General features: G+C 35.2%; 5 protein-coding genes and 1 non-coding gene across 22 annotated transcripts; 1 reads left to right on the plus strand and 5 right to left on the minus strand.

Moving 5' to 3' along the window:
- Positions 1-1,205: 1,205 nt before the first annotated feature.
- Positions 1,206-11,519, plus strand: LOC107769121 (lecithin-cholesterol acyltransferase-like 4). Its single transcript, XM_016588304.2, has 11 exons — positions 1,206-1,651; positions 1,794-1,885; positions 5,416-5,534; positions 5,967-6,102; positions 6,209-6,260; positions 6,870-6,970; positions 7,596-7,778; positions 8,023-8,180; positions 8,328-8,382; positions 9,675-9,728; positions 10,874-11,519. The coding sequence occupies exons 1-11, from the start codon at positions 1,411-1,413 to the stop codon at positions 11,288-11,290; spliced, it is 1,608 nt and encodes a 535-aa protein (XP_016443790.1). The 5' UTR covers positions 1,206-1,410; the 3' UTR covers positions 11,291-11,519.
- Positions 11,520-25,284: 13,765 nt separating this feature from the next.
- LOC107769120 (protein NARROW LEAF 1) lies at positions 25,285-36,213 on the minus strand. 2 transcript variants are annotated; one of them, XM_016588302.2, is made up of 7 exons: positions 35,836-36,213; positions 35,377-35,436; positions 34,727-35,278; positions 34,260-34,403; positions 26,876-27,116; positions 26,271-26,771; positions 25,285-26,153 (listed from the first exon to the last, which is right to left on the minus strand). In XM_016588302.2, the coding sequence occupies exons 3-7, from the start codon at positions 35,204-35,206 to the stop codon at positions 25,750-25,752; spliced, it is 1,770 nt and encodes a 589-aa protein (XP_016443788.1). In that variant the 5' UTR covers positions 35,207-35,278; positions 35,377-35,436; positions 35,836-36,213; the 3' UTR covers positions 25,285-25,749. The 2 variants fall into 2 exon arrangements, with proteins under 2 accessions (XP_016443788.1, XP_016443789.1); XM_016588303.2 differs by having other exon boundaries at positions 34,727-35,223; positions 35,836-36,181.
- Positions 36,214-41,494: 5,281 nt separating this feature from the next.
- LOC107826860 (glutathione S-transferase omega-like 2) lies at positions 41,495-45,878 on the minus strand. 2 transcript variants are annotated; one of them, XM_075235120.1, is made up of 6 exons: positions 45,583-45,878; positions 44,753-44,977; positions 44,488-44,673; positions 44,171-44,395; positions 43,915-44,043; positions 41,495-42,101 (listed from the first exon to the last, which is right to left on the minus strand). In XM_075235120.1, the coding sequence occupies exons 2-4, from the start codon at positions 44,963-44,965 to the stop codon at positions 44,261-44,263; spliced, it is 534 nt and encodes a 177-aa protein (XP_075091221.1). In that variant the 5' UTR covers positions 44,966-44,977; positions 45,583-45,878; the 3' UTR covers positions 41,495-42,101; positions 43,915-44,043; positions 44,171-44,260. The 2 variants fall into 2 exon arrangements, with proteins under 2 accessions (XP_075091221.1, XP_075091222.1); XM_075235121.1 differs by having other exon boundaries at positions 44,753-44,972; positions 45,583-45,866.
- A 3,054-nt stretch (positions 45,879-48,932) lies between these two features.
- Positions 48,933-49,039, minus strand: LOC142172207 (small nucleolar RNA R71). The gene has a single exon (XR_012701583.1). It is a non-coding gene; the product is annotated as a small nucleolar RNA R71 (small nucleolar RNA).
- Positions 49,040-56,391: 7,352 nt separating this feature from the next.
- On the minus strand, positions 56,392-62,097 carry LOC107759698 (uncharacterized). Of its 4 annotated transcripts, none has more exons than XM_016577692.2 (7): positions 62,079-62,097; positions 61,947-62,007; positions 60,901-61,120; positions 60,645-60,821; positions 60,328-60,552; positions 60,072-60,200; positions 56,392-56,848 (listed from the first exon to the last, which is right to left on the minus strand). In XM_016577692.2, exons 3-7 carry the CDS (start codon positions 61,111-61,113, stop codon positions 56,615-56,617), a joined length of 978 nt encoding a protein of 325 aa, XP_016433178.1. In that variant the 5' UTR covers positions 61,114-61,120; positions 61,947-62,007; positions 62,079-62,097; the 3' UTR covers positions 56,392-56,614. The 4 variants fall into 4 exon arrangements, with proteins under 4 accessions (XP_016433178.1, XP_016433176.1, XP_016433177.1 ...); XM_016577690.1 differs by having other exon boundaries at positions 60,901-61,125; XM_016577691.2 differs by having other exon boundaries at positions 61,947-62,085.
- A 2,084-nt stretch (positions 62,098-64,181) lies between these two features.
- Positions 64,182-68,159, minus strand: LOC107759699 (uncharacterized). 12 transcript variants are annotated; one of them, XM_075235117.1, is made up of 6 exons: positions 65,824-68,074; positions 65,526-65,631; positions 65,093-65,269; positions 64,804-64,932; positions 64,565-64,711; positions 64,182-64,487 (listed from the first exon to the last, which is right to left on the minus strand). In XM_075235117.1, exons 1-2 carry the CDS (start codon positions 67,955-67,957, stop codon positions 65,612-65,614), a joined length of 2,154 nt encoding a protein of 717 aa, XP_075091218.1. In that variant the 5' UTR covers positions 67,958-68,074; the 3' UTR covers positions 64,182-64,487; positions 64,565-64,711; positions 64,804-64,932; positions 65,093-65,269; positions 65,526-65,611. The 12 variants fall into 12 exon arrangements, with proteins under 12 accessions (XP_075091218.1, XP_075091217.1, XP_075091219.1 ...); XM_075235116.1 differs by having other exon boundaries at positions 65,430-65,631; XM_075235118.1 differs by having other exon boundaries at positions 64,804-64,929; positions 65,093-65,631; positions 65,824-68,159.
- Between the last annotated feature and the right edge of the window lie 2,831 nt (positions 68,160-70,990).

Here is a 70,990-nt window from a genome sequence, read left to right on the forward strand (position 1 = left end):
CTCTGTTGTTTCATCTACATTTCAAGGCTAAGTATTGTACATTTCTTCAATTATTGCATTATTTCAAGATCAAATTAGTTCACTTGTCTAGAAATAACGTATAAATTCAGCTATACCGTTTTACGGGTAAATAATAGTATATGTGAAATAAACTAAGCTACAATCCTGATCTGAATAACATATAGTATACTCCTTATCAAAGGTTTGTTTCTTGTCTAATATTCTTGTTACATCTTACTTTTGACCTGGCGAAGTATTATAATTACATCAACAAACGGAATACTAGAACCCTAATTACTTACGATCCTCTTTTGCAAAAGTTGGACATATGACTGGCCAAAAAGAAGCAAATTGCATTCAAATCCTTGACCTCGAGAATCAAAGCTCCTTGGTTAATTGGTTTGGTATAGAGTCTATAGACTATAGAATATAGACTATAGATCACATAACAAGTTTCTCAAACTAATTCAGTACTTAACAAAGGAAATAATAACCATGAAATATCTGTAAAACTCACCAGATTTCGAACTCAAGTATAGCTCTGGTCACATTAGACATCCAACATGATTGTGGCATGATTCAGAAATCAAGAGGAAGAAATAATTTGTGTATATATTCTTTTCTTTTAAATTCACAAATCAAACAATATGTATATTACTATATTGATTCGATTTTGTAAAACTTGTTCCCTACAACTTGAATTCAAGTTAATAGCTTATTTGGCAAATTTCTAAACTCAACTTATTTTAAAAAACGTGTATTTTGGGGAGAAACAATTTGTATTTGACTAATTAATTAAAAAATATTTTTGAGCAACAATTAGTGCTTTTTAAAGAAAAATTATTTTTTGTTTTACTTTTCAAAAACTGCTTCTACTCAAAAATATATTTTTTTTCAAAAAGCTTAACCAATACCTTAATTTTGGCAACAAAATACTCTTAGCCAAAAAAACTTTGACAATTTTTCTTTTTTCGCCAAACATGCTATAAAACAAAATCGCTCTCTTTTTTACCGATGATGTTTACGTTTCTTTGAATCGCGTTACGAAATCCAGTTCCTCATTTTTCTCTACGAACCATCCGATTTTTGTTTCCGTGAAACACATGCACACTTCGTTCCTATCTTTAAGGGTAAAATAGTAATTCAGCTTTGACCATCATCATTGAGTCCCAAATAATATATAAGCAAATAAACAATTCATTCTCTAGTCACTTTCCGTCAACTCCACGGCTCTTCTCCGACCGATCGCTACCTTACTCCTCTTTCCCTTATCCAAAAAAACCCTCAAAATTCCGCTGCCCTAAATCTCACTATATTTCTTCTTCAATTTCGTACAATCAAACCAAAAATACGCACCTTTTCCCTTCAATTTCGTCTAAATTTTATTAGGGTTTTTAGTCGTTAGGGGAGATGGCGGTGTTATTAGAGGAGCTGGTGAAGTCTATAGAGATGTGGCTGAAGCTGATTAAGAAGCCTCAGGAGTACATTGACCCGACCCTTGACCCGGTTTTATTAGTTCCGGGTATCGCCGGGTCGATCCTCAACGCCATTGATAAGAAAACAGGTCGAACCGAGCGGGTTTGGGTCCGAATCCTTGGTGCTGACCATGAGTTTTGTGACAAGTTATGGTGTCGCTTTGACCCTTCTACTGGTGAGTTCTCTTTTCATCCTTTTTAATAAGTTTTGGTTATGTGCTCTTATAGGCTGCATTTTTATGTTTATCTTTATTATACAGAAATAGAAGAAGCTGCTTTTAGGTGTTTGCAATAATTTACTGATTTATTTTGAAACAGGTAGAACTGCCAATTTAGACCCTGACACAAGCATTGAGGTCCCGCAAGACAGATATGGACTATATGCTATTGATACTTTGGACCCGGACATGGTTAGCTGCCTTGTACATTATATTATGCGTAGTGATAGTTTGAATATTGTAGAAGGTTAACTTTTTGAATCATTAGTGTTTGAAAACCCATGTATAGAACCGGATTGGAGAAGTGCGGAGATTTGTGCTTATGAAGAATAAAAAAAAACTGTTGTCTTATTTCAAGAGTGCTATCACAAACTAAACTATAAAGCACTTATAACTGGGGTTTTAGGGTATAAAGAGGGATGAAAATCGGGATTTATCAAAGTGAGGGGAAGCAACCAAACTGCTTTCCGCTTCTAATTCGTGTAGAATCCTAGTAGTATTACTTCTCTGAAAGTAATTGTATTTGAGCATTTCTTTGTCCACATTACATTTATTTTGAATAATGGAGTATTCTTGTAGGCTGGTATATATTCAAGGCAATACTTTAAAAATACTTCATGTATTGGGTTGGTCATTTGTAGATCTTCGACTTGCTTTTCTGCACAGAGATATCGAGTGAGTTCTTTCTAGTTAGAGATGCAGCAAGGACTTTTAAGCTTCTTTCATCTGTTAATCATGTACTAATTCAAGGGGGATAACTTAAGTGGACAGATGATAATATTTTTTGATGAAATAATTGGCTTCATTGATGTCATCAGGAAGATGCAAAATATTACAAGAAGCAGAAGCATAGAAGCTTCAAAAAGCAAAAAAAAAGAACACCTGTTAGCATACTACATATATGCTAACTTAGATACAAAGAGCTAACAAAGTTCACAAATGTTTCGGGGGAATCTACAGGGGAAACATTTGCCCAGCTAAATAAAAACAAAAGGCATTTAGCTTTTAGGGCGTTGTTAGGAGTTGAAAGTCCATCAAAGCATCTTCTATTTCTTTCATTCCATATGCTCCAACAAATACAAGCAGGTATCATTTCCCAGACATTCTTGATGGTCTTATCAACTTTCCAGCTGCCCCAGCTCTGAAATGCCTCCTTCATGTTGTGAGGCATAACCCAGCTAATACCAAAAACAGTGCAAAACATGCTCCAAATATCTGCTGCAACTCTACAATGTAGAAATAGATGGTTGTTGGTTTCTGCATCCCTTTGACACATGTTGCATCTATTAACCAACTGGAAGTTCCTTTTAATAAGGTTCTCCTGAGTCAAACATGCCTCATGAAGTGCAGTCCAGCCGAAGCAGATGACCTTGGGTGGTAGTCTGGTTCTCCATATTAATTTCCATGGCCAAAGGTCGGTAATCATTTGTAGTCATTATTAGCTTGTACCCTGCCTTCACAGAATACCTACCATCACTTGCTCCTCCCCATCTGAACTTATCTGTGATGTGCTCATTTAGTGTGATGCCATGTAGTGCCTCTAGCAGCCGAACATAATCAGATACCTCCCAGTCCTGCAAATTCCTTCTTAGAGTAACATTCCAAATGGGGCCATCCTTATTTTGAATGATTGTAGAGTCAGGATCACTTGCAATCTGGAACAGGTTAGGATAGTCAATCCTTAGGGCTGAATTCCCAGACCATTTATTCTTCCAAAATTTGATTTGTTGCCCATTCCCAAATGTAAGGTGGTGGTGTTTAGATAATTCCTCCCATAATCTGCTTATGTACTTCTACACTCCCACCCCATGAGGTGCTCTTGTGAGTTTAGTGTACCAATTGCCTTGAGTTCCGTGCTTAGCATTGGCCACCATCTTCCACAAAGGTTGCTCCTCTTGTGTGTACCTCCAAAGCCACTTAATCAGTAGGCATTTGTTGTGAATTGTCAGGTCCTTGATTCCCAATCTTCCTTGGTGTTTTGGAAGGATGACCTTTTTCCACTTCACCAAGTGAAACTTATGCTCAGTGCTATTCCCTTCCCTGAGAAAATTTCTCCTTATCCTGTCCAACTGATTTAACACTTTGCTGGGCATATGGTGTAGTGACATGTAGTATATGGGAATGCTATCTAGGACACTATTGATTAGTGTGAGTCTACCACCCATAGAGAGGTATTGCATCTGCCAGGAGGCTAATCTTCTCTCAAATTTCTCAATGACCCCGTTCCATATTGTTGAAGAGTTGTGCTTTGTTCCCTATGGTAGGCCCAGGTACGTGGTAGGAAGTGTGCCAATATTACAACCCAGAATTCCTGCTAGCTCCTCCAATTTCTGTACTTCATATGTAAACCTGAAAGTGCTTCAAAAAGAAGAAGAGTTAGATTTAGATGAAGCACCTGATCTCTGTCTGCACCACAGAAATCAGAGTGTCATCAGCATATAGCAAATGAGAGATGTTGATATTGCTCTAATCTCCCACATCAAATCCTCTTATCCATTGTAGTTGTTTGGCCGTGTCTAACATTCTGCTTAACCTTTCCATAGCAAGTATGAATAGGAAGGGAGAGAGAGGATCTCCCTGCCTCAAGCCTCTTTGTGGTGAGAAGAAACCAACTGGGCTTCTGTTGACTAGGACCGAATACTTGACAGTGGAGATATTAAATTTTGTCCACTTGATCCACCTGCTGCCAAACCCCATCTGTCTCAGTATTGAGATAAGATTCACCATCCAACAATGATCATGATAATGATTTAGTGCTCCCATGATGTCTGCTTTAATAAATTTCCATGATTTGTCCCCCCATCCCCTGTTGTAGTCATTTTCAGGGATTGTTATTGCAGATTTCTTCCCCCCTAGAATGGTTTCGATTCTCAAGAACTTCCCGTAGATGTTGAAATTTTGAATTACTCTGAATGTCTAGACTTGTATCCTTCTGCACCCTCTTCTGCATCTAATTCCCAGTGCTAAGCGTTTGCTTCTTTCAAAGCTTCGCAAACCCATCGCAAGTTACTTTCATCGATTTTGATGCTACTTGTAAATCCTCTGCTGCGTTCATAGAAAATAAACCATCTATCATAATCCTCGCTAATATCTCTTAACTCGAAGGACTCGTCCCCCGAGATAAAAAATATTCTCCCATCATTAAGCTGAGAAGAGAGCTTCATCGGGAAAGTTGGTGGCCTGGGAGATCGGAGAGGAGAGAGGAGAAGATTTGGCACATTTCCCAATAGAGAGCATTTTTTTCCTATTTGATAACTTATGTCAGCACACTAAATGAGTGGCCCCCAAATGATAATATTTAGTAATGAACACAGTAATCGGCGTGGATAATTCATTGAAGAAATCAGCATTACGAGTCTTAAGACAGATTTTATTTTCAGTTCATTGAAAAGAGAAAGCTACCTTGAAGAGGAGTCATTTTAAAGTTCCTTACTGGTAAGGGTGACACAAGGTAGAATGCAGTAAGATTGAGTCCTTATGATGCATAGGCAAAATAACTGGTCAGGGGAACTGCAATGGGCTAGGGGCAGTGAAAAAGTCCCTTGAGTAGAGGAGAGAACGAAGGGTTTGTGTTCTGGCAGCCAATTGACCTTTTTCCTGATGATTCTTTTAAGTACTAAAGGCAGTGCTGGCTGTATTTTCTATTGTATTAAGGAGCCTCAATAGAGTAATGACTTTTATGAAATCAGAAGTTTGACTACTTTCCTCATCCTCTTTTGCAGGTTATTGGCTCTGATTGTGTGTATTATTTCCATGATATGATAGCTGAGATGCTCAGCTGGGGTTACCAAGAGGGAAAAACACTCTTTGGGTTTGGCTATGATTTCCGGCAAAGCAACAGGTAGCTGCTGGTTATTTTATAGAGATATTCAACATGGTCTCGAGTAAAAAAATTTGCTGTTAATTATTTTTCAATAAAATTTATATTAATTAATTTTGCTAATTTATTGAAGCTTTTATTAAAAAAAAGAATATTGCTAATTATGCGTGTTTCTCAATCCTCCTTGAAGAATAGAAGTAGAGGTGTCGTTTACAGATTTGATCTCTTGCTTAACAATATCTGGGCAAGGTTAATAACCACATAATGTGTATGTGGTGTTTCTCCATTATTATATTTCGATATTGTTTATTATCTTAATTTGTAGGTGACACACTCAGACATTGCTCTATGTCTAGTTTGAACTGTTGCAGAAGTATTATATCTTGTGTTGAATATGTTGCCATATGTTTATTAATGCTGAAGATTTTCACTTCTCCTTTTCTTATTTTCCAGGCTTCAGGAAACGATGGAGTGTTTTGCGCAAAAGCTAGAGTCTATACATACTGCGTCAGGAGGCAAAAAGATAAACATCATAAGTCATTCTATGGGTGGTCTTCTTGTTAAATGTTTCATGGCTCTCCACAGTGATGTAAAGCCTCTTTTCCTGTTCTTATTTGTAGTCTTGCTCCTCCTTCACTTCCTAACCACTCTTCTTTGCCCTAAAAATCTTTATTTTATAATTGTTGTATTTGCAGATCTTTGAAAAATATGTGAAGAATTGGATTGCAATAGCTGCACCATTCCAAGGTGAGCAACTCTTTCATCTTTTCTAATAAGCTGCATTTATCGGAATGATGTCTCCATTTTTCAAACTTACTTTTCTATGATCACTTGGAAAGTCTTAAATTGATCTATCTATCCATCCATATACATGTAAGTGCAGATGCACTTCAAATCTATATAGTTGTAAATACAAATACTCTCTCTCTCTCTCTCTCTTTTAGGGGGTTTTTTTTTTGGGGGGGGGGGGGGTATGAAATGACTTGTTACTTTTGTACTGCTGTGCTTTACTTTTGGCTTACTCACCCTTCAGAATTGGTAGCTTGCCAGGAAACTGATTGTAGAATAATTTGCATTTTGTATAATTATGCCATTCTCAATTTGGTGTAGAACCTTAGATCTACAAGGGATAATATCCAATCTCTTAGGTTTGAAACTAATCTTAGTGTTTAACTTCTTACCCTCCAGGTTCCCCTAACTTAATTCCTCGGTCTCCTTGTTTTATCCTTTTTTCTGACAGTAAGCTGATATCAATTAGTGGTGCCAGCGTTTGTTCAAGCTGTTCTTTTCTGTTTTATTGTTTTTCAATTTGATTTCCTGATTGATGCGATTCTTATGTTGGTTATCACGTTACAGGTGCTCCTGGATATATTACCTCTGCATTATTGAATGGAACGTCATTTGTGCATGGGTGGGAAGAGAGGTTTTTCATATCCAAATGGAGCATGCATCAGCTGGTTTGTATTTCAGTGCCACTTGAACTGCGCCATGATCATAAATTTTCCCTTTTCTCTCTTTCCTCCATCCCTTTGCATACTTTGTGATTTAGATTCCCTGCCCTGTTTGGCTTATAAAATAAAGGATTCCTTGCCCTGTTTGGCTTATAAAATAAAGGATTCCTTGCCCTGTTTGGCTAGCTAATTGAATATCCTTTTTGATCATAAGAAAACTGGTCAGTTTTCTTCTATGTTCTGCCATCCTGTGGAATTTTGTTGTGTACTTTCTTATATATGGTGGTCAATGTAAAAATGTAACTAATGATTTGCGGAGGCACTGCTTTGCCTATTTTTGAAGGCTTTCAATTACCCACTGTGCTACTCTACGTTCGTAAGGGTGGTTTAATATGATCTCCATTCTAATTATTAGGTGTTTTTCCTTGTCAAAAAAAATAAAATTATTAGGTGTTCCATTTGTCCTTTTTTGGATAATTTCTTTGATCTATTTATTGGTTAAACTTCAATTGCATATTATGCCATCCATTTTGTCTTGCAACATGGACAAGAAGCTACTTCATTTACATTTTTGTTTGCAAAACATTGCTTTCTTTGATGGATCAATTACATCTGATATTTGGACTTGCAGTTGATTGAGTGTCCATCAATATATGAATTAATGGGATGTCCTGATTTCCAATGGGAACATGCGCCAGTTTTAGAAATTTGGAAGGAGAAATCTAACAGTAATGGGGAGTCCACCGTTATACTGGAGTCATACTCTCCACTGGAAGCTGTATCAGTGTATGAGCTAGCTCTTTCAAATAACAAGGTAAGCTGGACATGGAGTAGTATGTCAAACAATTTATGCTGATAAGCTGGTCAATTCATGAGGTCTCCACATTGCAGGGTTATTGGATAGGTCATAGACTTATAATTTGTTGAAGAACAAAAGCTTTTCCTTTTTCCCTCTCTTGAACCATACACGTTTTATTATTATTGGTGGTGATGTTGTTTCTTCTCTTTTGGAGGTTGAAGGGAAACTATAAAATTCATTTGTCCCTATGTTTTTGCAGGTTAACTATAATGGCGAAAAAATTTCCTTGCCATTCAATCAGGAACTTTTGAGCTGGGCTAACAAGACCCGAGAGATTTTGTGCCATGCCAAGGTTCCTGATAAAGTTAAGTTTTACAACATCTACGGCACCAATTACAAGACGCCTCATAGTGTCTGGTACTATATTCTTTCTTCAATGTTTGGATTCAATTTTTTACCACTTGTCTGAATATATATGTGAATAATGGCACATATTTGTAGTTTACGTACTGTGTATAGTTCTAAATTCATGAGAATTTGGTTACTGAATTGGCTTCTTTGCAGTTATGGAAGTGAGAATGCACCCATTTCTGATCTTCAACAATTACCATTTATCCAGGTAAAATTGTTTTGTTTACTTTTGGATTGGCTACTTGTTGCTTTATCTCCACTGTTCCTTGAGCTGAGGGTCTATCGGAAACAATCTCTCTATCTTTATAAGGTAGGGATAGGAAAAGATAAGGTAGGGGTAGGGCTGGCAAAAATGGCCCAAACCCATTCAACCCGCCCAATATTTAACAGGTTGGGCCATACATATAATTCTGATGGGCTGATTTTGGGCCCAACCTATTCTAACCCGTGCAAACACAGTAGCCCAGTTCAACCCGTGAAACTGCCCAACCTGTCAAACTTCCCCAGCTTCAAGCCTTCAACCCATTAACGCTTTAAATTGAGGAGATTCATTTGTGACAGTAAAGAGGATATCACAGGGGTTTGAAAATGGAAATACCACTTGCCATTCAACTTTTGGTATATTCCCTTTTCAAAATAAAATCTTCTTTTTTTAAAGTTATATAAATTAAATATTTGTTTTTTTTTCATACGTTTCTTTCTCATTATAGAGAGAAATTTACGTTTGCTCATGCACGCAAGTGTTTGACAGCACAGATATATCATTATTTAACTTTTGGTATGTATGAATAGTGGGAAAATAAAATATTAAGCTAACAATTAAAAATCAATTTGGTTGCAACAATATTATATTTGAATTCTTGAATCTGCAAAACTAGTATAATGAACATAATTACAAATCGGTATCAAATTTGAACGTCCCAATACTAATGTTTAGTTAATTTGAATTACTAATTCCTAGCAAAATGAATTTATATAACTGTAAAAATAATTACTAGGACTAATAGTTAGGGATAATTTTATACAAAACGTGTACAATAGTTATCAAATTGATTTAAAAAAGAGATAGAATATAAAGTTTGATCTCCAATCTCTAAGCACTTTATTGTGAAACGTGATTACCTGAACATCAAAGGTAATAATAATTCCACTAATGGGTTAAGCTGAGCGGGTTGGGCTATAACCCATTGTTTAGCCCATCTTGACCCTACCCATCTAAGCCCAAGTAAAGTTTAGGTTGGGTTGGGTAATGACCCATTTATTGATTCAACCCATTTTGACCCATCGAAATTCAGCCCAACCCGCCCATTTGCCATCCCTAGGTAGGGGTAAGGTCTGCGTACACACTACCCTCCCCAGACCCCATTTATGATTTTTTTTTTTTTTTGGGTTACTTTTTTGGACTGGGCTGACTGGATACCAATTATGTAGCTTCATTTTCCCACTTTTTTATCTTCACACTGCTCTCACTAACTAGCATCTTTTTATGCATATTCACAGTCTAACTACATATCGGTTGATGGAGATGGTACAGTTCCAACAGAATCTGCCAAGGTATACACTCTACATTTTTCCTCATGTAGTTGTGATATGAATAATTTTCTTTTCATTGCCAGAGAGATCTTCGATAATACTTTAGTGCGACTTGTATGCACTGTTTTTAAGTTTAAAGGCATCACAGATCCTCCCCTGAACTTAAGTGTTACATTTACTGGTTGGACCTGGGATGTAATAGTGTAAAAAAAAGGAAGGAAAGAAGAGATAAAGCATATATTTGATTATATCAGATTCTTTACCCTAAGGTCTTTCATGTACTAACATATTGTGTTAAGAGGGTTTTGTGTAATATAAACTTTTCTCGTTTGTCATCTTTTGCTTGCTAAATTGCTATTGCTATTAAAGATGATCATTAGCACGAGATTTTAGCTTTGGATAAATGCTTATGGTTTTATATCTAAATCCTATCCTTTTCCGTAGTTGCATCTTAGATCTGCGAGAGAGAGAGAGAGCTGGGCATTGCATTGTTCTGCCTGGTATCCTTTTGTTTCCTGTTTTTTGATGTTAGAATCTGAACAAAGTTCTCATTGAATAAGAGCTCTGTTGAAAGCCAAGTACCTCCAGGGACCATTGGATATTTTCAGCTAACCTAACCTGCAGACTAATGGAAGATGTGATCGTTTAGGGGTCATTTGGTTGATGGGATAAGGGATAATAATCCCGGGAATAGATGCAGGGTTATTTTATCCCTGGTTTGGTTGTATTCGCGAATCCATTTATCCCACAATTGTGGTATTATTCTATCCCACATTGAGGGTGGGATAATAATCCCGAGATTAACTAATCCTGGGACAAAACACTACAATGATAGAGATGCCCTTCTCCAAGGCTCGTCCCCCAAAGTCCTTTAAAAGATCCAAAGAATAACATTGGAAATAAAAGTTTATCCCAACTTATCCTAGTATACGCCAAGCACATGTTTTATATTATACCCCATATTTCCCATTTTTAGTCCAATGAACCAAACATCTACCAATAAAAATATATCCACTAAATAATTCGGTCACTATTTTATCCTCGTATTGTAATCCGGGGTTATCTTGTTCCCCAAAAACGACCGCTTACTCTATAAGCTTTTACTGCCAACTGATCCTGATTCCCTGGTCGAAGGTATATTGTTTAATGTGCTATCTTTTTTTCAGGCTGATGGGCTTAATGCAGAAGCTAGGGTTGGAGTCCCTGGGGATCACAGAGGAATCATATGTGACCGCCATGTGTTTAGAGTGGTCAAGCACTGGTTAAGAGCAGATCATGATCCTTATTACAATCCAATCAACGATTATGTTATCTTACCCACTGCATTTGATATTGAAAGGCACCATGAGAAAGGCTTGGATGTAACCTCTCTTAGAGAGGAGTGGGAAATTGTTTCAGAAAGCCAGGATGGCGAAAAGAATGCAACTAGCGGAAAGCCTAAGGTGGGTTCTATATCTGTTTCTCATGTTGGAGGTGACAAAACTACATGGGAAGAAGCCCATGGCACCGTCATTATCCACCCCAAGAGTGAAGGTAAGCAGCATGTCGAGTTAAATGCCATGTCTGTCTCTGCAAGTGCTTGAAACTTCTTTTACCACTTCAAAGTTCAAAGGGGTTCTTTTGTTGCGTACATATCTGCCTATTCTTGGGCGATCCCTTCTGTATATACCAACTAGTTGTATTCCTAAACTCAAGAAATGAAAAGCAGCGAAATACTGAACATAACTATGTATATGTATATATGTGCATATTCCAATGACCGTAATATATATTGTGGATCATTCAAATAAGAGACTTGGTTTCTTGCTCGTACAACACCATCTGCGATTCGATTAATGGTAAGCTGTATATCTAAAGGGTAGTATTGATCACTCAAACTCAGTCCAATAAGCTGATTTGCTAGATTCGTCAGTTTTCTGGATTTGCTGTAAATCATGGAAATTGTTCGTCCAATTGGACTGTTGTGCTTTTCAAGGTATGATCAAAATTTACCCTGCAGCCTTAACGACTAATGGTTATTGAGCACTATGGCTATGAGGAGTGGCCGAGTGCAACAGTCTTTAAGGTAAAAAATTTTATTAAGCCATCACCTCCTGACTTCCAAGATACAGCTAAAGACTTCTTTCAACTCTTTGTGAAAAGGTTCCGGCCTGTGGAAATATTATGAATCTCGATTATTTGCATAAAGCATGCATATTCTGATTCTTTGTCCTGATATGATTACTATAAACTAAATATAGTAGATGAAGATGGCCCAAGTTAAAGATGGGAGAATTTTTTATTTTTTTTTGGTAATGGGGGATTGCATATATATTAATAATAATTCCAAAGAGTCAATATTACAAATCAAAATATTTCTAGTTACTTCAGTTCCTAAGGTGTCTGCCCAAAATAATTCATTTGCAAACACTGGAGGAACTGGTAGCATTGTTGTTCTTCCCAAGAAGTTTGTTTTTGCTCCTTGCTTTGCCGATGCATCCGCCACCCTATTCTATTCCCTGCCCTGCCTTGAACTAGAACTCGGAAACCAGGACACATAACTATAAGAGAGTAGCTGCCAGACCCACAAATGAATAGGAAGCGAGGCGAGGGTCCTTCATTAAAGGGGGAAAAAGAGGGGTGGGGCTTTGTTCTGGGGGGGGGGGGGCTTGCGCAGCTTTAGAAAGGAGAGAATTTCAGAAAGTCATTCTCTCCAACCTTTTCTTGCTAGATCGGATTGAGAGTGACTTCTTCCGCTGACTAAGGTGTTTCGTTTGTGCGTTTGCAACATCCGAAAGGAAAGCCGTCTCTCTTCCATTCGGAGCAAGCATCGTAATCGTACCGCTATAAAACTGTACCCTATTCTATTCCCTGTAGCTGTGCTTCACAACTACTCTGGCCATCCTTTGGATCAACAATCTGCATTCACAAATAATAGAATCATAAGTGTGATTAATATTTTTATTACCTCTGACGAGTCTGTGGCTACTTCCAGCGGTGTTAGGCATTCTTGCTTTGCAATTTAAAGGCCTTTAAGCAATGTAGTCAGTTCTGCAAGGGTGTTGGTTGTGTGTGACATATTCTCCAAATACCCGAGGATACAATCACCATTGGGTGTCCTAAAACCCCCACCAATTCCCCCTTTATCAGTGTCCTAAAATCACCATCAGTATTGATCCCTACTCCTGGGTTACCTTTAGCTGCCCCATCAGTATTTAGCTTGTAGTGCCCCCTTAGAGTGGCTTCCACTTGACATTGATAGGGACTATATCTTTAATGTTCCATGTGCCTGCTATTGTGTAGAATTCAGTGGTTTTAGCAATGGTGTTCATAGTGGAGATGAGATCTTTCCTATTGTTGAATAGGTTATGATTCCTAGCTAACCAAATGTGCCAAAAGTAAAAGGGAAGGATAGCCTCCTAGGAGATAGTATTATTGAAAGGCATTTTCCTCAGTTTGTTCCATGTAGAGGGCCAGAGCTGGGCTGTGAAGGTTAGATTCATTTATTGGCTTTCATAAGTGTTTTTTGAGGTTAGATCATGCCAGAACTGAATGGCATTTGGACAGTCAAAGAAAATATGGTTGCTTGTTTCTGGAATTGTGGAGCAGAAACAGCATGTAGGGTTATAGTTAACCCCAATTCTGTGCAGGAAAGCTTATGTTGGAAGCCTTTCTCGAGCAAGCAGCCAGATGAAAGTTTTGATTTTATTAGGTACCTTTAACTTCCATATCCAACTGAAATTACCCCTCCCCATTCTTCAGAGGCTTACTGTTGCTACTAAGGAAGGTGTAGGCTGACTTGATGGTAAAGGAGCCATTATGTATCAGATCCCAAATTAACTAGTCTTCCTTGACAGTTTACAGGGATGAAGATGGGAAAAATTGTTAGAGGCTCAGTCGGTACTCTGTTAGAATCATAAATCTTTGCCTGTGGTGATTAAATATTTTTCATGAATCATGGAATGACATGATTATAAAAACTATTCTTTTATCAAAAGAACGTATTACGTACCTCATTTATGGGAAAGAATATTGTCATTTGCAAGTGTCTCAACCTGTGCTCTATATTATAGCCTATTTAGAGCCTCAAGCTTCTTGGAGGCGAAAAAAGTACTTTTCAAAAAATTTAAGTTGTTTGGCCAAGATGGAGAAGTACATTTGGCCAGCGGCAGAAGCAATTTTTCTGCTTTTGGGAAGAAGCAGAAAATTCTAGCTTCTTCCAAGAAAAAAAACACAAGCAGAAAATTAATTTATTAAAGACAAAATTATCCTCACCATAAATTTATATTGTCCAAATTATCCCTCATTGATTTAAGTTTTTTCTTTTCATTTTTGTTTCTAGTTTTTACCATTCTTTTAAAATTAAAGATATCATATACATGAATCATATCGTAACTTTCCAAATTTTTTATTGACTTTTCTTATTTTTGATTTTTTGTTTGTGTAATGTCTTGTAACTTTCCAATTTATTTTCTTCCTTTTTCATACTAAAGCAACTTATCTACATCCTTCTTTGGATTATCAATTATCTTCCTACAAATAATCATTTATAATTTCTTCTGTTATATGCTATTAGTTCCTGAATCTTTAAAACATTTATCAAATATAATTTATGAAAATTACCTACAAATAAGTAATAAATTTACAATAGCATCATATAATCTATCTATATTATTATTAAAATAAAAATAAAAAATATCCATATTAAGCCAAGTGACAGCCTCACAATAGGCTATTTGACAATTTAGTACAAAGTTAGTTAGGTTAGGTAATAATTAATTAATTTTTGAATTTAAATTTTTATAAACGAAATTATACATTATGTATTGTTAATAATTAGATACTCTTTTTGAATTAAACCATACTTAACTATTATTTTTTATGTGCAACAATTTATATAAATTTATTTATATATATATATATATATATATATATATATTATGGTTCAATGTCATCTTTCAAGTTTGACACTCAGAATCATCTAGTTACAACTATTATTGCTATACATAATTTCATCAGACAAAATTCTTCTACCGATAAGAAATTCAACTATTATGCTAATAAAGACATTACTGCAGAGATTGAGGAAGGATATGAGCCTTCTCGTATTCCTTTAGAAATGCAAGGCTTCTACTAATATGGAGGCGTTGTGCGTGTGCCATAAAAGTAGAGATGAAATTATTGAGAAATGTTATCATATGTGAGTGACTTTATTTATTATTTTATGGTGGATTATCAATATATAGTAATTTGTGGAATAGACTTGTAATTTATACTGAATGATGTATTTTGATTATTCAAATCATCATGTAACAATAAGTAATTATACAAGATAATATTTTATGCTTTAGTATAACTATATATGTAAAATTGATTTAAATCTTTAATATGTATGTTTACATTATGTTTCATATGTTAATTAAATAAAATAAAAAATAATTAAAGTATCTTACGATAAATATTTAAGTTTTTCTCTTTAAAATAATTATAAGACCTTTGTATTATCCTTTTTGGTAATTTGACACTCAAAAGCACTTTTTAGAAAGATTGGTCAAACACAATTTGTTTATCAAATGTTACAAAAAATACTTCTTAAATGTATTGGTCAACCACAATTTTTTTTTTCAAAAGTACTTTTGAAAAAAAAATTCAAAATAAGCAGATTTTGGCAGCTTGGTCAAACGGGCTCTTTTAGTCAAGTTTCTCCCATGACCAAAAGTGCTTTTTCCCTCAAAAATCACTTTTTCCCTCAACTTGAGATGTTTGACCAAGCGTTTTGGGTGAAAAAAATGTTTTAGGGAAGAGACAAAAGCGGTTTTGGAGAAGCAGAAAAAAATAGTTTCTCCCAAGAAGCAGAAGCAAGTTTAACTTTTCTTCTTATCAAAAATACCCTTAGCAAAATATAATATATATCAAAATAACATTGCTTATTTAAACCTAATACTTAGAATTAGAGATTATATTATTGAACTCTCCTAATGTATAAATCTTTCTTCTTATTTTAGAATAAATTTCTAATATATAGTGACTATTGGGGTGAATACTTTTATATTTGTTCAATAATATTTTGATTTATTTAAATCATCTTGAAAGAACTAAAGTACATTCTAATTTTATTTTCATATTTTACTTAAATAAAAAGAAAAAACTTAATTATTATCTTTAATAATAAATATTTGAGATTATTTATTTATTTATATAATATTAACTATTAAGTAAATCTTTTTATGTCCTTTTTCATAATTGATACTTAAAGCACTTTTTGAGAAGTTTGGCCAAATTTCAAAAGTGTTTTTCAGATTGATTAGTCAAATACAAAGTGCTTCTCTCTAAAAATACTTTTTTGAAAAGCACTTTTTCAAAATAAGCTGAACTATTAGTCTCCAACTAATTCTTAATAGTCTTAATAGTACGTATTAGTCTTTAAAGTAAAAGATTTCATCAACGCGTAGCGCTATCCAATAGCTAAGTGATTAATGATTTTGATTAAATAAAAAATAAAAAATTCCACTTACCAACTGAACAGTGCAAACATTTTACAGGGGCATTCCTCTGTGCCAAAGCCATGTAGCCACTGAAAGTTGCTATGCTTATCAAAATAATCTATCTATTTATATATAAAATTTATATATAAAAAAGAATATAATGATGCCAAGTGGCATAATCACAATTCAACAAGTGTTATCTTTTGGGACACATCTCCAATAAAATTGGAATTTAAAATTAATTAAAACTAGAAAATAGGCAAAAAAGCATTCAACCTACGAATTCACAAAAAAAAGATACTGCCGCCCATGTTGGGCAGTTATTCTATTTATCATTAGAATTGGAAATTAAGTTTTTTTTTTAGTTAAGAATAATCAATCAATTATTATTAAATCTTAAAAGTTCACGTTTAATTGCAGTTACAACTTCTAATAATAAGGAGATAGACAAAGCAACAGTTACAATCTTTTTTAAGTACTGTTTCAAGCCAAAGCCTTTACATTTCACTTTAATTACAGTTACAACTCCTAATAGTAAGGATTAAGGAGATATACAAGGTAACGGTTACAATCTTCTTTAAGTACTGTTTCAGGCCAAAGCCTTCACGTTTTCACCTATTATTTCAGCCAAACGCATATGTTTTCAATTCCAAACGCCACAAGTTTCAACTACAATGGCACTCAAGGTAGAGAAAAAATCAACAAAGTAGTAGTAGTTTACCAGTGAAGTCGATCCAAAGGTAGAAAGCTTTTCTTTTCTCACATTTTCATCTTGAGGCTTCTATAATTATATTAATTTTTCACGTTTGCATCATAATTGTTCTTTCGCATAAACTTCTTATTCCCTATTGCTTATAATTTGTGCTTTTATTTTGTCTTTATAGTAACTGTAAAGACAATAAAAATCTTCGGCAATTCAGTACATTTCTTATGGTTTTCATTTCTCTAATCCTTTTTTTTTTCCTTACTTATTTTCTTCTTTTGTTTGGTCATGGTTATATGAAGGAGATGAGTATCAAATATGGAATTGTAAATAATGTTTTGTCATTGAAGTAATCGTCGTTTTTATGTCTTTTTCTTTTGTTAGATTAGTTCCTTCTCTTTTCACTTTCTTCTTTTCTGCTTTCCTCTATTTCTTCTTCTTTGTTTCTTTCTGTAGAGTAACATACTGGAGAAAACTATTCCAATATTATGCTCATAAACATTTTGAAAGGTAAATTGAATTTTACAGTATTACACTTATACCTATAAATGGTAAAGTTTTAACTTAACAATATGCTAGATGATTATTGAGCAGTTGTGGTAGATGTTTTAATTTTTTTCATATTTAGTTTTTTTAAGGATTCTGTTATATAGGTTCTTAAAGATCTGCTTTCCAAATATTCAGTGGAATGATGGCGTTTGTTTTCCATGGGAGGGAAGGAAGCTAATGGAAGGCTTGAAAACTATATGTTATCTTTGTAGATTAAGTTAATTGACGTCTATATATTATGAGAATCCAATTTGATATTTTAATATTTATTTAAATTCATATATGCTATTATACTGGTTAAGGATAGAAATGATGCATAGTGCATTTACCTTAACTAATAATTGATCTTTGTTTGTTATTTCTTTACTTGATTAACTTAAGATTTCTTACTTTCCTTGAAAAACACATTCATGTATGGAATATTTCTACTGATTCGGGGAGTCTTTTATTCTGACACTGTTATAAAATAAAGATTGTAAAGTAAAGACAAGTATAGAGAGAAACTGATATATTATTCAAACTTCAAACTTCTGTACATAATGAACTGAAGACTCCTCTATTTATAGAAGAAAGGAAGCAGCTGCGAGGCTTTTCAGGAAGCAGCTGCAAAGCTTTTCTTTAGCTGCTTGTAAGTTGTCTGCATGAGCTGCTTGCAACCTGCCTGTTTAATAAGAAGCTGCTGCAAATCATTTCATTGAGCTGCTTGCAACCTGCCTGCATCAGCTGCTTGTAGATAAACTTCAACAAAGTACTAAATGGATAATCTTCTTCAGGAAGATTATCTATAGCGGAGTAATAAATGGACATCCACAATATAATTATTTTCATAACACTCCCCCTTGGATGTTCATTTAAAAGGTATTGTGCCTCGTTAAAACCTTACTAGGAAAAATCCCTGTGGGAAAAAGTCCTAGTGAAGGAAAAAGAGTACACATATTTAGTAATACACATTGCTAGCTGCCTCATTAAAAACCTTATAAGGAAAACCCTGTGGGAAAAAACCTTAGTAAGGAAAAAAGAGTACATCGCGTATTTTCCTCCCCCTCATGAAAACCTTGTTTCAAATATTTGAGTCTCTGCATTCCAATCTTGTATACCATCTTCTCAAAAGTTGAAGTTGGTAAAGATTTAGTGAATAAATCTGCCGGATTGTCACTTGAACGGATTTGTTGCACATCAATGTCATAATTTTTCTGAAGATCGTGTGTGTAGAATAATTTTGGTGAAATGTGCTTCGTTCTATCTCCTTTTATAAATCCTCCCTTCAATTGGGCTATGCATGCAGCATTGTCTTCGTATAAAATTGTGGGTCTTTTCTCACATTTCAAACCATATTTTTCTCGAATAAAATGAATTATTGATCTCAACCATACGCATTCCCTACTTGCTTCATGAATAGCTATTATTTCAGCATGATTCGAAGAAGTAGCAACAATAGATTGCTTTGTGGAGTGCCATGATCTGATAGTACCTCCACATGTAAACACGTACCCGGTTTGAGATCTAGCTTTATGGGGATCAGATAAATAACCTGCATCTGCATAACCAACAAGATCTGCACTATCTTTGTTAGCATAAAACAAACCCATATCAAGAGTTCCCTTTAAATATCGCAATATATGCTTAATCCCGTTCCAATGTCTCCGTATAGGAGAAGAACTATATCTTGCTAGTAAATTAACAGAAAATGCTATGTCAGGCCTTGTAGAATTAGCAAGATACATTAGTGCACCAATTGCACTGAGATAGGGTACTTCGGGACCAAGGAGTTCCTCATCCTCTTCTGGAGGTCGGAACAAATCTTTATTCACTTCAAGTGATCTAACAACAATTGGTGTACTCAATGGGTGCGCTTTGTCCATGTAAAAGCGTTTTAGGACCCTTTCTGTATAGGCAGATTGATGGATAAAGATCCCGTCTGCTAAATGTTCAATTTGCAGACCAAGACAAAGTTTTGTCTTTTCAAGATCTTTCATCTCAAATTCTTTCTTAAGATATTCAATTGCCTTTTGGAGCTCTTCTGGAGTTCCAACAAGATTTATGTCATCAACATAAACAACAAGTATAACAAATTCTGAAGCCATTTTCTTTATAAAAATGCATGGACAAATAACATCATTTATGTAACCCTCTTTCATCAAATATTCACTGAGGCGATTATACCACATGCGCCCAGATTGCTTTAAACCGTACAAAGATCTTTGTAATCTGATTGAGTACATTTTCCGAGATTTTGAATATGCTTCAGGCATTTTAAATCCTTCAGGGATTTTTATGTAAATTTCATTATCAAGTAACCCGTACAGATAAGCTATAACCACATCCATTAGATGTATTTCAAGCCTTTCATGTAAGGCTAAACTGATGAGATATCGAAATGTTATGGCATCCATAACGGGTGAATATGTGTCTTCATAATCGACTTTAGGTCGTTGTGAGAATCCTTGTGCAACAAGGCGAGCCTTGTATCTTTCAACTTCATTTTGCTCATTCCTTTTTCGCACAAAAACTCATTTATGACCAACTGGTTTTATACCAGCAGGTGTTTGGACTACTGGTCCAAAGATCTCTCTTTTAGCAAGTGCGTTCAATTCTGATTGAATTACCCCTTGCCATTTTGGCCAATCAGATCTTTGTTGACATTCTTCGACAGATTGGGGTTCAAAATCCTCATTATCTTGCATAATGTTAAGTGCAACATTATATGCAAAAATATTATCCACCACTATTTCAGATCGATTTAAATTAATCCCATCACCAGTAGAACTTATTAAAAGTTTCTCGCTCACTTGAGTCTCGGGTTTATTGATTTCTTCAGAAATCTCATAACTAATCAGATCTTGGGCCTCTTCAGGAGATCCCTTCATAATATCATTTTGATCATTTGTCGATTTTCTTTTTCTAGGATTTCGATCCTTAGAACCCATAGGCCTACCACGCTTCAGGCGTGCTTTAGGTTCACTAGCTCTCATGCTAATAGATGGTCCTGCTGGGACATCAATTCGGATAGGCACATTCTCTGCAGGGATATGTGACTTAGTTATCCTTTTCAAATCAGTAAATGCGTCTGGCATTTGATTTACTATATTCTGTAAATGGATGATCTTCTGGACCTCCTGATTACATATAGGGGTACGTGGATCAAAGTGAGATAATGATGAAACTTTCCACACAATTTCTCTTTTGATTTCCTTTTTCTCTCCCCCTAATTGTGAGAAATTTATTTCATCAAATCGACAATCTGCAAATCGAGCAGTAAATAAATCTCCCGTCAATAGTTCAAGATAGCGAATAATAGAGGGTGATTCAAACCCGATATATATTCCTAACCTTCTTTGGGGGCCCATCTTACTGCGCTGTGGTGGTGCTACTGGCACATATACAGCACATCCAAAAATTCGTAGATGAGCAATATTTGGTTCATGACCAAAAATCAATTGTGACGGAGAATATTTATTATAATGAGTCGGTCTGAGACAGATAAGTGATGCTGCATGCAAGGTAGCATGGCCCCAAACAATAGTGGGCAATTTTATTTTCATAAGTAGTGGTCTTGCTATCAATTGCAGCCGTTTAATAAATGACTCTGCAAGGCCATTTTGAGTATGAACATAAGCTACAGGATGTTCAATTTTTATTCCAACTGATAGACAGTAATTATCAAAAGCTTGAAATGAGAATTCTCCAGCATTATCAAGGCGAATAGCCTTTATAGGATAATCTGAGAATTGTGCCCTTAATCGAATTATTTGGGCTAATAACTTTGCAAACGCCAGGTTGCGAGATGATAGTATGCAAACATGAGACCATCTTGAAGATGCATCTATTAGGACCATAAAATATCTAAACAGCCCACTTGGTGGGTGAATAGGTCCACATATATCCCCATGTATAAGTTCTAAAAAGGTACGGGACTCAATGCCAACCTTCATTGGTGATGGTGTAGTGATCATTTTGCCTTGATAACAAGCATCAAAAGAAAATTCACCATTTGTAAGAATCTTCAGGTTCTTTAATGGATGCCCACTCGAATTTTCAGTAATTCGTCTCATCATTATTGATCCAGGATGGCCCAAATGGCTATGCCAAAGCACAAAAGTATTTAAATCAGTAAACTTCTGGTTTACGATAGAGTGTGCTTCAACTGTACTAATCTTTGAATAGTATAAGGTAGAAGATAAAGTTAGTAACTTTTCTACAATGCATTTCTGGCCAGAAATATTCTTTGTAATACAAAGATATTCCACGTTCATTTCATCTATTATCTCAACATGATACCCATTTCGGCGGATATCTATAAAACTCAACAAGTTTCTTCGGGACTTGGAGGAGAATAATGCATTGTCTATAATAAGTTTTGTTCCCTTAGACAGAAATACAATAGCTCTTCCGGAGCCTTCAATCAAACTTATATTACCAGAAATTGTAGAAACATTTGCTTTTTCCTTATGCAAATAAGAAAAGTATTTCTGATCTTTGAATATGGCATGAGTTATTCCACTATCAATTACACAAATATCTTCATGATTGGTCTTTGATCCAAACATAATTTGAGGATTATCCATATTCTTCAAAATGACATAAACAAAATAAATATGATAATAAACAGTATTATCAAAGCATAACTTTTATTTATATACAACAATTACATAACCATACTATCTACTACAAACAACAAAAATTAAAATATTTATATTTTTACAGATTCGCTACCAATCACATGACTTGTTTCTCCTTCTGGGAGTGCAAAATAATCAGCTACATCCAAATGCATGAAGTTTAAATTATCTTCAGAAATAAAATTTTCTTCAACATTTTTCTCTGTCTTCTTCAGGGAGGCTTGATACAGCTCAACCAGGTGCTTTGGCGTACGACATGTACGTGACCAGTGCCCTTTTCCTCCACATCTATAGCATGCATTTTCTGGCTTTACTTCTTGCACCGCTTCATGCTTTTGTTCCTTCCTTTTCCACTGCTGGTGGTGAGGAGGGTTCTTTGGTGCATTATTATTACCACGATTAGAGTTTTCTCCCCGACCACGACCATGACCACGACTGGGGCCACGTCCTCTTCCACGTTTAGCTTGGTGGAAGTTCGTCTCATTCACTTCAGGAAATGGACAAGAACCAGTAGGTCGGCTTTCATGGTTTTTCATTAATAGCCCATTATGTTGCTCGGCTACAAGAAGATATGAGATAAGTTCAGAATACTTTTTGAATCCCATCTCTCGATATTGCTGCTGCAGGAGCATATTCGAGGCATGAAAAGTGGTGAAAGTTTTCTCCAACATATCATGATCAGTAATATTATCACCACATAGTTTCAATTGGGAAATAATTCTAAACATAGCAGAATTATACTCACTGATAGATTTAAAATCTTGTAGCCTTATATGAGTCCAATCATATCGTGCCTGTGGAAGAACGACCATCTTCAGGTGGTCATACCTATCTTTCAAATTATTCCACAGTATGACTGGATCTTTAACAGTAAGATATTCCATTTTCAGGCCCTCATCAAGGTGATTTCGTAGGAATATCATTGCTTTGGAACGGTCTTGGTTTGATACATGATTTTTATCTTTGATGGTGTCTGCCAGACCCATCGCATCAAGATGAATTTTGGCATCAAGCACCCAAGACATGTAACTTTTTCCCGTTATATCCAGGGCTACAAACTCAAGTTTAGAAAGATTTGACATTATTTAGAAAAAAAAATTTGTACCTGTGATACTTTCAAAGTATTTGCTCTAGATGGCAGAGTCTCGTGCTGATAACGTGTTATAAAATAAAGACTGTAAAGTAAAGACAAGTATAGAGAGAAACTGATATATTATTCAAACTTCAAATTTCTGTACATAATGAACTGAAGACTCCTCTATTTATAGAAGAAAGGAAGCAGCTGCGAGGTTTTTCAGGAAGCAGCTGCAAGGCTTTTCTTTAGCTGCTTGTAAGCTGTCTGCATGAGCTGCTTGCAACCTGCCTGTTTAATAAGAAGCTGCTGCAAATTATTTCATTGAGCTGCTTGCAACCTGCCTGCATCAGCTGCTTGTAGATAAACTTCAACAAAGTACTAAATGGATAATCTTCTTCAGGAAGATTATCTATAGCGGAGTAATAAATTGACATCCACAATATAATTATTTTCATAACAGACACCTTTTTTTTAATCATGATTTATCTGATACCAACAACGGATATTTCTGCATTCCTTCACAATACTGATTAATTGAGTAATTCCTTAGTATAAAAAAAAGAAAATAAATAATTAAAGAAAACTAAGAGAGAGAGTTTTGACAGTATATGCAAGTACGTCACAATAATAAATGTTAATTCACAATCTAAAAAGGTACAATAATATAATTTGTAAAAATGTTCAATAGTGACGCTTTAAGTTTAACTAAACATGATGTACACTGGTTACTCCATAAATTCATTTTTGTAGATTATGAATCTATGATTTTACTTTTCTCTTTAAAAAAATTTCATGCATTATGGAGTACTTTAAACCTTAGAAAAAGTTAATAAAAATTCTAATATAAATTTGAATTTAAATAACAAAAGAAAACTTTGAATTTAAATAAAAAGATAAATTATTTATAAGATATGTGAAAGTGTTTTGCTTTAATTTAAATAACTACTTCTAACAGATTGGATTAGACTGAAGTCTTCCTCTAATCTATATTTGTTTGTATTATTTCTATTATGTATAACAAAACTTATCAATTCTAATTCATCCGAGGACATGTTTATATCTTTAAATTCAAATCCCTATCTATAATCTCTATCTTCTATAGCTAAATAATTATTTCATGGTTTGACCAGTTACTATAAGGCGTTTTGATACTAATTACACAAGTGTGAAAATACTGTCATTTTATACCATGTCTGGGTATGAGTCATGAAAATAGAATTCGGGTGCCAATTAAAGTAGTTGGTCCATTAAATACTACAAGGTTTTACACCAAACATTTTATAAAACCATCAAACTTGACTTTCTACTAATTAGTCTCTTTACTGCTTTGATAGGGGTTGGGAACAAGTAATTGAAAATAAGAAAATGAGTACTTTGAAGATCTTTAGAAAGAACTTGGTTTCAGAAGAAGATATAAGCAAAGAAGAATTGGCTTAGACAACTTGAGGTTGGGACCATTAATACTTTTATTTTAGTTTGATTAACATACATCAAAAATTTTATAATTTGACTCATACTTTTTTATTGTTTATACTTTGCAGCCTGATACCTGTCTAGACCAGAAAGAAAAGTACATTTCATATACTAAATTTGTTAACCAAGAGCTTATTCTGTTTTCAGTGGCTGATATTCAAAGGTATATTGCATCAATGCTTGACTGGTTTGAAAGGATCAAAGGAAGATTTTGTTTTGTGCCTTTAAGAGGAACTTTGTTAATTTGAACCAACATACTGTGTAGTAGAAATGGCCTTTTTCAAATGGTACTATTACATTTGTCTAAGAATCAGAATATGGCCAATCAACCAAGATTGCATTTCCTGACGAATGCTTTCCTCACTAGCTATTTTTTAATGGATACATAGGTTTCCTTATGACTTGAATGTATTACATGCTCATAAAATAATAGCATTTACATGCTCTTCTGTGTCTACCGTATTTTTTAAGTAATATTTTCTTATAAAAAAATTATATTTAATATTCTCCGCGCAAGATACAGATACTAGTGATCTTTAAAGAAGGAACTTACACATGAATTTGGAGTATAATCCAAACCGACGCAAACAAGGGCCTTCTCGAATGAGCCTTGTAAACTCAAAAATAATATAGTAATATTTTTGTTGAATATAGAAGCAGAGATTCATATACAGTTTCTGCTGAATAAATGCAGTTTCTCAAATACCTTTTTGTATTACTTCCCTGGAAAGTTGCACATTCTCTGATCTTTCTTGTGAGCAAAAGAGATGGGTACAAATGGCTAAACTACGATGGCAGTTCATCATAGAACAGTTCTGGGGCTTCCTCCACTTCATAGATTTTGTATGACAGCTTCACAGAAATGATACAACCAGATACAAAATAGATGCAGTTCTCTTCTAAACACATTTCTTACATATTGTACAGCTTAATATCTAACCTATTGATGTAGCTTCATGAATTAAAAGTGAAAAAGAATAATACTCATATCGGGGGGAGGCTTAAGTTTCTCCTAGGAGCTCAAAATCTTCGAAGTAGGCACAATTCAGTGTGTTGGCACTACCAATATAAACTTGGAACTGAGCCTCCCCAAGACAAACAAAGTATATAAAATGACGCAATTCACCTTTATTTTTGGCTGCCCATGGCGAACTGAGACTCAAGACTGTTTCCTTCTCTTTTGTTCACGCTCCCCTAACTGCAAAGAAACATACATCTCTTCATCCGACCCACCAATCACCGAGAGTCTCTTCAATTCCCCGTTGCCATGTTGAATCTTCTGGTATACTAGCGAAGTACCTGAGACACCTGGGATAAACTGATGCTCAACTCTAGGAGTTACTTTATTTCCAGCCCGGACGTGAAACTCTTGATGCCCAAGTAGTGGAGTTATTCCTTGGTCGGACTCATCATCAACAGGATCTTGTCGGATGTTTAAATTAATTGGCTCAAAGATCTCTTCAGTATTATCTTTCAATTGTATCCGCTCAGCTGGTGACGACTCTCCAACAGCAGAACCAAAAATACCCGCAGCTGATGCATTTCTTTGCTCTTGCAGTGCAGCTAATTTAGAGAAAGTGAATAGATAAGCAGAGACTATAGAGAAGAAATAATAAAAATGACACAGAAGGAAATTTGAAGGCAAAAATTTAGAAATCCAAGATTCTGAGAAATACCAACCTCGAAGACTCTCATTGGATGTAATGAGATCGAGTTCAAGAAGATCAAGGAGACGCCCCAAGTCAACCCCACTAGTCCAATTCTCTGGAGGTTGGCCAACTTTCAATTTTAAACGACCTCGATTAGCAGTCCCACCCCAAATTATTCCAATAGGTCGTGGCTTCTCCCCATTTGGACTAGTCAAGAGAATGAGGCTACCACTGTCACCTTCAAGATCAAAAGTCTGCTGGTTCTCACCAACAACTAGAAAATCTGTAAAGAAACAAATTCCTTTTTCATCATTATACTCCAGGGCATAGGCCATAATGTTCCCAGTAGTTAGACCGGAGCTCCTTCCAACTTTCACCACTTGCCTACCAATGACGCTACAAACAGGAGACTGTAGGTCTATTTTATTGACATCACCTATCTCTCCTATTCCTTTCACAGATGTCGTTACATTCAACATGTCGAAATCTTCTGCAAATGGAATAAATGCTCCATCAGCTCGAACAAATGTTTCTGCAATATTCACAATGAGAACACATGGGTGTCAGGACCCAATTCAAAACACTACTATTATTCTCAAAGTAAACAATACAACAAACTGACATTTTTCACATTACCTGGGTTTGTACCAGCAAATATGTCATACCAAAGATCATCAGTTATGAAGGATGTAGCCCTCTCCACAGCACCTAAATACACCCCAGGCCCCAGGCTAGGTGGCAGGGGATGAAACATTTTCTGACTTGGAAAATCCAAGTCAACTGCAACATGGCGATTTGTAAGGAAACCGACCTGCCTGTTTCCAGTCCGACTTTTAACAATTGCGCCCAAGGTTCCATATGTTTCCTGACTAGCAACCTAGGACAGATGAAAGAGAAAAGGTTGCTTTACTATACAATGTTATGTGAAGCCAAATCAATTAAGACAATAAATCTGCATGATCAAGAAAGGTAACTATTCCATCTATCTTAGTTTCCTTTTTGGGTTGTTCAACGAGGGCTTGGTATCAACATTCTTAAAGAGAATTTTTTTTCCTTAACGACGGGTTAACTTTTAAATATTATAACTAACTTCAGAAGTTACACTGGTCCCACTGTTAAGTTTATGAAATCTCTAAATCAATAAAAGTACCTCTGTTACCAGTTCGAGGGCCCATTCTCTTCAAATTACTTGCAATTTTAACTCACTTAATAAAATTTAGGTCCATTCTAAACAGGGAAAAAATAGGACAAAGAATGTACAAGATTTAGTGCTGTAATACTGAGTCTGACAAAAGAAAGCACAGGCATATTAGTATTTTTGAAGTTAAAAAGTTATTTAAGCGTAAGGGAGGAAATTGCAAACGTCAAGAATATTTTAAAGTCAAATTAATCACTTTCACAGTAGGCTGACATCAAATCCAATTTTTGTCTCTAAATCACAAAAATGACTAGGATTAGATATGCAAGGAAAAGAGGATTAGAAGTACATAAATAGCATACATTGGTGGGGCTAGAAAAGCAATCCATCTTAGATCAATCAACCGGTAAACCATTTAACCATTCGTCCACATTGCATAATTATCTTTTTATTATTATGTCTAAGACTAAAATATAAAAGAACAGATAGAGATCCTACTTTCAAATCCCCCTACTTTATAAGGGAAAACTCATTTTTATCGCTTCTTTTAAAGAGGGAAACTAGTTATGTCAGACATGAACTAAAAAAGGGGAACCCTCAGGGGTTGGCCTGGTGGCAATTGACTTGAGCCTTGGGGTTTGCTCCCTTTCAAGGTCTCAAGTTCGAAACCCACTGGGTGCAAACAATTTCTGAGGGCCATCGGACTGGGTAAAACCTGAATTAACCGTGGTGCACTTGCGGGAAACTCCTTGCCGAGGGCCTGTGCACCCCCGGGATTAGTCGGGGCTCAAAGAGACTCGGACACCCGGTGCAAATCAAAAAAAAAAAAAGAAACAAGTGAATAAATAGAAGTGTCTCTTTTAAATATTTCAAACTTTTAAATTAGGTTGTAAACACAATTCACCAATTATGATTAAACCATATGATCCAACGGGCCAATAAATATTTTCAATGTTCCATTAGTTACCCAAAATGAACACAGAAAAGAATACATGCCTAAATGTTTTTTGACTGGGCAATTAAGTTTAAGAAATTTTTAAATTAAAAAAAACCTTTGGCGTGTAAGGCAAATATATGCAAAGTACCAAAATTACCATTTTAAATGAGTGGTGGTGAGAGCTCCACATGTCTTTTTATTTTTTCTTTCCTCATAAAAGAATGAACTTTTATACTAAGTGGGTCCCAACAAGTCTATTTCATTAAGGGTAAAAAGGATGATAACATTAGATAATTTCCAAAAATAGAAAGATGTCATTCTTTTTGGGACATACTACAATGGAAAGCATGTCACATAAAATGGGACAGGGGAGTAATGAAGATTGAATCTGCAATGACAGTATGTAAGTCCTGAAAGCCTCTTGATAGTTAACAATCTTAATTTGAAGAGCAGTAACTCTTTGTCTCTTAGTCTTAGATGTCCATTATGAAAGCCATGCCAATGAGAAAATTGATTAAAGTCAGATTCAGAGGCGAGAAATGCGGAGTAGAGATGTTTGAATTCAAATATTTTTTTATTTTTTTTGAAATGTTACCATTTTCAAAAAAAAAATATAATTTTTTTCTGGGCTGCACTATTTCTTCCCTACTTCAGCGGAATGGGCTGGCTCATATTCTTTCAAATTTTTCCCCTTTTTCTCCTGGTGTTTGACCATATTTTTTGTTATTAACCCGTTGGAAGGTGGAAAAAAGTCCTCGGAATTGACCCAATTATAGGCCAGCTTGATATATGTGAAAGGTAAGTCAAATTGGTCTTCATCTTTACCACCCTAGGTGAATGAACAGTTGAAGTCAACGTTATCATCGGTGCTATTGTTCTTCATCTATTGCATCGGCCATGGTTTATGTCTCCCACCTTTTTGTTTATTTCTGTGCTCCATCTCTAGGATTTGTTATGAGTTCAATTCCTTTCTGCAGTAAAGTCCCAGTAAGGAATAAGAATAATGCCCAGCTTCAATCAGAAAAGCAGATCAATATCCAAGTAGCCTCTAAAGCATTGCCTATTTGTCAAAACATAGTAAGACACCATGGATGAATTGGCGATCCCACCAGACTCACCACCAATATATTGTATTTCTTCTCATAGTGCAGCAACCAGCTTTAAATGACAATCAGTTAAGCATTGAATAGGTGTTAACTATATAAAACTGACATTCTTGAGCACACGACTAGCTTCCTTTTGACCAAAAAAAAACAGCGCAGAGCATTGCCAAATTAGGCCACCTTCCACCATTACCCTCAAAGCTCTCATAGCCAAGTTGGTGATTACTCCCATCGACCTTGTTTGGCAGTTGAAATGTCGCACCAAACAAGTGTTGAGGAACTCCTTCCTCTTTTCCGCTCCTCCACTACCCAGATTGAACATCCTTTAGTTCTCTACTATGCTACTCCAGAAAATCACATATGGCGTGAAGGAGAGCCAAGGTGCTATGTCCTTATACGATTTAAAGCTCTTCATCTTCTAGTCATTTGAAGAGATTTGATTTCTTGAAATCTAGTTGGCATTCTAGAAAGGAGGAGATTCTCACTCTAGAATAGTTCTACGCCTTTAATTCATGTTGCGTCGGGAATTTAAATACACATAATTCTTGATTCAACCACCTTATCAAAAAAAAATCTTGATTCGACAAAGATAACTCTTCTTAATGAAGATAGAATGAAATTATCTCAAAACATTTAGATAATAACCAAATACACATGAATGTCTGAATTCATGAATTAAAAGATCTTCTATCTTGTATCAATGCTGTCCCTTAGAAACAAGGTAACCAGAAGAGTCTTCTAAATATGCTTCCAATTGTATAAGAAAAGGACAAAAAACAAACAAACAAACAAACAAAGAGGTGGAAAAAACAGGGTTCTCGTTCTGATTGACATGGAAAACTCGAAAAAATAGTTCCTCAAAGGTCGAGCATAGAATAAATAATATTTGCCTACTTTACTTAATATCTCAATTTGATAAAACTCATTTGGACAATCTCTCTATTATGTAAATATTTGTATATTGCTCATTAGGAAACCACTTTTTAACGTTTTGAAATTTGATGATTACAGGATAGTCGAGTCCTATACAGATTATAAGTCTGTTAAACCACCGGATGAGGAGATTGTCCCCACCTAAAGAAGGGGGAGATGATGTTGCAGGGGCACTTGACGTTTAAAAAAATTGAGGTGTCAGAGCAGTCTTAAGATAGTGCTGTAAGGTCATGGATACTGGATAGACTATAGAGAAATCTAGAAATTTATGGTAGCTGGTGCTCTCCTATGTAGGTAATGCCCGAAGAAAGAGACGAAAATACGGATCAGATAGCAGTGCTATCAAAGGCGAAAAGCGCAAAAAAGCTCTAAGGTCTGTTAGGGCTTTAAGCGCAAATAAAGCACGGGCTTTAATGAAGAAAGGCACAAATGGAGAAAAACTACAAATATGCATGTGTAGTCCAAGACTAATATCTATAAGCATGAAACCTAAATATATGGACAAAGCAATTGAAGAATATTTACAATAAAGTGAAATATCAATTGTTTAGTGTCTGCTTCTTCAGGATTATGCTCGTTGGCAAGGAAAAGTACGCCTTAGGGCCGTGATAACAACACTGAAGCGCGCGCCAAGCGAGGCGAAGCGCTCAACATGTTTTGAGCCTCGCTTCAGGGCTTAAGTGCGCCTTTGATAACATTGTCATATAGATTGACTCAAAAGTCCAACCGTTGGTGTTGCAGCCATTGATACTCACAGTTCATGAAGGTTTTGGAAGATTCATATTGAATGTGTTATATTGGTAGAGTAATTGTATCGAGCACCAGTTTGTCGATACAAATAGTATATTCCTGAACTATAGAGACAAGGATATCCTGTGATTGATGCCCTTGATACGATACTTACACTTTCAGAGATGTGATTTCACTTAGTTATATGTCATTGACGGATTTCACGTTAACAGAATAGATCAATCCCCTCCATTACTTAGTTTCTTCATGTTGATAAATATAGGATCTATTGGAGCTATTACTTGTAACGACATTTTGTGCTACAACACTCCCCATGTGATAGAAAAGGATCCAATGATCCTGAGCCGATCATAAATCCCGAGTTTGTCTAAGATTAGCAAGAAAATTTCCCATGGCTAATGCACAAGTTCACCTTATATTTATAAAACCATGATTGGTTTTTGAGACCAATCATTTACATAAATCATTAAATCAATAAGTTTATTTTCTTTTTGCATCAAAAATATCCAAATGAAAGCCTAGCTTTTCTGAGTTATGCATATACCAACTCTCATAATTTACTTTCTCGTTTTTTTTTCTTCGTCCTTTTTTTGAGAATGAAAAAAAAAAAGACCAATAAGGAATTCTCACTAGATTAGTCATTAGTGATACGACAATATGTCTACCACGTTCTCATTATCAGACTAGCACACCTAGCAATATCATTTTACTCTAATGGGTGTAGCAGGAATCAAGTCCACCACAATGGGACAAAAGACTTAGATAAAAGAAAAAATGCATCATAACCAACAATGAAGGGATGCACAAGGATAGACCACGGACATATCCTTGGAAAAATATCCAAACTCGGGAATGGGAAAAGGTGGAGACCTTCAGAAGGTTTACAATGTTGACATTGTAAAGGGCAGTGACAGGACGTTGTGGAGAGGACCGGCAGTGGAATGTTTTTCCATGAGATCATATTACAAATGTCTGGATACAAGTAAGATAGGAAACTTTATAGGAGTGTATTTGTGGAATAAGGCTCCCAAAAGCAGCTTTCTTGGTAAGGTGTGTCGCACGGGATGTTACCATGCGGCACACGTTACCAAAAAAAAAAAAGGGATGCTACTCTAACAGCACATAACTTGAAGAGAAATGGCTGTCTAAAGGTGAATTGGTGTTGTATGTGCAAAAGGAACAGGAGGGACATGAATCATCTGCTCCTTTGTTGCACATTTGCAGTAGCTATAGAGTTCAGTGTATTCCTTGAGTTCTTACTTCTCGCCAAAATCAGCGGAGGAGACCATAGTAACATGGAGATTGGAAAAAATAGGGAAACAGATGAGGAAGTTCTGGCGACTAGTCTGCTTATGCATTCTTTGGACGAACTAGGCGAATAGGAAACATATGAATATTTGATGAAGTTGAGAAATCAACATAGAGGTTTTTTTTTTTTTGGATGAAGTAATGGGACTATTCAAAAGCATCAAAAAGATGCATTGTGAAAATTGCATCTGCTCATTTACAACAGTTTACACTACAACAACAACAACAAACAAACCCAGTTTGATCCCAACAGGTGGGGTCTGGGACATCAGTTTACACTACAACTAAGGGAAATCAATATAGAGGATTAAGAGTCTAATATTTCACCTTCACACTTTTAGTGTAAAGAAAACGTCCTCAAGGTAGTTGGGTAGATTTTCTGGAAGCTCAGTGCTTTCTTTTTTTGAAAAAATGAAAACTGGTTTTACATAAGGTATACTCGTACATATAAACAGTTACCTGCTGAACCTGTAGTTGCTAGATTTTTTTCCCTTTTTACTTCCTTAATGAAAGAAAAACCAAAATAAGGATGTATATGAAATCTTATTTAATTAGAAGTTGTCGACAACTTGAATTGTAAGGCTGAATTGCATTTCCCAGGAGTTCAAGACCCTCGGCCCGGCAACTCATAATTTTCCCTTTGTGGGAGATCAGTGCTAGGTTCTGATTGATGAGACGCGAGGCGACATTAACGAGAGGCTGAAGGTTTGGGGACAGGCCTTTGAGTCTAAGGGTTTCAAGTTGAGCACGACTAAGACAGAATACCTGGAGTGCAAGTTTAGCGCCGAGTCGAGGGAAGCAGGCATGGACGTGAGGCTTGAATCACAGGTCATCCCCAAGAGAAGCAGTTCCAAGTACCTTGGGGTCGGTTATCCAGGGGAGATGGGAAAAAAACGAGGATGTCGCGCACCGTATAGGGGTGGGGTGGATGAAATGGAGGTTAACATCTAGAGTCCTGTGTGACAAGAAAGTGCCACTGATGCTCAAAGGTAAGTTCTACAGAGTGGTGGTTAGACCAACCATGTTGTTTGGGACTCTTGGCCGGTTAAGAACTCATATATCCAGAAGATGAAAGTAGCAGAAATGAGGATATTGAAGTTGATGTGCGGGCACACTAGGATGGATGAGATTAGGAATGAAGATATTCAGGAGAAGGTGGGCGTGGCTCCGATGGATGACAAGATGCGGCTCAGATGGTTCGAGCACGTGCGAAGGAGAAGCCTGAATGCCCCAGTAAGGAGATGTGAGCGGTTGGCTTTGGCGAATATGAGAAGAGGTAGAGGGCAGCCCAAGAAGTATTGGGGAGAGGTGATCAGGTAGGACATGGGGTGGCTTCAGATTTCCTAGGACATGGCCCTTGATAGGAAGGTGTGGAGGTCGAGCATTAGGGTTGTAGGTTAGGAGGTAATGGAGCACCTTTCTACTTCGTACCGGGTGAGAGGCTAGTCTGATAGGGTTGGGTCCTAGACTGCTAGTGGTTATTGTTGTGTCCATACTATTCTTCCACTTTTCATAGTACCGAGCCTTACTTACGTGTTATTGTTATTGCTTTTCATCTATTTTCTGGTACTTATGATGTTATTATTTCTATGGTTTCTGTTGATGATACTGATATATTGTCTTTTTCGTCTCATTGAGCCGAGGGTCTATCGGAAACAGCTTTTGCGTACACTATACCCTCCCCAGACCCCACTTGTGGAATTTTACTGGGTTGTTATTGTTGTTATTGTTGGGAGATCAGTGCTAAGCACTTGTAATTTTTTGACACCATCTTGATGCATAGTAATGTAAGGACATTCTCATTTATCAATATATATATATAGTTTTTCATAACCAAGAATAGTCAATTACCTGGGAACCAGAACCAATGCATGGATCACTTCCTCGCAAACCATCAACAAGTTCAGTATATAGCTGTTCCTTTGGAGTTGCTGCCGGTGCACCAAAGTATGAGAACTCCACAACATCAACATCACACCAAACACCACCAGGTCCCTGCCCAATTACAAAAGATTCATCAAGCCCAAAAGTATTGGCAGGACAGTTAGACATCTGAAAAGGTCAATGAATCAAAGTTGGCCCTGACACCATCATTATCAAAAGAACAAAAAAAGTTAATGAATCTGCAGATCTTCTCCACATTGAGGCGCAGGAATTTTAACTGTTAGGTGAAATTCTTTTACTATTTAACCATGTTCTTAATGAAGAACAAGGACAGATAATGAGAAAAAATGATAGGAAACCTTAATTCATGAGTACCACCTAAGCAATATAATTATTACATTAAAACTACCAAATGCAAGTACAGGAGATTAAACCTCGAGAAAAGCTGGCAGACATTGGACAAGGCTGAGCCATTGCCTGTGAACTTTTCTGGCAACAAAGACAAGAATAGCTGGTATGTCAGTCAAAGCACCTCGCCGGATACGAAATCCGATTGCTGTACCAAGACTAAAGCGGCGCAAGTTTTTGCTATGGAATGCCCTAATGGTCATAACTTCAAGCAATGTCGTGGCTTGCTGTCCCGTGGGAAGCCGCCCTAGGGTTTCAGGTAGAACCCCCTTCTGAAGGTTACCAAAGTAATTGGCCCGGTTCTCAGCTGCATCCAAGTGGCTAGGCCATGAGAAGTAGGCAGCATTGCTCTCAGAGAGCTGACAACCTGATGGAAAGGCTTGCAGTGGTGGTGGACTTGACAAAGGCAGGTTTATATGGTTACAACAGTTCCTCTCCAAATCCAGGGCTGACTCCTCTGATTTCTCGGATCCAGAGTGATTGAATCTCAAATCCAGTCTATCCATCTTTTTAACTTTCCTGTCTGATAATTCATTAAAACATCTGCTTAGCTGCAAAAGCTCCCCCTAAGATTCAACCTTGAAAGGAAAAGTTCTATATGAAGTACTAGTTCCATTGATTCGACTAAGCAAAAAACACGATAAAAATAGTAGCATAATAACATAATTAACCTTACCAAATCCATACCGAGGCACCTTATAACATTGTACAAATCAAAGCAATCAATATACTGCACCTGGAATTTACATTAACATGAACAAACATTAGCAAGAACAGAAAGAGAAAAAATGATAAGAATATTCTAAAACCAACTAAAAGAAAAACAACTTGTGCATTTCAAGATAAAAAAATCAGAAACCAAGAAGCAACTTTGCAAGCAATGGGTCAAAATGCACCCTTTATTTGTTCTCACCTCAGTATGTAACACAATAACTAAAGCTAGCACAGAATAATAAATACAGAAAAGAGCATCTCTTGCACACATAAAAGATAAAACAAGTCCACACAGTTCAAGAAAGTCAATATTGAGCAAAGAGGGGTCAAGTTAATTTTAAGTGATAGAATTAAGCAAAATCCATATCAAGAAAACCTATAAAGATTGAAACTTTACAATCAAATTGAAAAGAAACCTAACCTGTCAGCAACAATGGAGTGAGTTCACTGAAAAATCCCCAGAAAAAAAAGATATTTTGATGCCCTAAAGACTTGTAAAACAAGTCCACCCCTCCACCTCCAAACTCAACCAAGAAAATAGTTTGCTCAATTGAATAAGCCCATTATATGCTAAGTCATCTGCAGTAGAATCACAATCCAAATGCTCTATTTGTCCTTGCCTTGTGCTTGTGCGCGCGTGCCTATCAGTCTCTCTCTGACTCTTTGTGTGTGTGTGAGAGAGAGAGAGAGAAAGAGAGGTGTCAGAAAACGAAAAAGAAAAAGAAGAAACAGTCCAGAAACGAAGAGATTTTATTTTGAGAAGAAACAGTCCAACACCGTGCATAAAAAACTTATATTTGTACTATCAGATCAAAAAAAGATATTTATAGACAATCTTTCATAAAAGAAGTGAGATTTATAATACTATAAATAAAATAGAATACTTGCTAAAAATTGTTAAAAGTCACCTGAAAGTGAAGTGTTAGTTAACCTTAACGAAAAAAATATTACCAAGTGTGTCTTAGCATACATTAGTGATGTAAAAAAAAAAACTACTAGTATTTGCTAATGTGTTAAAAGGAAAAAGAAAATCGAAAAAAGGAAAACAAAAATAAAAAATGTCCAAAAGCAAAGAGAGGTTATTTTCAAAAAATGAAGGAATATAGATTATCAATCGTATTTATTTCTTTTTTTAGCAAGTGTATCTAGTAATAGTATGTATTGATGCAAAAAGTACTTATTGTTTATGTTTTTTTTTAAAAACTTTTTTTCCTATTTTCTTCTTCCTTTTTGCTGTCACTGTCATTCTTTCTTTTCCTTTTCGTTCTACCCTTTTGATTTTTTGTTGCCACTCATCATTTGAATGATCACTACGCTACATTACACTACACTACATTACATTACACTACACTACACTGCATTCACTGGAAAAGGGCAGAAAATAGTGAAAAATAATTATTATCAAAAGTTAAAATTTTATTCTTCTTCATAGTAGAATGATTCTACTTTTTTATTACAGGTTAAGCTTCTCTCTTTATGCAGATGATTTTGTTATTAATGTTAGATTTAAGTTCTATTTCCAACGAAAAACTTAATTTTCCAAGCAGTGGATTACCTTGTCGAAAGATTCATATCTACTGTCAGGGGCGGGGCTTGTAAGGATTTATTCTTAAATCATTTCTCGACAGATAATAGAATCAAACTTTAATAAAAAACGATAATGTATTTGTGTCGCCAAATCACTAACTTTTTCTCAAACAAATATTGAATTTAAAACTTAGTTATTAGTATTTGAAGTCGTTGTTCTAAAATCTAGAACTCATAACGTTGAAATTCTCACTCCACCGAGCTACAAAGTACAATCTACGGGCACAAGATCAAAGGACATAAGAGGCTCTTCAATCTAACGTGAATTTATGTGCGAAGTTCGGGAAAGGATCGAACCAAAAAAATTTATTGTATGCAACTTACTTTACATTTCAGCAAAAGACTATTTTCATGGGTTAAACACAAAGACTTCCTACAAAATTGCGTGTGGTAGTGAGAAAAGAAGTAAAAGAAAGAATGAAAGAGAATATGATTTCTTGGATACCATAGTATTAATTTTTTCGTGGGGTGAAATTAGGGTCCCATCCTTATTTGCTCCCCAAAAGTTGCACACTCACTCATCTACTAATTCAATTCCCACTTATTAATAAGGGAAGGAATGGGTAGGGGCCTGGTTTTGTACTCTTCCTTGTATTCTAAATTGCTAAAATTAATTTTCTTAAGTATATTGATATGATTCTTTTTTGCTTCTATTTAGTGATAAGGTATTCATCATTAAATATTGCAATTTCTTGGTCTTTTCATGAAAAAGGCCAAAAGATCATGACATTTTGTTTGAGGATCCAAAAGTGTCGTGGCTCACTAATCCTTAAAAAGTAATTATTTTATTTCGCACTACCTTTTTTTGTACTAAATGTAACATATTATAACAAAAAAATACAAACTATTATAAAAATTAATTTATTAAACTGTTACTTCTTCATCTCAAGAATAAGAATCCAGTTTTGGTCCTACTAAATATTTGGATGATCTCAGATATGAATAAATTTGGTCATTTGAAAATTATATTCAAGAATTGAATTTAATTTTTTTGGATTGAGAAAATTAGATGATTTTAATTTCCTTTAATGCTAATTCTCCAAGAATAGTTTTTTTACTATAAGTATGATGGCAATGTAGAAATGCCAAAGCATTTAACAACAAAGATTGTAGTGATGGGTAAGTACTTCATCTCTTAATTTTTACGGGTTAGTATGTAATCTCCTTTGTTAGGGAACATTTTATTTTCTAATATGAAATATTTCGGTACAGAATCGAATTTAGCTAAACCTTAATACGAATATTCAACGCGGAGAATAAAAATGGTAAAACACTATTTTTTTTTTCACCCTCTTCTCCTTCTCTCTAGCACACATGTCCATGATATGATACATCCATTATACCCCTTTACGAAGCCTATTCCCAATTGCTGCTGGTAGACCTACCTTTTTTGAAAAAATATTTCAATTTCTAGAAGTTAATAATAAAATCTCTCTCCCTGTCAAGCAGCTGTCACTATCTTTTCATTATCTGCTCATCTTTTAATCACTTTCACTTCTTTATGTATCTTTCAATTATCAAATCATTATCACTCTACTCCTCCAAAATTAAAATAGTTGTATATAATGCCCCATAAAGTTTTCCAATTTTTTTATGGTTGATTCACCTTTCATCATGATCTCGCAATAGTTGCCCAAGAAAGATCAAAAGCAATGTTTCCACAAATTGAATTGTTTCCATTTATTATAAGCTATCTTTTGGTTTTATAGTCTAAGAATTTTAATTTTTAATTCCATAAAAGGGTCCATCAAATTGTGATATGGTGAGGTAATCCAACGACCATATTATTATATTTGATTTTCTTTCTTTCTTTATCTTTTGTCTGGCGAAAATTCAATGACGACTTTGATCAAAAGGTATAGAAGAAGTCTTTCCCCGAATAATCAATGAGTTATACAAAGAAAATAATATTGCCTTGACCACGCAACCTAGGGCGTGTTTTTTCTTAGATCTTTTTACCTGGGATTCAATTGTTATTAATTAGAAGATAATAAGTAAAATAAAATAAGTTTATTGGTGAAGTCTATAAGATATTTCTTTTCTATTCAATAATATTTATTTCATTGACGAAGGTTGGTTTGGGGTGGAAAATATCCGTTTATACTTAATCAGAAGTCTTGAATTTGGATTATGTAAATGAAGTTATTTTTACTGGACAACACTTTACTCTGAAATTGAAATTTTCTAGTGCAAATCCTAATCAATCGGACCAATTAATATTGCGCACTGGATGGAAAACCAAAGAAAAACTATTACTCCTTTATATCTTAGTGGAACGAGCAAAGTGAATTCTTGCTTGTTAAACTTGAGTTGCAATTGGTGAAGTCGAATTCCTAGCATCATTTGTTATAGAAATTAACTTTAACTATAGCTCTTTTCTAATTTAGTTATGCAACTTCTTCTTCTTCTACTACTTCTACTTCTACTTCATTCACTTCACTGGCCATCTGAAAAAATAAATAAAACAAGCTTTGTACTAATTGCTTGTGAATAGTCGTGAGATTGACACTTGATTTAACATTTTTATTTGTACAACCAATATGCTTGGCTGCTTTCTAGTGTCTCCTAGCTAATCATATTCGGTCCAGTTTGCATATCTCAACTAATTTCACAGATATCTGTTATCTCTCACCAATATAGGTATCGAGTAGCTTTGTCCAGAAATTACCTAATATTTTTACCTCTGTTAAAATTTCAATGCGAGACCTCACGATTTTCAACTCACTAATTAGCCAAAAATTTTGAGTTAGGGGAATTTCTCTAAGCATGGGAATGAGAAAAAATATTAGTGTCTACACTTTCAAAAGTTCTATGACTTCAATCTGGCCTTGCTGGACTATGCCTCGTGATTTTTCTTTATCTTATCATTCTTTTATTGCCATTCCCATATGTAAAACTGTCTTTACCTAAACTTATTAGTTATTACCTTCTCTGTCTATTTTCATTTTTTTTTTTTTGGTAAGCATTTTGGTTTAGAACATATATCATAAGTATACCACCATATTGAGAGCTTAGGAGATACAAAAACGAAACGATTTAGATGCTAGCAATACAGTAAATTAATAAGGTTTCGGTGATAATGTTCTGTGACGATCTTTTTAGTTACGACCAAAAGTAAGCATCGAGTCGCCATTAAGTCATAGTTTCAGGATCAGATTATATGTGTTGTTTTGAGTAGCGACCTCTATTAAATTTATTTTGTGGCGTATTTATTTACTGCTTGTGCCAAGCTTAGTTCCATAGAAGCTTTATTAGCATTTGTGGCGACTACCAAAACGGGGACCTTCGCGCAGAATATATTTTGTGGCACATTAATTTACTTTTTGTGGCGATCTTAGTCGCCACAAAAGTTAAAAATAGATTCTGTGGCGACTAAGCTCGTCACAAAAAGTAGTCGCTACTCAAAATAGTCACGAGAAACGGGGTATTATCACTTTTAGCCCGCGCCAGAAACTATTTACGTCTGGTAGTCGAAAAAGTATATAAAATTTATATAATTTTTGTATATAACATACATAATGTATATATATACAAAAAATATACAAAGTTTATATATTTTTTCGGTTATTATTTTTACATCGGCTATACAATGTCATTTTCTCGAGACTTGCTTCTATTGCAACTAGAGAGGTCGCCACAAAATATCGACAAAAATAAGTACTAGTTCGTGATTTTAATGATTTCTAAACAAGTCAAGATTCCTTCGAACCACTCATTTACATTTTAAATTGTTGTATATAAATAGTAAGTAGGAGAAAGTTCAATTTGCTACAGAAGACATCACATCAAATTAACTTTGAATCTAGTCATCATTAAATGAGTTTGAACTAATCAAACTTGAGATATAAAATAGTATTGTTAGTAAATGACATAAAACATTTTCAATATCTAAACATCAAAGGGGATCGTATAAATTGATTTGGAAAGAATATTCTTTTCTCATTTAAAATAGATTCACATACGAAATTTCTTATAATATTGTTCCTTTGTTACCCAATTTGCAAGTTATTGGTCTCTCTTTCAAGGTTTCGACGAGATTTCTCATGAAGCTTCAACGTCATTTTAGCCTTCTTGATATAACAAGTCAGCAACAGGATCGACTATTCTTATGACATAGGATAAAATTTATCATTTTGAAGAAAATAAAACAACTTCGTTTCAAAGCTGTTACAGAATGATCATCTTATAACATGTTTTTTTTCAAGACCTGCGTAGTTGTCAATTTCCTCATGATCTTTAAATTTCAAGATTGATTTCCTTAATTTGGGTGCTTGTGAATGTGTAGAAATTGCAAGTATTTAAATGATTCATCGTTTTGTTTGCCAGGTTAGCTATTTATATCGACTCTAAAGTGAAGGCACAAGACTATCTTATCAACTAGAGAGATCTTCTTGATGCAACGAAGCAAAAACATTGCTACTCTGGAATCTGACAAATTGGAACCAATTGCGCTGGATTATAAAAAAAAACAAGAAATGCAAAAGACTATTATCAGTAAAGGGGATGAATAGCAGTAAATGTAGCAGCAACTGCTGTTTACTCCTCTCTTTTCAGAAAACTAGCACAACTTACATCTCCTGTTATTAGATAATTTACACTGCAGACACATGAGTCATGAGGCAGTATATGTAGTAACTCCACAGAAACACTTCTAGGATGAAGAAACAGTGTAGCAGCAGCTATTGTTTAGCTCCTCGCTTACGAAAAACCAGCACAACTTACATCTCTTATAATTACATAACTTTACACTGTAAAAAACTGAAGATTTATGAGGCACCATCAGTTGTAGACTCCGCAGGAATACTTCTTAACAGGTGAACAAGATGAGCGAACTTTGAAAATGCATGCCAAGACTGTGTACCTTTCCTACTTAGTGAACTTCTTTCGATCATGTGGAGAAGAATAGTCGATATTTGGACCCTGGGGAATGATTCCATAAGGATTGCTGGTCGGATGGCTCCCATAGTAATGCTTTTTGATGTGTTCCATGTTGACGGTACTGCTCATGCCTGGTATTTGGAAAATGTCTTTGGTGTAATTGAACAGATGTGGAAATTCACGTAGTAGCTTCTTGTTGCACTTGAAGTGGACAGCATACACCTGCAATTATCCAAAACCACTTGGATCAACTCCCTAATCTGGAAGGAAAGGGATTGGACACAGCAAAATATCTGTCAAATGCTCATGCAATCATAAAGTTTGATATTCACCAACAAGCTTCTCAACCATATATCGAATATCTTGTTTTCTTTTTTCCAAAATTTGGAAAGGGGTCTGTTTTATTATTCTTTCTTTCGGTGGAAAAGTCATTGATCATACATCAAGATGAGTGAGATGAAAGTCGATAAAAGAAATTCAAGAAAGAGTAAAAAAATAAAAATTGAAGAGAAATTTACTCCATATAATATTGCTAGTCTTCTAATCTCACTTCACTTTCATCACTATTATGAGGTCTTTTATTGCAGTGTATACATTCTATCTTATAGTTACTTATCCTAAAACCTTACTCTCGGGGTTTTTTTTTCTCCTTAGTGAGTTAGTTCTAACTTCTAATTGACTCACATGCTAATATTATCAATTTAACACTATCATCAATAGCATATACCATGGAGCTTTATCCTATATATTATTGATGAGCTTATCCATAATTTGGGTGAACACATACTAGCTCAGCGCATATCGCCAGTGTAAACTTAGGGCTATGACAAACCTACAGTTATCTCCATATCAAAGATGGAATAATCTGACAGAACCTAATCTAAGGGTTTAAATGTTTTAGTCTAAAGATTAAACCTTTAATTGCAGCTCTCATTTTTTCTTAGTTTATGAGTCGCCCTTTGACTTAGCTAGGTCATTTAAGGTAGTAATTGAGTTATGCTTGGAAATCTTGGGTCCTCTCCCAGTGAATGCTACACGCAATTCCTAGGAAATGGGAGGTCCATTTTTTGACAAATGTGAAGGCCTATTTGTGAATCACCCTAGCAGGGTCGCAGTGTGAGAAGATCCACTGGTTTTAATGATATCAATGTACTTATGAGCGGTTCAGATTGATTGGAGGACAAGTACTGATGAGACCTGCTCATCATGGAGGGGTTGATTGCCACACTAGTAAGGTTTTGATGTTGCAGTACATAGGAGGAATTTGAAGCTTTAGCATTCAAAATGAACCCAAGGTTAACTTTGGAATATAAACAAGTCTGGGAGTGTTTCATGAGTGTAAACTCAAAGGACTAATTCCCAATCTCTTAGGGTTTAAATCTTTTATTCTATGTTTTTTTGGTGGAAAGAAATGTCCCATTCGAAGATTAATACTTCAATTGCAGCTACCAATTCTTTTTCTTACTACGAGTCGCCCTGCCACTTAGCTAGGTGAGTCATGCTTGTAAATCTTGGGTACTTTCGCAGTAAATTGTAGAGACAAATCTTAGAAAATGGGAGGTCTATTTTAGACCTATAATACAAGGGCAAGACTATTGAAGGCCTATTTTTCAAACACCTTCCAAGAGTTCAGCACGACTACATGACAAACATAGGCCTAGGCTTTCATAGATAGGTAGCAGTAATGAGAAGATCAACTGGTTCTATTGATATCAATGGACTTCTATGCACAACGGCTCAGACTTTAGGGAGGGTAAGTATTGATGTGATCTAGCACCTGAAGGGGAAGATTGCCGCATCAATAAATTTTGAAGTTGCTGTACAAAGAAGTATCCGAAGCTTTAGCATTCAAAACAAACTCAAGGTAAACTTTGTAATGAACCAATAACACTGAGGATAAGAGAGTACAAAAAGCAATCTCCTTTCTAAATATTCACTAGTTCCTTTTATTTTATTTTTTTCCTTTTAGTGATGTTTCTAAGACCAAATAATTCACTTTGGAAGGAACAGGGTCCATAAGAAAACAGTCACTAACCTCGTCAAACCTAAACAGGGTGACAAACAAGCGAATATCTGCTTCAGTCACTTGATCTCCACATAAGTACCTCTGCTTGCTCAGTATCATCTCACATTTATCCAAAGTTTCGTACAGTTTTTGCACTGCCTGCAAGGACACAAAGATAATAACTTTTTCTCAGATAGAACTGATCGAGGACCTATTAATTTTAAGATGTTTAGCAAATGACTCCTTTGAGTTTTGTAGTCTACTTCAAAAGGTGGTAAAAGGTTACCTCATCGTAAGGCTCTTGCTTCGTTGCAAAACCACATCGATATACTCCGTTGTTTATTCCATCATATATCCACTCATTTATTTCATTGATTTAGGATTGCAAATGAGGAGGATAAAGGTCCAAAGCTGCATTCCCAGCTATGTCATTAAATTCACTATTAAGCATGCGTATTATTTCTGCACTCTCATTGTTCACAATTGTCTTCAGTTTCTTATCCCAAAGAACCTATTAGAAAAACCAGACCATCAATCAACAAAAATATGAACAGATTAAGCAAATAAATGTTAATAAAAATTCTATTTATTGATAAAACATACCGGAACTGTGTACTTTCCAGAATAGTTTGTACTTGCAAGCTCATATAGCTCCCTTATGCTTTTCGCTCCATTAAGAGGATCAGGATCGGCTCCTGAATCCTGGTCAAGCTCGGTGCTTGATGAAGCAAAAACCCATCCCATGTGCTCATCGCTATCCTTCGTCCTCTCCCACTTAGGTTTAACAGACTGCAAGCCAAAAACAATGGAATGAGACTGCTAGGAGTCCAAACTTGAGTCCAGGACATAAGTTCATTCAACTGCTTACTGTGAAACTAATGGCTTGGTCAAGTCCTTTGATGTTCAAGTAGGCAAGGCACCTTGATGCCCATGGGCAAGCATATGATATGTAGAGGTGGTACCTTCCAGATTCTGCTGGAAAACGGGAATTGGGGTCCCTTGAGATGATATTACGGAAGGTTGAAGCAGTTCTCTCAAAAGCACCAGTTGCTGACATTTCTTCCAGAGCGGAACGAGCCATTTGTACACTGTGCTGGAATTGACCAGTAATATCAGATATTAGTATAACCTTTCATCCTTTCGAACGAGAAGCATAATTGAGCATGATCCCGAATCTAAAGAAGATGTCATTTGTTCAACAAAGCACACGACACCTTAACTTATAATTTTAGAGAAGTTATAAATGATGCAGTCATTATATCCAATTCAATAACACTAACATATGATCCATGCCCCTGTTAGGACAGAAAATACCAAATACAATCACCGCTTTGTTATATTAATTAAACCACTGCTTATTGTATTTATCTTTTCTGTTTATTCTTCCAACAAATTGGGTAGGGTAACAAAATTCCTTCTCATTCTTGCTCAGAAACGATTCATAGGTCATATCAAGAACTTATAATCTGGAAAAACACTACCAATACCCATTTCCTACCCTTTTCTCTTTGTGGACCCCTGCCCAATTTGCTGAAAAGTGAACCAAGAAATTCAACAAACTAAACCCTTTCAGACTCCATGACAAAATAAAATCATCAGCTAAAACCCTGAATTAGAATCGCAATTTACACAAAAGAATAAAACACAAAAATCTTTTCTTTTTCATTTTTTGTGATCACATTCACCATGCAAACCCACCTGAGACTAGATAATCACAGAGTCCATACTTCCTTTAAGATCATGAATTAACCATCTTGTATAAAGGGTTTCATAATCATAAAACCCTCAACACATAAAAATGATATAAAACTCATCCACCCACTGTGCTGCTCCAAAAAGATTAAGAACTGAAATTAAGTTGATTACGTTGAAGCAGGGGCGGATTCACGCCACCCGCTAGTTTTGCTAAAATGATTACTATGCATATAATATCTCTGATTATATATGGATAGAGTGACACAGGCTAGGCCTCACATTTTTTTCTTCTTTTTTCGGTTCTTTCCCTCCTTTTCTTTCTTTTATTGCTTGCTAAGTCTCTTTTATTCATTTTTTTTACTTTCAATCTTTATTTTGTTTCTATCATTATACTTTACTTTATGAATAATTATTTTTTATAGGTAATTTAAATTTTTTTTAATTATCATATAATTTTTTTATTTTTAATAAAACAATATTAATTTATATATTAGAATATAATTTGAGCAATATCTTCTATTGAGTTTTGAAAAAAAAAATTAAATGGCTTGATTGATAGTCGTTTTGAATAAAATATCATAGGTTGAATGTTGAAAGTTTTTCTTTGAAAATAATTGTCATATAACTCAACAATTAAGATAAAAAAATAAACAAAGAACAACACAAGTAAATTAATCTAGTCAAACAAAGAATATATAGTATAGTTAAGCTACTCTTTAAGCAAATATATATATTGGAAGCGCTCTTTCATGAAATGTTATTTTTCTTTTGCATTTTTATTTAGAATATTTTTAAATTAAGCGTTTAAAATTCGAACTAAAATCGAACTTATTTGCTTGTGAATGAAAGACATATTCAAATTAACCAAAAACTAACTGAACCGATCCATTATTCCTAATCTGTCTTTGTAGCTACTGACATGTATACTGTATGCATAACATGGTAACACCGCAACCTTCGAATCCTGGATTATTTTTATTGCTATTATTGTTGATACTTTGAATCTTGAGAATGGCACCTATAGTCATCTTGTCTCTGTACATAGAGTAAGTGGGCAAAATTTCGGTTGTTTTTCTTCTTTTTCTTTTTGATGGGGGACATAATTCCTTTTTTTTTTCTTTTTGGACACAGGATTGGAAATATTAATCTAATCATCTTTCGACCAATTTTGAAGAATTAGTAGACTTTGAATTGAAAATTTTTATTAGGAAATTTTAATATTCGAATGAATTAATTTTCTAGCAAACTCGATATTATAAACTAAATTTCTTAATTTATTGGCTTTGGTCAAATTCGATGGCAAATTGGAATTTAGTTGGTGATAATGATGGTTCGCAAATGTATGATGACAAACTGAGTATTGTGTTAAATTTCTTATCTTTATTATTTAAAAGGAAATAAAAATGTATTATGTTTAACGTTAGACCAAGATTAAGTTATGGCAAAATATATGGGGTACCCAACTGGTGCAGTTGCTTATTGATATTTGGCTTAAAGTGTGTATTATATATATATTGTCTCATATTTTACTCGTATTTTGTGGAACTGAGATGTGGAATGTAATGATTTATTCTAATGTGGGATAAAAGTACACGAGTTGAAGCAAAAAGAGAATAAAAGGAGAAAAGTGGACAGTGTAGTGCCTAGGCTAGCGTGGGGCGCTACCTGTGGCGCAAGTTCCAGATGTAACAAAATTCCCAGCGCCAGGGCTAGCGCCCCACGCTACCCTAGGGGCTGGGTGACGGGAAATTGTCCTACTTCACCCGGGACAAGGTTATTTCGACCCAAGACGCTCCCAACTTGTATAAAAGCAAGTCTAAACCTATTATGGAGGGGGAGACACCACTTTGAGAGAAAATACACAAGCACAAAATAGTCGGGAGCACGAAATTCATTGATTCTTCCATCCTTCATCTAGTATTCATTGCTTTTATGTTTAAAAATAATATTTTGATTATTGTCATGAACATGAGTGGCTAAGAACCCCATTATTCTGGGGTTATGGGTCGTTTTTGACTATTGTAATTTGATGGTTGATTGTGTCGCTTGATTCTATCATATTAATTTATTTATTCAATCTTGCACTTAATTATTCTATTGCGTAGCTAACAATAGAGTACTATCTACGAATTTATAGTTGAACTCAAAAGTGGGAACTATAGATTGCATATAAGATTGAGTAGAGTAAGTTCTTGAATCTGGGCATCAGAGAATAGATTCACGATTAGGATAGACATATTCTAGTTGCCTTACTTGGTTATTTTTGCAGGAAATATACATGCGTTCTTGTCACTTTTAATTCTATAGATATATATTCTTAGGTTGACTTGAACAGGTAAGCGAAGCATCAAAAGAAATTCGCGAGCATAATAAACTCTGCTAATCAACATATTAGATAAATCAAGTGATTACATCAATCGGACAAACGCAATAGGAGAGACGTTAATCCCATAACCCTTGAATATCTCCATCTCATTGAATTCTTTCTAAGTGTTTGTTTGCTCTATTTGTGATCGTATTTTCTTGTTTGCTTATTAGTTTCATAGTAATTTAGTTACAAAAATCACAATCATTTTCTTCACACTTATTTGAGCAATAAATTTATAAATAATTTAGATTGGACAATAGTTGATCATAAATCCTCGTGGTAATGATACTTTCTCATCACTTTATGACTTGTCGATCGCGTGTGTGTTTGGACCCAATAAGTTTTTGGTGCCGTTGCCTGGGATTTAGAAATTAGCTAATTGTCTGAAATAAGCTTTTATGTGTTTTTGTTCAGGATTTAAGTTGTCTTGTTGTTTCTGACTCTACAGGTGTTCACACTGAATGCTAAAAAGAAGGAATAGTTTGATCGATCTTCCGCCTTTTGATCCTAAACCCGAAAGATTCTTCCACAGGTTAAGGAGGGAGGCAGAAACAAGAACAAGAATTGCAAAGTTGGCATTGTAGTCCAAACCACATCCAATCGAGATGGAAGAGAATGAAGAGAGACCAGTGATTGAAGCCGCAAGGCCTAGTCTCGTGAACATGATTCATGCTATTGTGAAGCCTGATATAACTGGACACTTCGAGCTGAAGCAGTACATGGTGCAACTAATTCAATCCACAGGGCTATTTGTGAGTTTGTCGAGTGAAGATCCCCAAAGGCATATACATAATTTTTTAGAGATTACGGATACATACAACTATCCGAACGTCTCCAAGGACTATGTCAGACTGACTTTATTTCTTTTTTCTCTAATGAGGCAAGCAAAGGAATGGTTAAACAAAGAGCCCGCAAACTCGATCCACAGTTGGGATGATCTAGCACGAAAATTCTTAATCAAGTTTTTTCCACAAAGAAAACAAAGTCGCTGAGGAGCCAGATTCTTGGGTTTCAACAATGAGATGGTGAGACTCTTTGTCAAGCTTGGGAAAGATACAAAAAACTACTCAGAGACTGCCCACATCATTGTTAGACTAATAAGGTGTTGGGACATACTTTTGTGGATGGATTGGACGAGACCTCCAAATTAAATCTAGACTCAGCTTGTGGAGGAAGTTGCATGCAAAAGACATACAGTGAGATTCAGACTCTACTGAACAATTTCACTGCAAACGATCATAACTGGCAAAGTGGGGGTGAACCAAGAAGAATGATCAAACAGAACGCAGCAGGTACACTCGAGCTAGATGAGATGTTAGCTATGTGGGCTGAAATTTCTAAACTTACCAACCAAGTAGCTAAGATGGCAATGAGTCATGGGCATTAGATGCAACAAGTTGAAAGTTGTGAAATTATGTGAGCCACCATCAGACTATTTATTATGTGAGCCAGCAGAGTAGAGGTCCAATGAACCAAAGTACACAATATGGGAATACTTACAATCCCAACTGAAGGAACCACCCAAATTTCTCATGGGGTAGAAATCATGCTACTCAAAATCAATACAAACTCAAAGAAAACTACAATCAACCCCAAAGGCCACCACAACAGGTAGAAGAAAGCACCAATGATATATTGAAAAGGTTGTTAATTGACAACCAACAACTTCGAACAGACAACCAACTACTGAGGATTGATTTTCGAAATTTAGAAAGACAGATTAGGAAACACAATAAAATACCCAACCTATTGGAGCACTCCCAAGTGATACTGAGAAAAATCACATTGAACAGGTACAAGCAATTAATCTAAGAAGTGACAAAGTATTAGAGGAGGTGCCACCTAAAAAGTATGTCCCTATAGAAGTTTTTGAAGGATTAGTACCTCAACCAGAGGTAGAGGCTGAAAAGAAAGATGATGAATAAATGCAGGAGATAGAGTTAAGGCCACCACCGCTTTTTTTCAAAGGTCGCAAAAATCAAAAGATGATTCAAGTACAAAAAGTTCTTAGATATCTTGAGCCAGGTGCGTGTAAATCTACCTCTCGTAGAAGTGCTACAAGAAGTTCCTAAATATGCCAAGTAACCGAGAGACATTTTGGCCAATAAAAGAAGATTGACAGAGTTTGAAACGGTTGCACTTACCGAGGAGTGAAGTGCTAGAGTACAGAGTAAGATCCCGCCTAAGTTGAAGGATTCAGGTTGTTTTACAATTCCCTTGGTGATTGGAAAACACGAGGTTAGTAGAGCCTTGTACAATCTGGGAGCGAGCATTAATTTGATGCCACTATCAGTGTTCAAGCATCTCAATCTAGGAGCACTTAGGCCTACTACTATAACTCTACAGCTAGCAGATCGGTCATTAGCAGTGCCAGAAGGAATTATTGAAGATGTGCTGGTATGAGTGGGGAAGTTCATCTTTCCCCACTGATTTCATCATTCTTGACTACCTGGCAGATGAATAAGTGCCTATTATTTTGGGGCGACCACTCCTGGATACTGATGGAGCACTTATTGATGTGAGGGAGGGCAAGCTAAAGATGAGAGTGCATGACGAAGAAATTACATTTAATATGTACAATGTTCTTAATCTTCCTAAGCATTATGAGGATTTGTGCATAATCTCTATGGTAGAATCGAAGTTAATAGAGTGAGGTCTTTATATGGAGTATACTGGCATGGAAAGACTCTTCAAGTTAGAAGAAGTGGTGTTGAGAGATGAATGTGTAAAGGTAAAAGAGAAAAGGGTCAGAGAGGAAAGAGGAGATCCTCCTAGAGCGCGCAAAAAGGCAAAACTCCATGGAAAGAGAAGGAAGCGAAAGTTCCCAGCCTGAGCAGAGTAGCAGAGTCGTGCCACGACTATTAAAAAGGTACTTGTTGGGAGGCAACCCAACATGTATTTTATTTTTTTTATTTTAAAGATTTTTAGTGTTATGTTTTGTTTGTTTTTATTTTGCAGATTAGGGAAAGTCTGAGTACTCGAAGTTGAAGCTGAGGGACAGGTTTGAGCTTAAGTGTGGGGTCGTCATGGCCCTTAATATTGAGGATCATCTTGATAGCTAGGCTCTAGAGGGTCTCAAGGAGTATTTCTCATCCTTGTTTTAATATATTTCTCTGTGATGCATGCATCGAGGACGATGCGTAATATAAGTATGGGGTGGAAAAAATACTTTCTGAGTGTAATTGTATAAAATTTTTCTTTCTGATTTTTATTGTAGACCCTGTAGTTAGTAGTAGTCTAGTTTAGAGTAGTAAACTTATTCAAAAAAATAGACTTTTCCCGACGATGGATCTCTTGGACATCTTTCTTGAGGGATTAAGGTCCGATTAAAAATACCAAAAAGACTTTTTTTTAGGATAGTTAGGTAGTATCCCTTGGTTTTCTTTGGACGCCGATTCTTTTTCAAGGGTGTAGCATGAACCAGGTATTTTGCTTTTAACTTTTTAGGAGTAGGATAGGAAAAAAATTGAGCTGCTCTAGATACCTATGACATGTTTGGTGCTGGCACATTAGGCTATGGCATACGCTTTGTCTTTCTGTTATATTTGATTTGAAATGTGATGCCTAAGTGAAATAAATAATCTACTTTGTGACGCCTTTTCTCAGTTGTTTGAATTGTATGTCACTTAATGCATTATTGCTTAAAATTTCTCAACTATATGTGCTTGCTTGACTTGAGAGTTGAACAAAACCGTCTTCATTGAGTCATGTGCAATATGTGTGTAAGGATTCGTGATATTCTGTGCTATCCCATGTAGTCTAGATTTTGCCCTATGTGTTATTCGAAGCGAAATCATTAAGTTGTGCTAGTCTAGGAGATGCCGTAGGCAATTCTTTGCTTGATCATAGATGTACTTGTCATTTACAAATAAAACTTTTCTGTTGCTATCCCCTTTGATGAGCTTAATGACCTTTTCCTTGGCATTCACATTACAAGTCATATCATGATTTTGTTCTTAACTTGAGCTTGTTGAACCTTTACCTCCGAAGGCACTTAGGCGCTAAAAGAAGTAAGGTGAAAGATTGGGAAGTAACTTTCGAGTGGAACTATGGAAGGGCCTATAGGTGCACTAAAATTGTGAAAAATTCCACTAGTCGATGAACCATAATGTATGGAGTGTGTGTAGAAAAGAAGAAGAAAAAATGCAAGAAAAAAAAACTACATATAATGTTGATAGTCAACAAGAAAAAGAAAAAAAACAAACACACCTCCTAATCTTCCTACTTCGTGCTAGTGGGAATGTAGAAATGCTTAATTGAACGAAAAAGGCTATATGTATATGGCTTGTGGCGAGTGAATTGGTTGAGAAGAATATTTGCTTGATTCTTGAGTGTAGTGTATTAAAGTGCTTAGGCGGGTTAGTCATTATTCCTAAATATAACTTACCCATTCCTTAGCCTATATTACAACCCGTAAAGTCTTAATTGATCATAGACTTGGCTAGCTTAGATTTGTAGAGATGTACACTACGGACAAGCTTATGGTACGACCACGGGATATACATGAATTTATTTTAAATTCGTGAGAGTGGGCAAATTTTATTCAATTGTATGATGCCCTTAATTTATGTTCAAAGTGATATTTGAATGTGTGGACTATTTCTATATTCACTCTCTCATTTGTTGGTGAGGGCATTGGATCTCATAACAGATTGGTAATGTTGTTAATTTCTCTTGATGGGTGAGCGCGCGAGTTGAGGGTGCTTAGTGGTAACGAGTCAGCTCTTGAGGTAGAGTGGTTATGGGTAGGTTGTTTGAATTGGTTGAATTGAAATACTTATACTTGGGCATGTGTAAAACGGCAAAAATATGAATTTTGTATGTTCATTCTTGATTGCCGGTATCGATCTAGTCAAAGGTAGAGTGTATGATTGAAAAATTAAATTGTTCTTCCCTAGTTGAGATGTACATTGTTGGGGTGTAGTTATAGTTCCATTGCTCGAGGGCGAGCAAGAGTCTAAATATGGGGTATTGATATTCGGCTCAAAGTGTGTATATTTATATGCATATTGCCTCACATTTTACTCGTATTTTGTGGAATTTGAATGTGGAATATAATGATTTATTCTTATTCGTGATATTTTTATGTGTAAGAGTCACTTGGAGGAATGTGGGACGAAAGTGCACGACTTAAAGCAAAAAGAGAACAAAAGGAGAAAAGTGGACAGTGCAGTGCCCAGGCTAGCGTGGGGTGCTACCTGGGGCACAAATTCCAGATGCAACAAAATTCCTAGCTCCAGGGCTAGCGCCCCACGCCACCTTGGGCACTGGGTGACGGGAAGTTGTCCTATTTCGCCCGGGACAAGGTTATTTCGACCTAAGACGCTCTCAAATCATATAAAAGCAAGTCTAAACCTATTTTGGAGGGGGAGACGCTACTTTGAGAGAACAACACAAGCACAGAACAGTCAGGAGCACATAATTCATCGATTCTTCCATCCTTCATCTAGTATTCATTGCTTGTACGTTTAATATTTTGATTATTGTCATGAACATGAGTGGCTAAGAACCTTATTATTCTAGGGTTCTGGGTCGTTTTTGACTATTGTAATTTGATGGTTGATTGTGTTGCTTGATTCTATCATATTAATTTATTTATTCAACCTTGCATTTAGTTATTCTATTGCGTAGCTAACAATAGAGTACTATCTACGAATTTATAATTGAACTCGGAAGTGGGAACTATAGAGTACATATAAGATTGTGTAGAGTAAGTTCTTGAATTCGGGCATCAGAGAATAGATTCACGATTAGGATATACATATTCTAGTTGCTTTACTTGGTTATTTTTGCAGGAATATACATGCGTTCTTGTCAATTTTGATTTTATAGACATATACTTGAATAGGCGAGCGAAGCGTCGAAAGAACTTTGCGAGCATAATAAACCCTGCTAATCAACGGATTAGATAAGTCAAGTGATTACATCAATTGAAAAAATGCAATAGGAGAGACGTTAATCTCATAACCTTAGAATATCCCTTATCTCATTGGATTCTTTCTAAGTGTTTGTTTGCTCTACTTGCGATCATATTTTCTTGTTTGCTTATTAGTTTCGTAGTAATTTAGTTACAAAAATCACAATTATTTTCTTCACACTCACTTGAGCAATAAATTTATAAATAGTTTAGATTGGACAATAGTTGATCATAAATCCCCCAGTCTTCAGATCCTATGTGTGGCACATCTCGTGGGAACGATACTTTCTCATCACTTTATTACTTGTCGGTCGCGTATACTTGCGTTTGCGTTTGATCCAAATAAATTTGAAGTAGGTCGTCGATCAAAATGGCAACCTACTAAAGTATATTTTGTGGCACATTTGCTTACTTATTGTAGCAAGTTTAGTCGCCATAAAAACTATAATAGCTTATTTGGCGACTAAGCTCCTTATTTCTTGTTAGTGCAGGACAAAAATAAATAGTTCATGAATTTATTATGACTACTCTTTGGGTTGGGGGGTGGGTTGTTTGATATATAAACTAGGAGGGAATTTGATTTTACATTAACGAACTATATGATTTCATTAGAGGAAAGTACGAGATAATGTATTTCCTTTTAGAATTCAATATTTTAAGGGAATAAGAAGTTTTAGGATTTCGATTTGTACTTTAGGTGTCAAATGTGTTACTCCAAATGATTATTGATTGTAAGGTTTTATTTTTCCTTCTAAAAGGTTTTGGTTTCTAAACAAGTCAAGATTCCTTCAAACCACTCATTTATATTTTATATTGTTGTACATAAATAGTAAGTAGGAGATACTATTGAAATAATAATTGAAAGTTCAATTTGTTACAGAAGACGTCATATCAAACTTTGAATCTAGTCATCATTAAATGAATTTGAACTTATCAAACTTGAGAAAGTTATATCAAACAGTATTGTTAGTAAATGATATCAAACATTTTCAATAACTCAACATCAAGGGGATGTATAAATTGATTTGGAAAGAGTATTCTTTTCTCATTAAAACAGAAAAATATTTTCCTTCCTTTGTTAGCCCACTTTGCAAGTTGTTGATTTATGTTCAAAACAGGTAAAAACCAATCTCAGAAGTTGAGTGAATTAAGCAACACGTGTCAAGGATGACCAGTCAGTAGTGATTCAACCATGTTAACACTAGATACAAATATGTGACCGGATAAGAAGTAATTCAAAATATGACCGTTACGGAAGACCTCAAGATTCTTCCGGCCTTTATTAGGCTTTATTACCTTTTATTGTAGCATTAATATAATAATTAAGAGAGCGTAATTTGTAATCATGCACCATAGCTCTAGTATACATAGAAGCTTTCATTCTATTGTAAGTAAGGGTGGCAAGTGGGCCGGGCCCGGTCCTAAGTGAGTTTCGCGGGCCCGGTCCTAAGTGGGCCGGTCCTATGCGGTCCGGTCCTAAACGATCCCGGGCTTCGCGGGCTTATTGCTGGAACCGGCTCGGGACCGGGACCACGAACTAACGGTCCCGGGTTAAGTGGGCCGGTTCCGGGCCTAAACGGGCCCAACAGAAACTTTGTATTTTTAATTTTTTTTATATAGAAGTTAGAGAAAAAAATAGTAATAAAGATATATAAGCTATATTCGATTTATATACTATATATACATCTTAAAATATATATATACTATATTATATATACATAGTATACATCTTAAAATATACTATATATACATCTTAAGATATACTATATATATATATAGTATAGTATAGTAGATCTTAAGATATATATACATCTTAAGATATATAAGCTATATATATATATAATAAGATGTATATATAGTATATCTTAAGATGTATACTATCAAATATGACTTATAAACTATGTATATATATTATAGTATATATATATATATATATACACACACTATACTATATATACATCTTATATATACACACACTATACTATATATACATAGTATATAAGTCATATTCGATAGTATACATCTTAAGATATATATAATATATATAGTAAGATGTATATATATTATAGTATAGTATAGTATATACTATATATACAACTTAAGATATATAAGCTATATTCGATATATTCGATATACATATATATATATAAATATATATAAAAGCTTATATGTATACTATACTATACTATAATATATATACATCTTACTATATATAAGCTATATTCGATTTATATACTATATATACATCTTAAGATATACTATATATACATGTATATCTACTATATATATATCTAGTATATCTAGTATACTATGTATATATAGTATATCTTAAGATGTATATATAGTATAGTATAGTATATATAGTATATCTTAAGATGTATATATAGTATATCGAATATAGCTTATATATCTTATGTTGTATATATATATATATATATATATATATATATATATATATATGTATATCGAATATAGCTTATATATCTTAAGTTGTATATATAGTATATTATATACTATACTAACACACTTTAGGATGCAAAAACAGTAAATGTAGCAGCAGCTAATGTTTAGTTCTTCACTTTACAAAGAGCTAGCACAACTTACATATCTTATTATTACAAAATTTTACACTGTAAAAAGCTGAAGATTCACGAGGCAGCATCAGTTGTAGCAACTCTACAGGAATACTTCTTAACAGGTGAACAAGATGAGCGAACTTTGAAACTGCATGCCAAGGTTACGTACACTTCCTACTTAGAGAACTTCTCTCGATCGTGTGGAGAAGAATAGTTGATATTTGGACCCTGGGGAATGATTCCAAAAGGATTGATGGTTGGATGGCTCCCATAGTAATGCATTTTGATGTGTTCCATGTTGACGGTACTGCTCATGCCTGGTATTTGGAAAATGTCTTTGGTGTAATTGAACAGATGTGGATATTCACGTAGTAGCTTCTTGTTGCACTTGAAGTGGACAGCATACACCTGCAATTATCCAAAACCACTTGGATCAACTCCCTAATCTGGAAGAGCAAAGGGATTGGACGCAGCAAAATATCTGTCAAATGCTCATGCAATCATAAAATTTGATATTCACCAATAATCTTCTCAACCATATATCGAAAATCCTGTTTTCCTTTTTCTAAAGTTTGGAAAGGGATCTGGTTTATTATTCTTTCTCTCAGTGGCAAAGTCATTAATCATACATGAATATGAGCGAGGTCTTTTTGGCCTCTCTGTCAGTGGCAATGACGGACAAATGTTAGACCTTGTAGAAAAAAAGTAAACCAAATTTCTCTTCCCCCTCCTCTCCCACGCAAAATTAAGAAGAATTGGACGACTTAAAAAGGCATTGCATGACACAACATATCAAGGAATCATCTTGAGCAAGTCAATTTTCTAAGCCATTCTCTCTATAATAGGATAGACAAGAGTGGGTTGCTCTAGTGGTAAGCACCCTCCACTTCCAACCAAGAGGTTGTGAGTTCGAGTCACCCCAAGAGCAAGGTGGGGAGTTCTTGGAGGGAGGGAGCCGAGGATCTATCGGAAACAGCCTCTCTACCCTAGGGTAGGGGTAAGGTCTGCGTACAAACTACCCTCCCCAGACTCTACTAGTGGGATTATACTGGGTTGTTGTTGTTGTTGTTGTTTCTCTCTATAATAGGATGAAATCCACGAATGTAATTGGTGTTTCCTCATTTTATTCTCTCATCTTCATCTTATTAAGATTGAACTGGTTTCTAAACGACTTACAGCCATAACATGGTCAGCACGAGTCAAAGTGCAATACATGAAGCAGAAATTGAGTCTTTTTGAAAAGGTAAGCGAGTTGATGTGCTGAAAGCGAGTTGAACATGTACTTCTGGAAAGATATAACTCTAAACAGTTTTAAATGGTTAATAACGCAGGATATCAATTGATCAGGTTAAGATATTGATGCATTAAAATTATGTTTAGGTAATTATCTCCATATGAATCAACAATCAATCAATATTAATCCTTCTTTCTTTTCCAAAGAAAGAAAATAGACTGCACCAAAATGCTGATATGAACTTTCAGTACAGCCTAAGCTAGAGAATTTTTAAATTCACACTTATCCTAGATTGACATACAATTCTCTAACCAAACAAAAAAGACTATTGATAACTATCAACATTAAGTGTAACAACAATAGTTAAACCTTGTTACCAACAATATGGATCCTTTGCTTCCATTATGTTTTGTCCTTAGTTAAGTCCGTATTGATTCCCAAGTTTTGTAGGTCATTTGAGACAACTTCTCTACATGTGATTTTAGATTTACCTTTTTCTCTTTGAGCACCTTTAATTGTCATGCCATTGCATGTGAACTAGTGGATTTGGAGGATAGAACTTGGCTAAGCCATCTCAGGCGAGGATGTGATAATTTCTATTCTTATTCAATAGTGTATGTCATATATCTATCTTTTTTATAAGGATGGCATGCCTATAGCTATGTTAACATTCGCATCTTCATGCCGCTTATCATGTGAGGTAACATTCATTCCCATATAACTTATAAACAAAGAGTAAAAAAAAATAAAAATAAAAATTAAAAAGAAATTTATTCCATATAATATTCCTAGTCTTCCGTCTCTCACTTCACTTTCATCATTATTATGGGGCCTTTTCTTGCAGTGTATCCATTCTATCTTACAGTTACTTATCCTAATACCTTACTCTCTATGGTATTTCTCCTTAGCGAGTTAGTTCCAACTTCTAATTGACTCACATGCTAATATTGTCAATTTAACACTACAACAACAATAACAACACAGTAAAATCTCACCAAGTGGGGTCTGGGGAGGGTAGAGTGTACACAGACCTTACCCCTACCCCAAAGGAGTTAGAGAGGTTGTTTCCGGGAGACCCCCAGCTGTCAATTTAACACTAACATCAGCAAATAGCATATACCATGGAACTTTATCCTATATATTATTGGTTAGCTTATCCATAATTTGGGTGAACAAGTGCTAGCTCAACACATATCGCCAGCATAAACTTAGGGCTATGACAAACCTACAATTATCTCCAATTCTCCATAACCTAATCTAAGGGTTTAATATTTTAGTCTATAGATTAAACCTATAATTGCGGCTCTCCATTTTTTCTTAGTTTATGAGTCGACCTTCGACTTAGCCAGGTCATTTAAGGTAGTAATGGAGTTATGCTAGGAAATCTTGGGTCCTCTCCAAGTGAATGCTAGATGCAATTCTTAGGAAATGGGAGGTCCATTTTTTGACATATGCGAAGGTCTATTTGTAAATCAACCTAGTAGGGTCGCAGTGCGAGAAGATCCACTGGTTTTAATGAGATCAATGTACTTCTGAGCGGTTCAGATTGTTTGGAGGGCAAGTACTGACGTGACCTGCTCATCATGAAGGGGTTGATTGCCACACTAGTAACGTTTTAATATTGCAGTACATAGGAGGAATTTGAAGCTTTAGCAATTAAAACGAATTCAGGGTTAACTTTGGAATATAAAAAAGTCTGGGACTGTTTCATGAGTGTAAATTCAAAGGACTAATTCCCAATCTCTTAGGGTTTAAATCTTTTATTCTATGTTTCTTTGATGGAAAGAAATGTTCTATTCGAAGATTAATACTTTAATTGCAGCTACCAATTCTTTTCCTTACTATGAGTTGCCCTGCTACAGCTAGATGAGTCATGTCTGTGAATCTTGGGTACTTTCGCAGTAAATGGTAGAGACAATTCTTAGGAAATGGGAGGTCTATTTTAGACCAATATAATGGGGCAAGACTATTGAAGGCCTATTTTTCAAACACCTTCCAAGAATGCAGCACGACTACTTGACAAACATAGGCTGAGTCTTTCATAGATAGCTAGCAGTGATGAGAAGATCAACTGGTTTTATTGATGTCAATGTACTTCTGTGAATAACGGCTCAGACGTTAGGGAGGGTAAGTACACCTGAAGGGGAAGATTGCCACATCAATAAATTTTGAAGTTGCAGTATAAATAAGTATCCGAAGCTTTAGCATTCAAAACAAACTGAAGGTTAACTTTGTAATGAACCAGTGGCACTGCGGATAAGAGAATACAAAAAGCAACAGTATAAAAGCAATCTCCTTTTTATATATTTTACTAGTTTCTTTTTTTTTTGGTGATGTTTCTAAGACCAAATAATTCACTTTGGCAGGAACAGGGTCCATAAGAAAACAGTTACTAACCTCGTCAAACCTAATCAGGGTGACAAACAAGCGAATATCTGCTTCAGTCACTTGATCTCCACATAAGTATCTCTGCTTGCTCAGTATCAGCTCACATTTATCCAAAGTTTCGTACAGTTTTTGCACTGCCTGCAAGGACATAAAGGTAATAACTTTTTCTCAGATAGAACTGATTGACAACCTATTAATTTCAAGATGTTTAGCAAATGACTCCTTTGAGTTTTGTAGTCTACTTCAAAAGGTGGTAAAAATTTACCTCATCGTAAGGTTCTTGCTTCGTTGCAAAACCACATCGATATACTCCGTTGTTTATTCCATCATATATCCACTCATTTATTTCATTGATTTGGGATTGCAAATGAGGAGGATAAAGGTCTAAAGCTGAATTCCCAGCTATGTCATTGAATTCACTATTAAACATGCGTATTATGTCTGAACTCTCATTGTTCACAATTGTCTTCAGTTTCTTATCCCAAAGAACCTATTAGAAAAACCAGACCATCAATCAACAAAAATATGAACAGACTAAGCAAATAAATGTTAATAAAAATTCTATTTATTGATAAAACATACCGGAACTGTGTACTTTCCAGAATAGTTTGTACTCGCAAGCTCATATAGCTCCCTTATGCTTTTCGCTCCATTAAGAGGATCAGGATCGGCTCCTGAATCCTCGGTGCTTGATGAAGCAAAAACCCATCCCATGTGCTCATCGCTGTCCTTCGTTCTCTCCCACTTAGGTTTAACAGACTGCAAGCCAAAAACAATGGAATGAGACTGCTAGGAGTCCAAACTTGAGTCCAGGACATAAGTTCATTCAACTGCTTACTGTGAAACTAATGGCTTGGTCAAGTCCTTTGATGTTCAAGTAGGCAAGGCACCTTGATGCCCATGGGCAAGCATATGATATGTAGAGGTGGTACCTCCCAGATTCTGCTGGAAAACGGGAATTGTGGTCCCTTGAGATGATATTACGGAAGGTTGAAGCAGTTCTCTCAAAAGCACCAGTTGCTGACATTTCATCCAGAGCGGAACGAGCCATTTGTAGACTGTGCTGGAATTGACCGGTAAGATCAGATATTAGTATAACCTTTCATCCTTTTGAACCAGAAGCATAATTGAGCATGATACCGTGTCTTAAAGAAGGTGTCATTTGTTTAACAAAACATGTGCCACCTTCACTTATAATTTTAGAGAAGTTATAAATGATGCAGTCATTATATCCAATTGAATAACACTAACATATGATCCATGTTCCTGTTAGTGGAGAGAAATATAACTACTATGCAGAAAATAGAAAATCCTATCACTGTTTCGTTATATTAATTACAGCGCTGCTTGTTGTATTACTCTATCTTTTGTGTTGGTTCTTGCAACAAATTGGGTAGGGTAGCAAAATTGGCTCTTATTCTTTCTCAAACAGGATTCATAGTTCATATCAAGAACTTATAATCTGGAGAAACACTACAATTTCAGAATCAAAATTACGCATAAGCTAATTCCATACCCTTTTCCTCCCCTTCTCTTTGTGGGACCCAGCTCAATTTGCGGAAAAGTGAACCAAGAAATTCAATTAACTAAACCCTTTCAGACTCCATGACAAATTAAACTATCAGCTAAAACCCTGAATTAGAATCGCAATTTACACAAAAGAATAAAGCACAAAAATCTTTTCTTCATTTTTTGTGATCACGATGCAAACCCACCTGAGACTAGATAATTACAGAGTCTATAATTCCTTTAAGAAGATGAATTAGCCATCTTGTATAAAGTGTTTCAAAATCATAAAACCCTCAACACATATAAAAATGATACAAAACACATCACCCATTGTGCTGCTGCAAAAAGATTAAGAACTGAAATTAAGTTGATTACCTTGAAGGAGAGCTGTTGGAATCCAGAAGTGTATTTCAGTGTTGTTTGTACTTGGATTACTCTGTTTATAAAAGGAACGTTCATACTTGTATATATGAAAAATATGATCAAATAAAAAATGCAAAGTACTACCTGTGTTAGTTTATTTTTATTGCTATTATTGTTGACACTCTGAGTCTTGATAATTGCACCTATAGTCACGATACACAGAGTAAGTGGGAAAATTTTCTGTTGTTTTTCCTTTTTTGTCTTTTTGGACAAAAGATTGGAAATATTAATCTAATCATCTTTCGACTAATTTTGAAGAATTAGTAGACTTGAATTGAAAATTTTTATTAGAAAGTTTTAATATTCGAATGAATTAATTTTCTAGCAAACTCGATATTATAAAATAATTCTTTATTTATTGACTTTAGTCAAATTCAATGGCAAATTGGAATTTAGTTGGTGATAATGATGTTTGGCAAATGTATGATAGACATAAAGAGTATTGTGTTGAATTTCTTATCTTTATTATTTAAAAGGAAATATAAAAAGGAATTATGTTTTAGGTTATACCAAGAATAATAGTCTGTTTGACCAGGTTTTTTTTGACCAAAAGTGCTTTTGACCAAAAATTGAGGTGTTTGGTCAATCTTTTAGAAGAAAAAAAAGTATTTTTTAGGAGAAGTATAAACAGTTTTTGAGAAGTAGAAAAATGTAGCTTCTCTCCGAAAGCACTTTTCTGATAAACACTTTTGATAAAAATACACTTAGAAACAGTTTTCAAAAATTTGGTCAAATACTAATTACTGCTCAAAATGCTTTTTCTTTTTTGCTACATGAGGCTCACATCGTTAATGAATACATGCTTTGTTCATCCAAAAGTTGTTTCTTTCTCGATTTCTCATTTTGCGTATCTCATTTTGTTTGATACCATTATTATTATTTTTTTGCTAAAACATTGAAGTATTACCATAGACAGCCAAATGTTTACGCCTAATGAGCACTTCAGAGAGATCTCCAAAGCCTCGAGCAAAGAAAACATCACTCAACTAATTACATAGCTATTGCCTCAAATAACTACTTCTACTTGCTTTCCTTTCCTAGAGTATTTCAGGTGATTTACCCTCTCTACAATATCTTTCTTTATCTGCATAAACACAACCTCAATATTTATATTTATCCCTCTAAAAAGTTTTCAATTTCGAACCTTCCATGTGTGGTAAAGCTTTGCACCCCATATTGCTGCTGCTAATTCCTTCTTGAACTGCTTCCAATGTATGTTTTTGATCCATTTCATACATTGAGTTGTCTCCTTCCTCTGTATTCTGATACCCGACCACGTTTCCAGTTCATCCTGTAATTTCAATGTCCAACTACACTAAAAAAAAGAGGTGTAGCTGGTTTTCAGCCTTGCTCTCATCATATAAGGAGCACATTCCATCATCTACTGGTATATAAAGTCTGATCAACCTCTCTTTTGTTAATAACTTCTCTTGCTTAGCCAATCATACTATAAACCTATGCCTAGGTAGCATAACATTGTTCCATACCAAATAAGCTTCTAACATTTTCTCCATGCTTCGCAGTAAGCTAATATAGCTTCTACTGACAGAATATGCACCATTTGTTGTTAAGTAGTTGCCATTATTGTACCAATTTGTCATAGCTACTTTAATGGAATTAAGCTTCCTCCAGTACCAACTGTCAACAGATGGGGTGTGATACCATTATTATTATTAGTGCTATTTGTACATATTAAGAGAAGAGTCGAGATTTCGTGAAATTTAAATCAAATGAATCTACATATGTCTTGAAATTTAATTTTTTGAAAATGACAATCTTTTTCGGTCTAAAAATGGGTCCTAGTGCACTATTTTGATAAATAGTGTTAAAAGGTGCGCAATTTGATTTTTGATAAAAGTTTTATCCTTAATTGATTATCTTCAGATACATAGACATTCTTTTAAAAATAAAATAAAAATATAGAAGAGTTGTATCGTTTTGACCCATTCCTAAATATATTAGCTTTATAAGGAACAACTTAAAAGCATAAACAAATTAGTCATCTAATTTAAGATAGATGGTGCATTCAACCAATATTTCCGCATAAAACGATAAAAAAAAAAAACTGATCTTCACAATGGATTAAACTAAAGGATTAACTCAGATGAAAGATCCGCAAACCTGAATTGTTGCAGTTGGGAAAATGATAAGCAAAACAAATTGCCAAGTGCAAAGAACCCACATGGGATGAAAGTAAGACACATAAATTGTAAAGAAGGGAGTACATGATATGTTCTTAACAATGCCAAAAAGAAAGAAAGACGAAACACTACAGCTACTTCGCACTTCTACTACGTATCATCTCCTCACCTCAACAGTAGCATTTCAACAACAGCAACATCCATACAGCAATGCTACCTTTTATCTTGGTATGGTTAGCATTCTTTCTCGTACCATGACTGAGAGGCTCCTCGAGTCAGTAACTTTTTTCCATTTATGACATCCAATTGATAATCACCACTCTTGTAAAATGTTTCATCCTTCACAAACTCACTACGAACGAAAGAACTTAAGATTGGTCTGTCAGTCGGAAATGGATGCAAAGATTAAAAATGATGACGCTTAAATACCTTGAACACGCTAAGAATCGTCGGGCTGGTGACATTTCATGTGAAACATAAATAGTTTGAACATGCAAAGAACTGTTGGTCTGGAGACGTTTCATGTGACACATATGTGCAATGGTGGTTTGATGCAGCCAGCAATGTATACCACCTCTGTCAATAAACATGTGTGAATCCTCTGTCATGTATCCTTTTCTTCTGATCTCAAAAATTTGCAATAATGATATGAGAAGACTCTATCTTACCATGATGTTTAAGCATCAAAATCCAAAAATGAAACACCTTCCATACAAGCAGCTACTTAGCGATGACTTGTGCTATGGATCTCCTTCATTACATACGACTTGACAGCTGCATAGTGTGCTAGCCAACTTCTGACATTTAAAAAGAAGGGAAGCAAAAGGCTTATTGGTATTTGTTGTCAAATAACTGTCCTTCATCACCTCTCTCCTGCTGTATAATACTTTCTGTCTACTTTTGTTCTCCTTTTCCAATATTGGATAATTACGTGAATATCAAGGAAAAGAAAGTTACCTGATTTTCTGACAATAACAATTTTGCAACTGTTAACTTCCTTCAAATATCAACAGGGCGTTTGTGGAGCTTCTCTTACGAGCACATCATCACAGTAAATTAATTGAAAGAGTTACATTCAACAACTTTCCCTGGAAAGAATCTTCCTCAGCTTGGTCATCTGCCCCAACACAAGATCTACAAGATCAAATAAAAACACTGCAAATAAAAGAATGCTACCTGTATCTTATCTATCACAAATGCTTAGGAGAACCATTATTCATGAAACACTCGATTTTAAAAATATAAATGCATCGAAGAACCAAAAATCAAGTCATTCAAGGAACTAAAATGGTACCAGATGAGAGATGATGGAGGATCTTTCCATTTTAGACCTGGCAAATTCTTGCCGTTTTGTTGATCCTCATTATGGGAATTATCAAGAGATTCTAACCTTAATAGGGCAAAGCAATCTTTTTTAACCTGCTACTTGCACGGCCACCAAATAGCCTTTCGGTTGTTGTTCAGCAAGTCACAAGATCACTCTGCCATAGATTCTCCTGTTTAAGCGAAATCATACTTATTAGAATGAACCTAAACAAACTCAATTCGAACTGAAATGCTTTGGCAGTAAACGGGGCACAAATAGTTGCAATACTAAAGGAAAAAAGTGTAGTTAATTGGGCACCCACATAAAGCAAGACACATATTTATAGCAAAACAAGCAAAATTAACACGCATACAAATCTTACCAAAGTCTTTTGTTATCCTCTCATTCATAATGGACACAAGGTCATAGTTATTGCTTTCATAGCACACAGACATAAAGGCTGCAAGAGTTACTCGATCCACACTCTGTTGTTTGTCCAACAGTTTATGGAAAAATAGAGCAGCTACATCCACATTTTTTTCACTGCAAAGCTTCCTGACGAGGGTACATACAGTTCGAATCCAAAGTTTTTTGTCTAATCTATCTAAAAGGTCCATGGCAATGGTTGGTTCATTGTTCTTGCAATACTCATAAGCTAAAGTCAGCCGTGTTACTTCACATGGGGGAATCCCTTTATCAGTCATTGAATTGTAAAGTTCTCTAGCTTCATCCAACTTTGATTCCTTACAAAGCCCACTAATCAGAGCACCATAAGTGAGGCTATCAGGTGCACAACCATATTTTCCCATCCTCTGGAAGTACTTCTTCGCCATGGCCACATTTTTATCTCTACAATATCCGCATATCATTGAAGTACAAGTCTCTTTGGTAGGTATCAAACCTAAACTTACAGCATCATCAAAGAGCTTTTCACTGTCTTTCATTTTCTTTTGCCTACACAAGGCAGCAATTAATGTGGTGTATGTATGCATATCCGGACTGATACCAGCTTTGACCATCTTACTGAAAAGGGCAAAAGCTTGTCTGTTATCTGCTAGCTTGCAGCTCTGAGATATGAGAATGGTGTAAGTCACTAAATCTGGAGAGATTCCACTTTGCAAACCTTTCTTCAGCATCTTATAAGCTTCTTCAACCCTTCCCTTTTTACATAGACCATCAATGACTGCGTTATATGTAAAAATGCCTGGTGTCAAACCCTTTTCATCCATCACACGCAAGAATTCATAAGCAGCATCAAAGTTACCCACTTTACAGTACCCATCGATGAGAGCAGTGTAGGTGTTGGCGTTAGGGACCAAACCTTGTTCTTGCATTCTGCTCAGAAGCATCTCTGCTCGATTCAATTTTTCCTGTTTGCAATATCCAGCTATAATGGCTGTATAAGTATGCACATTAGGCTTGTAATTGTCACTCTTCACAAGCTTTAGGAATAGTCTAAATGCCTTATCCATCCAGCCCTTCTTGCAAAGACCGTCAATCAATGCAGTATGAGTGAAAACATTTGGTTTTAAACCTTTTCTAACCATTTCCTCTAACAACTCAAATGCATGCTTAATTATCCCTTTCTTACACAATCCATTTATCAAACACGTATAATTGACAACATTTGGAGCCAACCCCAATTCAACCAATTGATTGAAAATCTTCAATGCTCTATTAACAGACCCCTTTTCACAAAACACACTCGTGATCAAAGTGCATGTCGCATTATCAACAAGAAATCCCCTTTCTAGCATTGCACTCAGCCACCTATCAGCCTCTGCAACTCTACCCATCCTACAATAAGCAACAACCATTGACTCAAAACAAAAAGAATCAGGACACACTCCTCTGTCACACATTTCACCGAACACCTTCTCTGCCATGTCAACATGGCCCATCTCAGTAGCAACACTAACAACAGAATTCAAACTCTGAGCATTCAAAACCAACCCTTGATTTTGCATCTCAAACACCATATCTATAGCCTCTTTCAACATACCAATTTCACCGAAATTCCTTAACATAAAATGCATTACTTCATGGGCTCTCTCAAAGTTTCCATTTTCAATCAAATACATAGCTAAAACTATATAAAGCCTCATAAAATGCCTGAATTTCACATACCCGATTGCCCAGTAAAAGAAACTCAATGCCAGCATTGAGCCTCCCTCATCAGCAAGAGAGGCAACAACTGTTATAGCCTGTTCTTGAGTCAAATACTCAGAATCTATAGGCAGTTTCAACTTGGGAGCTGTGGATTTGAAATGGCTATTTTCTTGAATTTTGCAATATGATTCACACACTAAAGAACAGACCCTTTTGACAACTGAATCAAAATCTGAAGAAGATGAAGGCAATGGGTTTGTTGTAAAATAGTCAATTTTGATATGGCGCCAAGAGGGATTAAAAGTGAAGATGGGGTGAGGTTGGGTGAAAAGGAGGCCATTGAGGAGTGTGTTAGAAGCTGTAAAGTGGTAAAATCTGTAGAGACGATGAGATGTAAAGGAAATCATGAAAATGCTGTACTTTGAGAGATTGTTGGGACAACGGATTCAATAGCCCTCACAGACACAGAGGATCTAATATAAACAAGTGGTACTTCAAATATTCAGGCTACACTTTATAGGAAACTAGGTGGGCGTTTGGACATAAGAATTGTAAAATTCCGGGGAAAAGAAGTGATTTTTTTTTTTATATATAGGGAAAATGGTATTTGAAAATTAGAGTTGTGTTTGAACATAAATATAAGAAGTTTTGTGAGTAATCTAACTGAAAATTTTAAAAAACAGTTTTTTGGAGTTTTTTAAATTTTCGAAAAAAATTCTATAATCCATCTTCAAGTGAAAATTTGAAAATTTATGGCCAAACACTAATTTCGAAAAAAAAAAATGAAATTTTTGGTATGTCCAGACAGGCTCTAGATATTGAAAGGTTCGTGCTGAGCATGCGCCCAAAATGTAAAAATGGCGTGTGGTAGCCACTAAATAAGGTGGTGTTTATTTTTTATCCACCAATTCTAATGTTGAGCAAAAATAGCCACTACTCTATTAAAATTAATATGAAAAGATATTTTTACCCTTTCTTCTATTTCTTTTATTCCCAAACCCTTCCTTTATACGCTTCTCTCATTTAAGTTCAGAGCCAAAATTTCATAGGTAAAATTTCGCTCCCTTAATATCGTTCCTGCATGCAACTCTCTTCTCTCAATTGAAGTTCAGAGCCAAAATTTTATAAGCAAAATTTCGCTCCCTCAATATCATTCCTGCCCAGCCCATGCCCAGCCCACAATAATTCTCTGCGTATACTTTGTCCAACTTAATCTCTTCTCCTTTCTCATCTTCTCTACAGCGAACCGGCGTACTGGTATGTTTTCGATTTTGCTTTTATGCATTTTTCTTTTTGTATATCTCTAATCGTGATCAATGCTGTATTTGTCATCAACTATGTATGAAATGTCCAAAATAATGATTATAACTTGATTCGCTGAGGAATAAGGTGCAGATTTTTGTGAGAAAGTTATTGAGAACCTTCTGGTATTGAAATGTGTTTGTGGTTCAATCAATATATTGATTATGTAAGGACATTTCAGAAAAATAGTCCTAAGAATTTGTAAGCTAACTGTGTTTAGGAATTTTAGTTAACTGTGCTTCTATTAAAGATGCATCTAATTAGGTCCTGGATTTTAGTTTTTTAGTTTAAATATTAAGGACATTTCAGAAAAATAGTCCTACGAATTTGTAAGCTAATTTTAGTTAATTGTGCTTCTATTAAAGATATATCTAATTAGGTCCTGGATTTTAGTTTTTTAGTTAAAATATTAAGGACATTTTAGAAAAATAGTCCTAAGAATTTGTAAGCTAATTTTAGTTAATTGTGCTTCTATTAAAGATGCATCTAATTAGGTCCTAGATTTTAGTTTTTAAGTTTAAATATTGAAAACATTTCAAAAAAATAGTCCTAAGAATTTGTAAGCTAAGTTTAGTTAATTATGCTTCTATTAAAGATGCATCTAATTAGGTCCTGAATTTTAGTTTTTTAGTTTAAATATTAAGGACATTTTAGAAAAATAGTCCTAAGAATTTGTAAACTAATTTTAGTTTATTGTTCTTCTATTAAAGATGCATCTAATTAGGTCATGGATTTTAGTTTTTTAGTTTAAATATTAAGGACATTTCAGAAAAATAGTCCTAAGAATTTGTAAGCTAATTTTAGTTTATTGTTCTTCTATTAAAGATGCATCTACTTAGGTCCTGAATTTTAGTTTTGTAGTTTAATTATTAAGGACATTTCAGAAAAATAGTCCTAAGAATTTGTAAGCTAATTTTAGTTTACTGTTCTTCTATTAAAGATGGATCTACTTAGGTCCTGGATTTTAGTTTTGTAGTTTAAATATTAAGGACATTTCAGAAAAATAGTCCTAATATTTACGTTCTATTTCCTTCTTTGTAGTGTGCTAATGGAAGAAGATCGTGTTTTCGAGTTTGATGATTGGCGTAATTCGATGAGCTACTGGAAAGGAGATTTTCAGTATAAGGAAAAAATAAAAAGTTTCTTGTCGAACACGCAATGGAAGAAGTTGAGGGATGGTGTTTTCAGAAACTTTTTTCGATTACAAGGTGTGAAGTTCTGTGGTAGACTTATTCATTATGTGTTGCTTTCAGAAATTATAAGCAATGACTCGCATTCAATGACATTCAAGGTTTTTGATCATGAAGTGAAGTTTACACGTGAAGCGTTCCAGATAATTACTCGGTTGAAATGTTCTTCTTTAGTGGACTTCAAAGTTTTACGTGAAAGAGAGAATAGGCTTTCGAAAGTCTACTTCCCTTGAAAGGATAGAATCGAGTTAGGTGATTTGTGGCATTTTATTACTAGTTACCCATATGGTACAACTGCATCATTTTTAGGCAGCCATGATGATGCGGTGAAGTTGGCAACAATTTATTTTGTTGAATCTGTGTTGATGGGGAAGCGCAAGAATCGGAATGTGTCTGAGCGGGTAATGAAAATCGTAGATGACGATGAACTCTGCTCTTCTTTCAATTGGGGCTCCTTTGTTATGAAAAGTTACTAAAATCATTGAAGAGCTGCTTGAAGCCCAAACAAAATACTTCACACAATGAGAATGAGAATGAGAAAGAGAAAGAGAAAGATAAAGAGAAGGACAGTTATACTGTACTTGGCTTCCCTTTCGCCTTCTGTGTTTGGATTATGGAAGTATCCCCAATTTTTCAGGAAAAACAATTTGTGAACTTCAGAGAATGTGGGTTTCCCCGTATGCTATGTTATTCAGATATGAAATCTCCACATTATGACACCCTATGTAAAAAGTACTTCCATAATGAAAAAGTAAGTTAACAAGATTACTAGCTATTTTTTTGTTTATGTGTTTTAATTCTAAATACTTACATTTTTTTTCTTATATAATAGTTGTATCAGTTGCTCGAGATGGTACCATTTCTTTCTTCTGAAGTAGATGCAGAGCCCACTAGTGTGCATGTGCCATTGTCTCAAGATCAAAGTTCAATGCCTTCAACACAATTTGA

Source organism: Nicotiana tabacum, chromosome 17 (assembly GCF_000715075.1).
Source record: "Nicotiana tabacum cultivar K326 chromosome 17, ASM71507v2, whole genome shotgun sequence".
Taxonomy (NCBI): domain Eukaryota; kingdom Viridiplantae; phylum Streptophyta; class Magnoliopsida; order Solanales; family Solanaceae; genus Nicotiana; species Nicotiana tabacum.

Excerpts from the sequence above, each read along its gene's own strand:
- LOC107769121 (XM_016588304.2), top strand. The coding sequence starts at position 1,411 with ATGGCGGTGTTATTAGAGGAGCTGGTGAAGTCTATAGAGATGTGGCTG. Across the intron at positions 7,779-8,022 it reads TAGCTCTTTCAAATAACAAG|GTTAACTATAATGGCGAAAA; the intron begins GTAAGCTGGACA and ends ATGTTTTTGCAG. Across the intron at positions 9,729-10,873 it reads TTCCAACAGAATCTGCCAAG|GCTGATGGGCTTAATGCAGA; the intron begins GTATACACTCTA and ends TCTTTTTTTCAG.
- LOC107769120 (XM_016588302.2), bottom strand. The coding sequence starts at position 35,206 with ATGGATAGACTGGATTTGAGATTCAATCACTCTGGATCCGAGAAATCA. Across the intron at positions 34,404-34,726 it reads GTCTGCCAGCTTTTCTCGAG|GGACCTGGTGGTGTTTGGTG; the intron begins GTTTAATCTCCT and ends GTAATTGGGCAG. Across the intron at positions 26,154-26,270 it reads ATCCAATGAGAGTCTTCGAG|CTGCACTGCAAGAGCAAAGA; the intron begins GTTGGTATTTCT and ends TCTCTAAATTAG.
- LOC107826860 (XM_075235120.1), bottom strand. The coding sequence starts at position 44,965 with ATGGCTCGTTCCGCTCTGGAAGAAATGTCAGCAACTGGTGCTTTTGAG. Across the intron at positions 44,674-44,752 it reads ACCAAGCCATTAGTTTCACA|TCTGTTAAACCTAAGTGGGA; the intron begins GTAAGCAGTTGA and ends TTTGGCTTGCAG. Across the intron at positions 44,396-44,487 it reads CTGGAAAGTACACAGTTCCG|GTTCTTTGGGATAAGAAACT; the intron begins GTATGTTTTATC and ends TTTTTCTAATAG.
- LOC107759699 (XM_075235118.1), bottom strand. The coding sequence starts at position 67,957 with ATGATTTCCTTTACATCTCATCGTCTCTACAGATTTTACCACTTTACA. Across the intron at positions 65,632-65,823 it reads GAGGATAACAAAAGACTTTG|GAGAATCTATGGCAGAGTGA; the intron begins GTAAGATTTGTA and ends TCGCTTAAACAG.
- LOC107759698 (XM_016577689.2), bottom strand. The coding sequence starts at position 62,030 with ATGAACGTTCCTTTTATAAACAGAGTAATCCAAGTACAAACAACACTG. Across the intron at positions 60,822-60,900 it reads ACCAAGCCATTAGTTTCACA|TCTGTTAAACCTAAGTGGGA; the intron begins GTAAGCAGTTGA and ends TTTGGCTTGCAG. Across the intron at positions 56,849-60,071 it reads CCCTGATTAGGTTTGACGAG|GTGTATGCTGTCCACTTCAA; the intron begins GTTAGTAACTGT and ends GGATAATTGCAG.